Genomic DNA, 72089 nt, shown 5'->3' with positions numbered 1-72089 from the left:
ACTGTGTTCTAAGCTATTACGATTTATGTCACCCCATCTGTATAAAATCTATGAAGTATATACTATTATTGCATCCATTTTGTAGATGAGAAAACCAAGGCACAAAGTAAGTGACTAGTCTGTCGTCAAACAGTAAATTGAGGTGGCACTTAACTCCAGAGCCCATACTTCTGATATTTGTTTTTTATGACCTTGGGGAGTGAGAAGGGTAACCATTTGGTGGGAACAATCATTTAGTGATTTAAGCAGATGGACGTCAAAACGCATGGGAAAAGTAATTACCAAGGCAACTAGGTGAAACAAGTCTGCTAGGATTTCCTGCCTCAAGGTTTTACTTATTAGAGTTGAAAGACCTCTCTTCCTTTAGGCTACAGTATGCAGAAGCCCTGTGCTGAGACGTAGAGGATGTGGACCGGATTCAGTGTTGTTTCTGTTGCTTCTTGCTATGCAACCTGGAAATAAAAGTTGCTTAACATCTTATGGCTCTCCAGAAAATGTCCCTTAAAATATCATCTTTACATTATACAATTAATTCCATAGGTATCATTAGAAAATGAATAATCACCATCTCTTCTTATTGATATTAAGCTGATTTTTCTACCCAGAGTACACAGGGCTCAGGGAGAAAGATATTTGTAGGAACAACTCTGGGAAACTGGGATGGCTCCATTGGGAATGGGAGATGGGAGTTTCTGTCTGGATCATTATCATTCACCTGTGAAAAAGCTTAAAGCTCAGGATGTCATGCACACTACATACATACGGGACAACAGAAAACAGCAGGAAGTCTCAGTGTTACATTTCCCAAGACACATTCTGAGAGATGTTAATAGGTTCTGCATGAGAAAGTGTCTCTGAAACCAAATTCATTTGGGAAATGTTCCTACCAGAAGATTCTCTTAGGGGGTCAAAGGATCATTACCTGATGAAAGATTCTGAGAATCCCTGGTTTAAAAAAAACAAGCTTATAACTAAAGAATCCTGCATTATGATTATGCAAGATTTATTCCAGGAATGCAAGAGAGTTTCAATACAAAGAAAATTTATCAGTGTAAACCCACCCACCAATGTATTTTGGTAGAAAAATCATACCCTTGATTCTGAAAGAGAAAGCCATTATTTTAATATTATGATAATATTTATAAGAATAAAAAGAAACATTTTAAATAAAATAAATAATATATACCTAAATAACAGTACATTATACTGAACAACAAAATAAGATGTTTCCAATTAAAAAGAGAAAGTGGACGTGAATGTTTGCTATCATCATTAATTTTTACATTTCCCTGGAGGCTTTAATATGTTCAATAAGAAAACAACACGAAATCGCTGATATCAATATAGCGTAAAAAGAAAATTTTCTCTTTTTACCAATCAAAATCCAAGATACCCTGATAAAAACTAACAGAATAATTTTGGAAAGTGATGGCATGCAAGATGAAATCAACTCATCAAGACATTTTCTTTCATCTAACAGTAGCAACTGGAAATGGGAAACTTAGTTCACTTAAAATGGTAGCAAAATCTATAAAATGTTTAACTAAATTTAATAAGAAATTCACCTGTATGGGAAGAACTATAAGATGTTATTTAAAATATAAGAATAAGATCTGAATAAAAAGGAAAGGCATACCATGTTCTTGAAGGCAAAGACAATATTAATTCTCTTAAAATTAGCACATCAATTTAGTGCCATTCCATTTAGAATTCCTGCTTTTTAACATTAGATAAAATCACCCTAAAGTCAATATGGATGAAAAAATGTCCAAGAAGAGCCAAGGTAACTGAAAAAGAAGAATGAGGGAAATCTGGTTTGTTAGAGATCAACACACATCAAGTAAATGTGATCAGATCAATATGGCATGGGTATAAGAACAGATTTGTAGACAGAATAAATACTTCAGAAGTGGAACATAAAGTGTATATATATGAGGTTAAATATTCATTTAAATTCAGGATGGGGTATTTTTAAAAAGTGCGTATCTTGCTCTTCAACTAGAAGAAAAACATGGAACCCCATTATAACACCATATGCAAAAGTCAATTACAAATCAAGATTTAAATGTGAAAAATTAAGCTATAAAATCTTTGTTAGAAATATTTTGGAAACTACGGGTCCAATGTAACTTAACTAAATCTTTTACTCTAAAAGCTATACAGTAATGGTAGAAACTGTTAGCAATGTAAAAATTAACAACAATCACATGGGAAAAGATGACACACGGAAAGTCAACCAACACACCAGAGATTTGAGTAAAGAGGATTTGTAACACAGAAAGGCATTAATATGCATACTAAACAACAATGATCAAAAACTTAAAGAGTAGACAAAAATATATAAAAACATATAAATAGACATTCTATAGAAATGCAGTAGAAGTGTCAATTTTGTAAGTGAAAAGATGACGAAATGCACTGCTAGACAGGAAAATGCAAATCAAAAGGAATAATGAAATATTACTTTGTGTCTATCAGTTTTATTCACTGCCGTAGCCTCGGAGTCTAAAATCGATTCTGAAAAAATGGGAGGTGCTCATTCAACACTTGTGAAATGAGCAATGGGTACAGCTAACAATCCTACTGCACTTTTTATGTGCCAGCGACTAATTTTCCTCAGGTAGTAATTCATTTCCTCTGCACAACACTCTTAAAGAGGTAAGCACTATTATTCCCATTTTACAGATGGGAAATCTGACGTACAGTGTGGCACAGCTATGGTATATGATCACTGTGGATTCTTGCCATTTGCAGTGCATTGTATGTAATACTGACAATTTAGATCATTACAATTCACCTCACATTGCCATTTTTCAAACAAAAAACATAGTTTCTCATCATTGTGCTTTAAGTCAATTATAACCCAAAGCTTTCTCAATATACAATGAGCAGCTTAAGATTAGGTGCCACATCATATATATTTTTATATTTCTAATGTGTAGTATCAATGCCTTTGACATCGTGGGTGCTCCATAAATGTTATTACATTGAATAAACATGATCAAATGTGGGTGTCCCAAAGGAGCTAATGCTTCCTAAGTCCCTAATATGATCCAACACCTTTTCAAAACTATCTCAGAGAGGATCAGAAAGCTGAGCACAATGAGAGAGGACCAGAGAGGTAAGCACAGTCAGCCCAGCTAGTTAGTAGCAGAGCTGGGATTCAAAGTGGAGGTGTTCGATTTCCAAAATCACTTGACCCTTCTCAGTTGCCAGAGGGGCTGAACAGGAAGGCTGGGTTACCTTATCACCAGCATCCTCACTCTTCCAAGTCCTCCTTCAACCCTACTTTATTCTCTTTTATTTAAAAAAAAAAATAAAGTTTTTATTGAGATGTTGATCTCAAACACAATTACAGTTTTTTACAAAAATATCATTCATCATCTGAAATGAAAGGCATTTAGAGAGAGAGAATGTGAATAAAATGAGAACTAACATATACACAGCTTTAGGCAACATTTTCTATATTAATGCTGATTAGGGATACTGGATAGCTAACATGGAAGGAAAACAAATGTGAAATGTGATTAGCCTGTATAAAAACAATACTAATTGTAGTTATTTATATAAACTGCATAGCATTCAGTCTAATTATCATGCATTACAATAATTTTTAGGTAAACAGTTAAATGTGGTTTTGGTTAACTTGCGTGGGTTTATCTGCCTCTTGGAGTAAGCTTGGCCCAAGACTGCTCAGTTTTTGGATGTCCTGCCCATGGAGCTTGGATGAGAAGGCATAGAAACAGGAAGCTTGCTCATTAGGTGACAATCAATTAATCTCATCAAAAGGGGAAACATAAATACTAAACTTCCCCTCAGTCTCTGCTCTCCTTTTCCTTTCCAACTCAAAGATCTAATATTTTAGTTAAAAAATAAAAAGAAAACTCAAAACATAGGACCTACAGCAAGATGGTCGATAGAATTACCCTTCAATTTGAAGGAAAAGTCCTTTCTCTCTTTCTATGTTTCTGCTCTTTGGATCTAGTGATTTGTCCTTAAAAATCCAACCAATTTAACAAGAGTTCAGAGGTATGTTTTCAACTGTCTGCTGGCCTTTTAAAAAATGACGTTTTAGTAGGGAGAAATCCTCAAACGAAAAGAGAAAACACCCAGAGAAAAATCTTACTTCAAGAATTAATGTATCTTAGAGTCTCAGAAACAAGAAATGTGTGTTGAATCCCTTGCTCATGGAAAAAGAGCCTGTTGAAATGACCACTACATGCCCCATCATGAAGATGTTATATTTGTAAGCTTTCATAATATATTGCCCCATTGAGATATGTACCTAAAAGGTAGATACTGGTGAGGCATCACACCCGGAAATTTCGCTATGACAAAAAAAAATAAAGAGATCATGATAAGCTTGAAGCATATTGATAACAGATAACATGATTTGCAAAACTGGTGTTGGTCATTCAAGGAATAAGAATACTATAACTTAGTTTAGTAGAAAATTATGAAGCAGTACTAGTTGACTCCCTCTTTGCCTTCTCATTCCTTTCCCATCTTTCTCCTTCCACAAGAAATTGCTGAACTTTAATATGTGCTAAACATAGTAGGTGCTTTGGTGGGGAAGGCCTGATAAAATAGCAAACAAGCAAAGCCACATGTGGACAAATGGCAAAGAGCATGACAGCAGCCTTACAGATGAGAGCTAGCGGGTATGGAGTACAGTCATCACAAAAGAAACAAAATTAATATCTTCAAGAACAATCAGCCGTTAGTGAAGACAAAGTGACTTGACGGAAGTAGCAGACATGGGTTAGGAGAAAAGTGAGAAGGTTATGCAGGCAGAGGAAAGAGCAGCCTTGGTGGTAATTTTAGGCAAGATGTCTCTTCATTTGCAATATACCATTGATAACATCCATAATTATGAAAAAACAGAAACATCCTTAATATCTAACAATATACCATATTTTACTAAACAGAGCATATTTTTATAGGATGGTGCACTAGGCAATTACTAAAAATGATCAGCAAGACTAAGGAATAACTCAAAAACTACTTTCAATATCATGTTAAACAAGAATAAGTACAAAATTATACTTTCAGAGTGATGACAACCATATTTAAACAGTGCCTAGAAAAAAATATGTGTTAGGAAATAAGCCAAAATATGTACACTGGGGAAAAGAGGTAAATAGTTTCAATTTGTCTATTTTCAAAGTCATATTTAATGAGTATGTGTTATGATTAAAACTGTGAGTGAGCATGAACTGGTTAATAAAGGGCATTTACTCGTGTATTCTTCTCTCAAACGATCTCAAACACACAGTTCTCTAGGACTCATTCTCTTCATTTGGGAAATTTGATACCGATCCATCACGACTTCACTAGGTGGCCGTCAGAGTACGCTGAGATGAATGACAATCTCTTATTTACTCTGAAGACTGAAAACTCACTTCCAGGCATTTGTGATACATGCCTGGTTACTCTCCAGCCTTCTGGTGAAGAGGCACGACGACCTGGAGCATATGCTCATGGTGTAAAGTTGAATCATTAGTGATCATGTGTATATGGCACTGATTCTTCTTCACTCTCTAAAATGAGGACTCAACTCATAATAATGATCACCAGCAAGGCCTCATGGAGACAACCACGGAGGAATCCAACAGGGAAGCAAGTAACATTCTTAGGACAGTGGATCTACTTCTTAGGTGGCAGGTGTTCAAATTTCTTGGGATTATAAGCAGTATTTTTGAGCCACTTTCCAAGGAGGACCCTTGATGGCACAGGTAACAAGAATCACTAAAGCCCAGCTTAAGCAGCAAGAGGGAAATACTGTATTGTAAGGATCTGATAGTAGCTCAGAGAAGTCAAGAAAAGATAAGCCCGCCCTGAGGAAAAGGATGGGAATCAAGAACTGAAAAGTTGCAAGACATCCAGGCAGGTTCTCTCTCTACCCCTCAGCTCTTTTCTCTTATGCTGTCTGTCTGCTTTTTTGTTTCTCTCACATGCCATAGACACCAGTATCTCCCAAATTTGCATAGTACGTGTCCAGCTACCCAGAGAGAATCTGACCTCTTATCTCTTGCCTAAATCTAAATTCCTAGACATTTAGCTATAAATAGCCCATCTTGCTCAAGTCCCCATTCCCTATCTGGTAGTACAACCTCCAGGTAGCTACTGGGCTCACAGTGCTGTTACCATGCAATTTGGGGGAAGAGAAGGTCCCCAGAAAACTACGCATGAGTTGCAAGGAAGATGGCTAACCAAATAAAACAACTCAGTGAGAGACCACCACTGCTTTAAAGTATAAATTTAGTTTCTGGACATAACACTTAGCACCCTTCAGTGTAAACAAGCCTTGTTAAGGCAGCATTGGGTCAGAAAGCCACTTGCCTGATTTGCCCTCACTGGATGCTATAATCTGGACTGCAGTTGTCCATGGCGTCCACATGGGACCAACTGTCTGTCCATGATCAATACCTCCCAAATGGTGTTTATGCTCAGGGCTTTATACAGAAGGATATGTTGAAAGTAACTAAAAGCACGCTAGGGTATGAAAATTGTGGGTAGGGCAAAAAATTTACTTGGGAGAATCTTTGGAGGCCACCCAACAATAAAGTTCAGGCCAAGCCATTCCAATATAGCCACCCAAGTTATCCCAAACAGGTGTGCGACCTAAGTAAAAGACTTACGCTTACTGTGCAAATGCAGCATCACTTTAAGGATCCCAGCTCCTCCATCCAGATTGCCAACATTAAGTCTTCCTGTATTTAAATTCTAGAGCCACTTCTGTGTACTGGTCACTCTAGTACAATTATATTCACCCAGTAACACTGTAAATAACATTTTAGTACTAATTTCCAATTGCCTCTCTCTAAGGTTCACATGAAGATCTTTAGCCAGTTCAGCCTGGAAATTCTATCCTGCAATCATCTAGACTGCAGCACTGACGTTTCCTTAATCCTTTCTTGGGTGACCCCGTTAGCCTCTCCCTCTGCAGTTCCATCCAGAATAGTTGCTTGCTTGTATCTGATTTTCATGCTGAGGCTCCAAATTCAAACCTAACTTTGAGCAAGCACATAAAGAGAATCTCCATCCAAGATGTGATTGAGGAGGCTGGGGTTTGCTTCAACAACCTTGGCAAGCCATGGGTTACCAGTTCTTTATTAGCAGAGAAAACCTTTTCTCTCCCTATCTGGATAACACTCTAGCTTTTGCTCTGTTATTTCTAGTTGGTTGCCCCATTCATCTTTTGTAGCTCTGATGTCAGGGAGATGTTTTACTACATTCTCTACAAGGGAGAAAACCTCTCAGATTGGTAAAATCTGAGCCGCACCCCAACCCCGTGCAGCAACACGAGTGCCTGGAAATGTCCCCTATCCTTCTATGATACATCCCTTTTGGGCTAGAGCAACATGGTAGTTTACCCTGTAACTATTTCATGCCCATTCATGTGTGGTTTATACTTATATCTTACTACACATTATATTTCCTCATTAAACTGGAAGGACACACTGGCAATAAAGTTTTAGGTAATGCCAATCAATTATAATACCTTGGACAGTGACTGGCCAGAAGGCAGGAAAGTGGATAATCTGTCCCTTCCCTTTCTTAATCCCCTATTTTTCAATCTGTCTACATCCAGCCAATACATTCCATCCTCTCTACACAAACACCAAACAGTTTAAATCTACAGGGAAAATAAAATGAGGCAGCTTTCTTTTGGAATGCCAAACAGCCTTTGACATCCCTCTCCCAACATGTCTCAAGGTCTTTTGGCAAAGGGAGTTTTGTATTCAAAAGCGTTGGCATGGTGGCATCCTAGTCTGGGATCCCAACAGTTGTCTGTAGCATTCTTCCTCGTTTCCTGTTGGGAACAGCTGTGAGATGCTGTTTATTAAATAACTGCTCCAATCCTGCAGCTCACTCCCCACCCCACCACTAGAAAATCACTGGTCTCTCAAGGTTGAATGCAATGAAGCCTGTCCATGATACATTAATAGAAAAAGCTGGATTTACTTGCAAGGAAAAGATACTTTATTTCTGTCATCCTAGATTATTAAAAACATTGTTATAAAGATGAGTATTGACCTCTCCCCTCCCAATGATAAACTAATAGACAACAACCCCTCAACTTTCTTAGTAAGAAGTTTTGTGTTATCTCTTAGGGCTTACACACACGTGGTGCGGGGAAAGGGTTAATAGGAGACTGAAGGACAAAAGTTACAGTGGCATTTGCCTTTTCATTTTCAGTAACAACACCTAAGAAACGTAAAACAAACCCAGGATCTAAATTTAATGCCACGAATGACTCAACCAAATATCTCTCCAGAGACACAGACAACTTTGTACGTTTCTTTGTGGTAGCTTTATTAACTACCCCTTTTGTCTATAAACATGAGAGTCCATCTGAGGACAGTGGTCTCTAATTGCTCTAGAGAACATGACTTAAGCTATTTTCTCTAACTCTTCCCCTGCACAGAATCCACAAGGTAGCTCCATTTTGAAGTAAGATTTCGCGGATGTCCTCAAAATGCTTATTGGTCAAATCTTGTTGGTTCATATATGTTATATGTGCTTTTCATGTTTTCCTTGTATAAGAACATGGAGACAGATGGAGAGAAAAAAAAAACGAGGTGGAATTGAAAGGATTTCTTTAGTTTGCTTTAAATGGGAAGATTTTCTCAGCTTTTCGTTGTCTTTTATGACTTAATATATTTGAAACATATAGGGTGACTATTTTATAGGACATTTCTCAATTTGTGTTTATTGGATATTTTCAAGATTGATGGCTTGATTTAGGGTATACATTTTCAGTAGGTGAAACACAGACAATGCTGTGCCCTCCTGAATGCATTGTGTCAGGAGGCACATGGGTTAAAGCCCGTTCATCTCATTATTGGTGCCCATAAAACCTCCTAAAATGGAATTTTGAAAGGACACCTCACCATTACTAACTAGATCAGAAGCCCAAAATCTTCACCCACAATATAAAGGTCTTCATGGGGCCACGATATTCAAATCAGATGGAAACTAACACTTATTCTACATTTACCATATGCTTTGCATTCTAAAGACTATATTATATACATCAGCTTAGTCTTTACAGTAACTCCCTGAAGGAGGTAAGATCACTCCTACTTTAGCCTTTAAGGAAATCAGAAAGGCCAAGTCACTTGGTGGAGGTCACACAAACTAATAGGATTTAAATACTGGTGTATCTTCGACTTGCAGCTCATCATCACCTTATTAAACAGATCAATTTAAATTCGGAGATAATCCAGTTGATGTAGGCAGTTGTCACCCCCGTAGTGTCCCATGCACCCTGTTAATCCCTCATGCTGAGTGTCTCATCTCTACTCGGGGCCGTTAGGTTGTCTCTGGCTGACTCCTTCCCACCCACACCTCCTCTCTACAGAAATACCCAGGGCTGGAAACGTGCCCCAAATGCCTTGACCTTCAAAAGGGTTCACTATGTTTCATTCCTTCTGGAGCTTTGGAAACCTAGCCTGTGATTTCCAAAGCACTAGACTATTCATAATTTTAATTAATCCTGGGACTGAGTTCCTAGAGAGGAAGTGTGTGGTTGCATCTTCCCAAGGGAAGGTTAGAGTTCCCCCTAGTGAGCTGAACAGTGCCCCCTCCATCCAAAGACATCAGACCCTAATTCCAGAAACCTGTGAATGGTGCCTCCTATGGAAAAGCACACACAGTGTGGTTATATTAAGGCTCTTGAGGAGATTGTCCGGGACTATCCAGGTAGGCCTAAACGACGGCAGGAGTGTTCTCATAAGAGAAAGGTAGAGGGAGATCAGACGCACCTGGAGAAGGAGGTGATGAAAAGACTAGGCAGTGATGCAGCCACAAGCTGAGGAAAGCTGGCAGCCACCAGAACCTGGAAAATGGCAGAGATGGGTTTTCCCTGAGAGACTTCCAAGGTTGTGTGGTCCCATGACTCCCTAATTTTGGACTTTTAGGCTCCAGAACTGTGAGAGAATACGTTTCTGTCACTCCAAGCCACCAAGATTGTACTAATTTGTTAGAGCAGCCACAGAGAAAGAATACCTTCCCTTAGCACTTGTGGGGTGAGGTTAATGGCCAATGATGAATAAATATACAGCTCCTCCCATGGGAATTTGTACTTTACTAGACCCCATCAAAAGGAATGTCCTCACAATAAAATCTTGGGCATCACAGAAGGTCACAGGCAGGTCTGGGCATGGAGGGCAATGTTCTGAGAAAATCAGCTTTCAGGCAGTGCTGAATTTTATGCCGCCAGTGTTCCAGAGTACCACATTGTCTGGGATGGTTATTCAATGTCTCAGAAGATCAGTACCAGCCAGAGATGATGGAATCAGGATGTTAAACCCACAGAAGAATAGAAGAGTTGGAGGGGACTGATGAAGATCCTTCATTTGCACACTTATCCACCCATCCTCTATCCTTTTGTTTCCTTCTTTCATTCATTCATCCAGTTATCCAAGAAACAAAGAAGCTAACATCTGTTGACAAAAAAGAAGGTTGAACATTGAGACTAAAGAGCAAGGGTTTTGAGTGACACAGACTGGGCTTCCGATCTTGTTTCCCCACTATTCTTGCAAGGCTCTGACCAAGCTAGGTGTTAGACTTTGCAAAGCCTTCATTTATCAAAAAAAAAAAAAAAAAAAAAAAGAGAGAGAGAGAAAGAGAGTAGGAATAATAATGCTTACCTTTGAGGCAGGTTATCAGGACTGGGTGAGCAGCATTGTGGAAAGCTTTATGGAGACAGTGTTTAGGATGTGCTGAATACTCAGTAACTTAGCTATTACTGTAGAGTACCTCCTATTTTCTAGAAGTGCGCTTTTTCTGTTTATTTCTTAGTTGATTTGTCAAGCACTGCAGGTGTCCGCCCTCTGAAGGTGTTCACCAGAGGTGGATATGAGACCTGTGATCTTTTAAGTTACAGTGCAGTCTTGCTGTGCAAGCTGTGCTGTGTATACAACACACTCTGGGAGCACAAAGGTGGAAAAGACCAATCCATGTGGGCAAGGGATGGGGAGAGGGAGAGGAGCATCCGGGAAGGCTTCAAAGAGATAGTGACTTTGAAGATGGGTCTAAAGGTTGTGAAGGACTCGGTCTTGTGGAAGAGAGAATAATCACATGTGTCCCCTAAAGATCTGTGGTTATAGATTGTGTGTCCACACTTATTTGCATAGGTTTATGTGTTCTTGGGCAAAGCTATCATTTTTGTTTTTCATCTTTATTTTTTTTTCCTTCTTGATATTGGATGATAAGTTGAGACAATAACCTGTCTTCTTTAAATAAAGTTATTTATCTTTGCTGAACTTTTTTTCTACCATGCGAAGAGTACCTCACGGTTTTCTTGTGAATATGAAATACAATTTTATGGACCTAGAGATTGTCATACTAAGTGAAGTCAAACAGAGAAAGACAGATATCATATGATACAACTTATATGTGGCATCTAAAAAAGTGACACAAATGAACTTATTTACAAAACAGAAAGAGTCTCACAGACATAGAGAACAAACTTACAGTTATCAAAGGGGAAGGTGGAGGAGGGGTAAACTGGGAGATTGAGATTAGCAGATACAAACTACTATATACAGAACAGATAGACAGCAAGGTCCTACTGTACAGCACAGGGAACCATATTCAATAAATTGTAATAACCTATAATGAAAAAGAATATATATATATATCTCTGAATCACTATGCTATACACCAGAAAATAACACATTGTAAATCAACTATACTTCAATATAATATAATAAATAAATACAATTTTATACACATACATACTTTAAAATATAAATGCATATAAACATATAAACATCTGAGTGCCTAGAACCAAAATCTTGCTCAATAAATTTTACGTATAGTTCTCTTTTCAGTTTAGCCCTTTTCCATTTTCCTCTACACTGTAGAGGCTGTTGGATATGAAAAAAAAAAATAGTTGATTGGATTTAATGGTCTGGAACTTGAGGGCAACTTGACTTCCAAATTGCCGCATCTCCCACTGATGCACATACAGGGGTCCCAGGGATGGCTGGGAGGGGAAGTGAGGAAAAGGAGCAGATGGAAGGAGGGAGACAAAAGGAAGGAAGACTGGACCCCATAATACTTTATGAACCCTGTGCTCTGAAAGGTTTATCTCCTCCCCAAGGAAGAGTACAAAATAGTTTAGTGTTGAGGAATTAGGATTTTTTTTTTTCTTCTTACTTGCACTCTTCTGACTCAGGATTTTTTTATGTGCATTATCTTATTTAATCCTCACAACATGCCCAAAGTCCCAGAGGTTGAAATCCCAATCTGATTCCAGAGTCTTCTCTTTCCACGGTATCATCCTGACCATGAGACTTTATATTTCTCTAACAAGAAAATGAGTATTTCCTAGAACCATCAGAGAAGAGATCTAGTTTCATGTTCGAGGTCTGTCAGTTGCTAACTCTGCGATCTCGGGGTGCTCACAAACTGTTTCTTGCCAGCCCTCAATCTCCTCTTTTGTATAATGACAGTAATGCCCATCACTGCTAACCTCTACAAGACTGCTGAGAGGGTCTAACAGTGTGAGTGTCTAAAGGAAACTAACCTTTGTTCACTGTAAAGCTGTAAGCATGTGGAAACCTGCGAGCGGCGCCTCCATCCTAAGGCGTCCATAACTGAAATCAGATCCTGCACTGAGCAGGGACAGACAGGGCAGAGCAAGGAGAACTGAACGGAGTGAAATATTCACCCGTAGAGGTAAAAGGGCACAAGAACACACTGGGGACATCTGAAGGTCTTATTTCAGCTACTTCATAGCTTTTCCAGCCCCCGTGTGGTAGTCTTCTTTGCATCCTGTCCCTTTGTTGACCTAAGATTCCAGAATTCGTAGACTACTCCTTGCCCCCAAACACACACATCCATCCTTGGGGAGAAGTACCTTCCATCTCCAAATATGTACAAAACCACCAGCCCTGAAGCCGGCTGCGGGCTGGCTGAGATCAGGGCTATTCTGGGGCAGCCCGTTTGCACGCTGATAGGGAAGGATTAATGAGACAGTCTGCTCATCCATTGCAATTAGAAACAACACTGGAACTATTCTGGGGCTATTTCTATGCAGGGAGCTTGAACTGCTCATCAGCCCTCCTCACTCAGAGACCTGTGGGTAATTAGGGCTGTGTTAAATATAGGAGAATCAGCCCGGAGCCGCCCCATCTGTGCTGGCGCCTTTGGCGCTGAGGATACACATTGCCCTCAGCTAGCACTCCAAGAGCAGTCAAAGAGGGATTTAGCTGCAACCTGGAGGATTTTGGTGTTGCTTAACTAAAGCTAAAAATGCCTTGGCCTCTTAGCTACACACGAGCCATCAGATACAATTCAGGAGTGAAAAACCACATCAGCCCCAGGAAAGCATCCTGACATTTATGGGCCCTAAGTAGCCAAACCACTAGTTTGCCACCAGCCCATTAAAAGGGACAGTTCAGCTTAGAACGGAGGGCATGGAAGGAGTGTAGCATAAACCTTACACCTGAACTTGAACAACTTAAACAAACAAACAAACAAACAGGGTGAGCAAGGATGCCATCCATGTAACTGCAACAGCCTCTGATGCCAACCAGTTGTGTGGACACTGGATCATTATGAAGCACTTTTCTGGGCTTCATCTTAAAAAGGTACTGCTAAGTAAGGAGCTAACAGGACTCTGGATTTGAAAACACTTCGCAGCCATTATTTTCTCAGGATATGGCTAGGGGCCTGAGAAAGAGTAGGTATTATTATCTCCATTTCCCAGATTTTATTTTCTAAAAATTGAAGTGTGGGGAATAAAATCAGCCCCATCGGCCGGGCTCACAATAGGTCTCAGAGGGCACCATCTTGAAAACTTGTGGCCGCCCACCGAGGCGGTATGATAATTACCTCTCTGTGAAATATGTCCCTAGAGACCGGCTACCCAAATGGTGGCGCCTGGATCAGCAGCTTTGGAACTCCTAAAAGTGTGGCCGAAATGCAGAATCTCAGTCTTCATCTCTCATCTAGTGAATCAGAACCTGCTTTTTAACAAGGTAGCCAGGACACCCATAGGGGCATGAAAGCTTGGGCTATACCTCCAGTTGGCTCACTGGAGGGGAGTGAATAAAAGCAGACTTTCCAGGTAATTTCAGCCAGTTTTAAGAGACTAGGAGGTTATGTGACTGCTGCAATGCTTAGCTGCTTGTTTGTTTGGGTTTCTGAATGCCTGACAATCTGAAAAATTTTCAACTTCTCAGGTTCACAGGATAGTATCTGGGTAAACTCAACTCATCTGATATTCAGTCTAGAAGCCCTTAATTGTCTGCAACCAGACCTCTGGGCATTGCCCTAAGATGTGTGCAGTTAAGGGTCCTTTGGTGAGTTGCTGGGCCAAGTCGTTTCCATCCATCAAGTCAGATATGGAATGAGAATTCAATAGTTCTATACTGGGGACTCTCCTAATTGATTTAGGATATTCAATTGTGTTTGTGGCTACTGGTTATTGCAGGGGTTCTTCACCACTAATCTACAGCTCAGTGACTGACTGACATCTTCAAGATGGAGAGCTAGCTTAGTGTACACCTGCAGCTACACACCTGTCTCCTCTGAACCCACTTTTCCTTCCTGCCAAGTCACCTGACCTTAGGAAGCCTCTGTGTGACAGCAGGCAACCCTCTATCCTAGGCAGATCCACAGGAGTCAAGTTTTGGCAGAAGCTGCCCTCATCTGAGGTCAACTCCTTCAGACAGGAAAAGAAATTCCTGACTTTCCAGGTGCTTTGAGGGGCTTTCTGGCCACAAAGGTCACTCTCTGAACTTGAAGACACTAAGACCCAGGAAGCAAGTCCTCAGGTCACTGCAGCTCAACTGGTGAGTCTCGCCCAGTTTCTCCACCTCTGATAAGCTACATGGGTTATCTTTTTTGAGTTCTTTAGATTTTCTCAACTCATGGGCTTCAGACAATCCAAACTACCCATGTGACACCCTCTCTTAAGTGCAAAGTACCAGGGGATGGCAGACACAGCACCACCTTGTTTCCTGAGGTGGGCTTGTATTGCTATAAACTTCCCCCTGAGAACGGCTTTTGCTGCACCCCATAGGTTTTGGATCATGTGTTTTGATTATTATTTGTCTCTAGATATTTTTTATTTCCTCTTTGATTTCTTCACTGATCCATTGGTTGTTTAATAGCATATTATTTAGCCCCATGTGTTTATTTTATTTATTTATTTTTTTGAACTTTTTTTCTGGTAGTTGTTTCCTAGTCTCATAGCACCGTGGTCATAAAAGATGCTTAATGTGATTTCAGTTTTCTTAAATGTTCTGAGGCTCATTTTGTGGCCTAGCATGTTATCTGTCCTGGAGAATGTTCCATGCGCACTTGAAAAGAATGTGTAGTCTGCTGCTTTCAGGTGTAATGCTCTCTATATATCAAGTAAGTCCGTTTGATGTAATTTGTAATTTAAGGTCAGTGTTTCCTTATTGATTTTCTGTCTGGATGATCTGTCCATTGATGTAAGTGTAATGGAAATTCCCCTACAATTATTGTGTTCTTGTTGACTTCTCCTTTTACTCATGTTAGCATTTGTCTTATATACTTAGGTGCTCCTATGTTGGGTGTGCATGTATTTACAATTGTTTTATCTTCTTCCTGGATTGATCCCTTGATAATTATGTTGTGTCCTTGTCTGTCTCTTGTAACAGTCTTTATCTTAAAATATATTCTGTCTGATGTAAGTATTGCTATTCTGGCTTTCTTTTGGATTCCACTTGCATAGAATATCTTTTTCCATCTCCTCATTTTCAGTCTGTGTGTGTCTCTAGATCTGAATTGTCTCCTGCAGGCAGAATATGTATAGGTCTTATTTTTGTATCCATTCAGCCACTCTATGTCTTTTGGTTGGAGCATTCAACCCATTTACATTTAAGGTAATTATTAATATGTATGTTCTTATTGCCATTTTGTTAATTGATTTGGGGTTGTTCTGTAGTTCTTTTTTTCCCCTTTCTTCTTCTTTTGTTCTCTTATGAGTTGATGGCTGTACTTACTGTCGTGTTTGGATTCCTTTTTCTTTTTTTGTGTGTCTATTTATTCCAAGTTTTTGGTTTGTGGCTACCATTTGGCTTTTATATAGCAGTCTCTCTATATATGTGATTGTTTTAAGTTGCTGATCTCTTAATTTCAAATGCATTTTAACAACCTTGCACTTGAACTCACAAGATTACTCTTTTTGATATCATAATTTATATCTAATTGTTTTGTGTATTCCTTAACTGCTTACTGTGGATATAGATGATTTTATTACTTTTGTCTTTTAACCTTCCCATAACTTTTGTGCATGGATGATTTCCTACCTTTACTGTATGTATGTCTTTACCAATGAGTTTTTCATTTCATAATTCTTATGTTTCCAGTTGTGGCCTTTCCTCTTTCACTCAGAGGAGTCTCTTTAACACTTCTTATAAAACTAATTTGGTGGTGCTGAACTCTTTTAGCTTTTGCTTGTCTGTAAAGCTTTTGATCTCTCCAGCAAATCTGAACAAGAGCCTTGCTGGGCAGAGTATTCTTGGTTGTAAGTTTTTCCCTTTCATCACTTTAAATATATCATGCCAAACCCTTCTGGCCTGCAGGGTTTATACTGGTAGTCTGATGAGAGTTCCCTTCTATGTTATGTGTTGCTTTTAATATACTCTCTTTATCTTTAATCTTTGTCATTTTAATTGTAATGTGTTGCGGTATATTGCTCTCTAGGTTAATTCTGTATAAGCTCTCTGTGCCTCCTGGACGTTTTTTTTTTCCCCCCAGGCTAGGAAAGTTTTCAGCTATTATGTCTTCAAACGTGTTCTCTTCCCCTTTCTCTCTCCCATATCCTTCGGGGGCCCCCTATAATGCCAATATTAGTGTGCGTGATGTTGTCCCAGAGCTCTCTAAAGCTTTCCTCATTTCTTTTCTTATTTTTTTTTTCTTTTTTCAATTCAGCATCAGTGATTTCCTCTAGTCTGTCTTCCAGCTCACTGATCCATTCCACTGTGTCCTTAGTCTACTGTTGATTCCTTCTAGTGTATTTTTCATTTCAGTTATTGTATTCTTTATCTCTAATTGGTTGTTCTTTACATTTTCTAACTCTGCTAGAAACTTCTAAATTCTCTCTCTGTGCATCCATTCTTCTCCTGAGTTCTTTAACCATCTTTATGATCATTACCCTTGCCTGCTAGTGGGCAAGGCTAGGGCCCAGCTGGTCTCAGGGCGGGGTCTGTCCTGCTGTGGGCGGGCTAAGTCCACGCGCTGTGGGACTGCAGTTTTCTTGCATCTGGTGTGTGCCCCCTGGTGGGTGAGCCTGGTCCAGAGGCTAGAACAGGCTTCCTGGAGGGCAGGATGGGGCCCGGGGGGATTCTGGAGCTCGTGCCTGCTCACTGGCAGGTTGAGCTGGGTCCTGGCCACTCTGGTGGACAGGGCTGCTACACATAGCTTTTTATTTATTTATTTATTTATTTTACTATACAAGAGGAATCCTTAAGAAAAGAATGTAGTGATTAATGTTGTAGGACATATCAGTTGGCCTTTGTCCTGAGGAGAAAGCATACTTATCCCATATGGTGAAAACAGTAATAATGAAAATAAAAAGATGACTTAAGTGATCATTTCCATTTTTGAACCTCAGGTTTATTCACTGATGAAATGATTCAGAAGGAAATAATTATAATTTAAGTATGTCTTAAAGGGATTATATAATCAGATATGTTTGTAGAGGGTTCAGCAGCCTCACGATAAAAGACTTCAACTTTATCCTGGCACCAAAGACAACTGGATTTTAAGGAATTCTTTTTAATCACATCTCCCCGTTTATTTCCCCCAGCTCAACAAGGTACACTCTGTCACAAATCACACTAATATTGAAGAACAAACAAACCTTGGACTTCCAAGGTGCTAAATCACTCATGTGCTAACTGAATAAAAGGTGCTGGTGCAAAGATTGAGAAAAATATGGTGCCCAGAGTTTTGGGTCTGAAATATGTACAAAGCCAGTGATCAGAGAATAAATATCCTCTGGAAGTAGACTGTGATTTAGCAAGTTTAACTGTTGCTTAGTAAGAAGATGGGTGGCTTGGTTCTTAGAAACCCAAAACTCCTATCAGAACAAGAAGCAGAAGCAATCATCCATTAGACACAACTCTCCCCTGATGTCCTTTACCTCCATTCCTCCAGGCTTGGGCGTGGAGGATGGAGGATGATAATCTTTTGTTGAGAGTAAATAAAGTTCAAGTGATATCCCTGAGCCACAGCACCATTTAAGGAAATTAACAGAAGAAATGAAAAATATTGCTCTCCTTACTGTGATTCCCACATGACTGCCCTCTGTAGGCTACTTTTTCACAGCCTGGCTTTGTTGTGTAAAATGAATTGTTGTGGATTAAAGATGGCTGCAAGATCTTTGCTACTCCTTTCATTGGGAGGTGGAGTCTAATGTTCTTCCCCTTGAATCTGAGCTTACGTTAATGATTCAATTGATAAATACAGTGTGGCAAAAGTGATATGAGACTTTTGAGTTTAGGCGATTTGGAATCCTTACAGTTTTTATCCAGACTTCTTAGATGATTTACTCTTAGAAACTAGTTGCCCTGTTTTGAGGAAACCCTAGCATCTCCATGGAGAGGCCCATGTGGAGAGGAACCAGGATATCTGGTGGACCACCCTGGCTGAGTTGCAAGTCAACTATAAGAAGCACAAGAACAAACTGTCTTGGAAATAGATTCTCCAGCCCTAGATGGTGTTATCCTGATAAGCTTATCAGATACGAACTGTCTGTTGAACCTGACTGAATTTCACCTTAATGAACAAATTATTTTTATTGTTTTAAGCCACTTAATTTTGGAGTAGTTCCTTATACAGCAATAAGCTACGTGCCAAAATAGTAAACAGAAACACAGCCCTCCTGAATGAATTGTGGACTTCAGTGCCACAAACAGGGACTGGAAAAAATGCAAAGCTGGTCGTTCCTACCACATCTCCATTTATTTGGTATATTTGGCCTATCCAGAACACAGATGAATTTTTAAGAATCATAGAGGATTTTAAAAGATCTCAATCGGGTGTTGGCTCCAATTGAGGATGCTGTTTTACATGCGGTTTCATTGATGGAAGAATTCAGCACAGCTCCTGGCACCAGATGAATAGTGCACCAGAGGAATAGTATCAACCTATTTCTCTATACTTGTTAATAATGACCAAAAGTTGGCCAATTAGACCCCATGGGCCAAATCCAGATGACCATGTTTTTATGTAAATAAAGTTTCATTAGAACATAGCTAGATTCCTTCATTTGTATATTGTCTGTGACAGCTTTTGTGCTCCAACTGCAGAGTTGAGTAGTTATAACAGAGACAATATGTCCTGCAAAGCCTGAAGTATCTATTATCTGGCCCTTTACAGGAAATGTTTGTTGTCCCCATAAACCATCGGAAGCAATTTGCTTTCATCTGGCAGGACCATTGATACACTTTCACTGTCCTACCTCAGAGCTCTTTTGGCTCTACAGTCCCAGCCTGTAGGGATTGTAACTGTCCGTCCATCCCGTAAGACATCAGGCATGTGCATCATGTTAATGATATCGTGCTGACCTGATGAAGAGGATGAATTAACTATTCCAAGTATGTTGTTAAGATACTTCATGCTGGAAGGCAAGTTATAAATCCCATAAATTCAGGGGTCTACACCCCATGAAATTTCTAGAGGTCTAGTGGTTTGGAGCATGCAAGGTATCACTTCATGGTAAAGGATAAGTTGCTACATCTGACCCCTCCTACTACTAAGAAAGATGCACAATGTCTAATAGACCTTTCTGGATTTTGGAGAAAACATAACTTACCGGGTATGCTAGTCCAATCTATTTACCAAGTCATATGAAAGGTCATTAATTTGAGTGGATTCCTGCAGATATTGTGATTTATAATAAGAAATGTATATTTGATCTTTGTTCCCATTGCTGACACAAAGCTCCTAAAACACTTGGAATTTCTCATGATGAGAGTGATAAAGGTGTACTTTGTTATGCTAATGAGATGACTTTTGGAAAGCATCTACATATGAGAGCTGGGTGCCAGGGGAACCAACATGTAATGAAAACGTTGGAACTTTCAGCCCCAACCTGAACCTCTGGGAGATTAGTCACCATGGCCAATGATTTAATCAATCATGCCTACATAATGAAACCTCCATTAAAAACTCCAAAGGACGGGATTTGAAGAGCTTCTGGGTTGGCGAACCCATGGAGATTTGGAACGAGTGGTGTGCTCTGAGAAGGTGAAATCTCCAATGCCCTTTCCCATATCTTGCCCAATTCAGTCCTTCCATTTGTCTGTTCCTGAGTTATATCCTTTTATAATAAACTGGTAATCTAGTAAGTAAAATGTTTCTCTGAGTCCTGTTAGCCAATCTAGCAAATTAATCAAACTCAAGGAGGGGATCATTGGACCCACAATCTATAGCTGGTTGGTCAGAAGCACAGGTGACAACCTAGTGGCTGGTAACTGGAGTCGGGTATAGGGATAGTCATGTAGGACGGAGCCCTTAACCTGCAGGGTCTGGCATTATCTTCAGGTAAGTAGTGTCAGGAATAAGTTGAATAGTAGGACACCCAGCTGGTGTCCCCAAACAGCTTGATACAGGATAAAAAAACCCCACACTTTGGGACTCGGTACAGAAACAAAAGATCCAGAGCAAGAGAAGCCTCTGCAATAGTTCAAGACTGTCATGTAAGCTGCTCTTACATCTAAATGCAGTACATCCCATGGTACTAGAAGGGTCTGTATTAGACAGGGATCCTGTATGAAGCCATTCATCTGATAGGTGACTTACACAGCAGACATTTAGGATTTTGGAACAACACTATGACAGCTTCTTCTGAAAAACTATCCTTTTTTTGAATAGCAGTTTGAAGCTGGAAGCTTTATTATGGACCATCAAATTATAATGCTACCCAAATTGTTCATAAACAACTAAATGTTGTTGACCCTCCAAGCCTCTAAGTTGGGCAGGAATAACATGATTCCATTATCAAGTGGAATTTGAATATGTGAAATCAGATACAAGTAAGTTGAATAAACAAGTGACCCAAATGCTCATGGTCTTCATTTCTGCTACATTACCTCCTTGAACTCACACTTACGACTTCATGGGAAGTTCTCTGTGACCAGCAGACTGAAAGAAAAGTATCTGACCTTGATTACAGAGTTTTGTGTGATACCCTGGTATCATCCTAAAATAGATGGTTAAATCACTGCAGACCCACACTGGGGTGGCCAAGGATGATAGTGTGGAAGGATAAATTTCCCAGTGGGCAGAACTTCCAGCAGTGTACCTGGTTGTTCATTTTGTCTGAGAGATAGCCGGAGATATAAATCTACATTGCTTCATGAGCAGTAGATAATAGTTTAGATGGATAATCAAGGACTTCGAGGAAACATCATTGGAAAATTGGTGACAGAAAAGTCTGGGGAAGAAGTAAATGGATAGAGCTCCCTCAATGGCACTGACCATGTGACTGTTCAGTGAAGCTCAACCTCAGCATAGAAGGATCTTAATAATGGTAAAGGTGACACATTCTGTGAATTTCTGTCAAGTCCCTTTCTTCAATCACTCTTGTCCTGGACCAATGGGCTCATGAACAAAATAGCCATGGTGGCAGAGACGGAGGTTATGCATAGGCTCAGCAACGTGAATTTCCATTATCATGTCTAATCTGGCTACAGCCACTGCTGAGCATCCAACCCACCCTGAACAGAGACTGATCACCAGCCCCCTGAAATAGGACCATTTCTAGTATAATCAGCCAGAACTGGTTCCTTTGTGGGTGTCCAAGTTTCCCTCTTTATAAGAGGGATTGGTCCAATTACACCAGTAATTGGATTAGCTCCCACCCTAATCCAATATGACCTTTTAAAAACTTGATTACCTCTGCAAAGATGCCATTTCCAAATATGATCACACATTTACGAGGTCTGGGATTTAAATGTCAAAAACATCTTTTTGGCAAATACAACTTAATCTATAATATCCTTATATCTCAGTATTTAAATTACAGGATATCAAAGGGAGAGTGGATCTCAAGTACAAGAGGCACGAACATCACCCCGAAATGGATACATTAGCACATGAGGCCATGCATTCTCCTTTGGAGGAAGGGTTAGTGTCCTGTCAATGCAGAGGTGATAGTGGCATCTTATCAGGTGAAAACATCATTTTCTAATGTCTTTGCTTGGAAGATACATATATATGGTTCAAAGAAGTGTAAATGGACGGAAAGTTGTCAAGGAATGGACTGTGGTGGTTTTGTCCAGTATCAACTTAGCTAAATCAGAAACTGCATTTCCTAGAATTCCTTTTCCTGTCTCACACTGGGTCAAGGTTAGCCTTCAGAGAAATCTGCATGAGATTTGGAAGGCAGAAGTGAAGCAGCAGCCGTCACACTCTGAAGAGGGCACTATGGTAACTGGCACACGTTTTCACTGACCTGGTAGCTCACCTCGACTTAGGGCTGCAGCTGTGACTGCAGCTCCCAAAGCTCTCTCCAGAGCTCTTCCTTTGCTTCACAGGTCCTGCACCACGTATACATTCCGCAGCGTGGGAAAGGGCACGAGATCCTCCTCCAAAGTCACCCACACCATGGAGGTTGGTAAAAGGCAAATGTGGGCTCTAGTTTTCCCTCCTAATTCCAGTTCTTCCTCATTCTCCTTTATTCATGCCCACCTTTTGTCCCCGTTAGCTCTGCTGACCCACAGAGACTTCAGCCCATCATTCACGTGGAGGCAACACACTCCCACTGACTTCTTCACTAGACGCAGAGTGTCTTATCCCACGTATCTTCCTCCAAACACTGGCAAAGGTTGTCACAGAGGAAGAAATTGGGAACAAAGGAAACCCTGGCATTCAGAGTCTACCACCTCCATAAAGTCAGAAAATCTTCTTTAGACAGATTTAATTTTGGACAGTTGTTTCTAAATGCTTTTCTAGTCATTTTACACCTCGTATTCACACATATCCACATATTACAACGGTCTCCAATTAGAACTTAAAACCAACATCAATCCATATTTCCTGAGATTGGATGTTACACGCATGGGAAATTAAACATAGATATAATGTCTTGTGGCTTATTTACCAAAGCCTACTCACAAACAGGGTGACGACCTTATTGCTTGATCTCTGTTCAATTTGGCTTGAGCCATTTACCAGCATTCTATCTTAACTTTTCAAGTATGATTCCATTTTCCTAGCTCTTCACTCTGATAGAGTTTTTTTTTTTTTTTTTTATAAACTCCCAGTTTCTCCTATTCCCCGTATTTTATCACCCTTTGGAAAGTTATCTTTCCTCATTTACTATCAATATGTAATTGATGGGTTCGGTAGATTTCTCCCTTCATATCTGCCCTTGTTCATGGCCTCCATTTATCAGCTGCCCTGTCCCACCTCCTGCCCTACCTGTCCTTATCCAAAAGCGGCTGGCACAGGCTTTTCCATGAAATATGAACTCCATATCCTGATTAACATCCATTGATTGGAGATGTATTAACTGTGGAAATAAGTGCTTACAGAGGAGCTGAAGCTGCCGTTCTGTTTCATGTAAAGTAGCAATGCCTGTTGCTTCTGTTCTTTTTCAATTAGATAAGTTATAGGCTCATTTTATTAAATTGTTAAGTTCATCCGGCATGAAACAGCCCTCACTGGATTCTGAGAGCGACGCACGCGTCTGTCAGTCAGACTCTGCTTCTCAGAAGACAACACTGAATTTCCCAGCTCAGCTCCAAAGCTCCCAGGGACCACTGAGGCCCAGAAGCTTTAACTGAGCAGGACCCTGTGGGGCCTCCCTGGCACAGGCCTCTCCCCCATATCCGCTGCTTTGCATCCTCTCTGCAGCACCCATGTAATAGTATCTGAGGCACATGTCCTGAGTTGCTCTGCAGATGCTGTAACTCCTGGCAAACAGAAGATGTTAACTACTCAATGATCATAAGCACACAGCCCCCAGGCCTCCTGGAAGCCACAGACTGATGATGTCAACCCCTGTGACACCCCCCTGCTACTTCATCATCAACAAGAGAACTGTGCACAAGCTGACCACATACCCTGGGATGCCTCCCTCACCTGGCCTTTAAAAATGCTTCACTGAAACCCATCAGGGAGTCAGGGCTTTTTGAGTGTCAGCTGCCCTCGACTGCTTGCTTGGTGTCCTGCAATAAACACTGCACTTTCCTTCACCACGACCTGGTGTCAGCAGACTGGCTTTACTGCATGGGTGAGCAGATCCAAGTTTGGTTTGGTAACAAAACGTAGGGAGTCTGGTTCCTAGAGCAATGGCTCGGCTAACCCATATTGTTTCCACGAAGTGGTTAACATTCCTCATGAAGAAAGAGAGGCTAAGTGACTCAAAACAGATTAGTGAAAAAGACCTGAGTCTCTCTCAGAATTCTTGGTATGCTGGTTGGCAGGATTCCTATCTGCCCCAGGACAGTCTTGTTCTCAAAATCAGAAAGTTCAAAAAACATAAATTATTTCCCTGTAGTTAAAGAAGAGAAACTATATTGATTCTTTGCCTTGTTTTGTTAAAAAGAAAAAAGGAAAAAAAGAAAGGGAATAAATGTTACACTATCAGAACTTTAACATTTAGACTTAGAATAAACCAAAAGAACCATCTAGTAAATCATCAGTGTATTTTAAATTACCAATGACATATCACCCCCTGCTCCTTAAATACCTTCCAGCACAAAGAAAATTGTTAGTCTGAAGAGCAGAAGGCACCATAAGAGACTGGCTTTTCACCTTAACACTTTGTAGTAAACCAAAATAATTCAAAACAGCTCTCAGTTAACTCCTGTTAAATTCAGTCTCTATTGTTCTGGTAAAAAAAAAAGTTAAATCACTTCTACTAGAAAGGCTTTTTTTTTTTTTTAAATGTCAAAACATATTTCATCATCACATTTGTCAGAAAATGTTCACAAAAATGTTATCTCTAAATGAAGTCCCACAGAATTGAAAATGCTCAGATTCTTCAACTCTTTTACGAACCCCAGGCAAATTTCAGTTTTCTGTGAATCTTCCTTGTAGCCAGTTCCCTCTAGGCATCTATTTTAATAAAACATAAAATAACGCGTGGATTGTATTCTTCCCCTACCCAGCCCTTACTCCTCCTCTGTGGACTGGGAACCTGTGGAACACCAGCTATGTGTTCACCAAGTGTGATGGCAAAGTCGTACTTACGAAGATGAACTCAGTTCACTGGCAAAAGAGTAGGAACTAGCAACGTGTTGCAATGCACACTCTGTGATCACTGTCACCAAAGATGCCAAGTGAGAAAATGACAGTGGAGGAGGTGGGGTGTCAAGACCCTTAATTGGCAGAGTGTCACAAATATTTACCAAAGAGCCACTGGGGAGATCACGGAATTCTAACCAATTAATCTCGCAGTGACCTCATCACCAAGGCTCAAAGGCTGGTGTCGAGGCCCCTCACTCCTTTCAGGAGATGCTACCAGAGGCTTCTGGTTTGTAAGAGGAATTACTTTGGCAGAAGTGGATGGTGGGGCTGTGACAATAGAGGGGATCATGACTGGACTGACTGGAGCTCTTTTACATCCTTATTAATTCTCTCTGCTTCACACTGAGGCCAGAGAATATTTTTCCCTTCCCCATCGCTCTTCCCCTGTGTAAAAATGTGTGTTTATTTCCACTGGGGTTACACGTACAAGTTACCAGAGGTAAGAGATGCTTAAGCCTACGTTGAGGAGGAAAGAGGAGGAAAAAAGACACATCTCCAAATGAGTTTCATTTATATAATGAAAATAAATTTTTACACAATCAACAGAAACACACCAAGTTTTTTTTTTTGCGAAAAATATTTTTAAATAAATTTTTATCTTTTTTTTTTTTTACATTCTGATATACATATGTAACAAGGTTTATGGCACTGTAACCAGAGTCAAATCAAAGAAAAGAAAATTAAACAAAGGGAAAAAGGTGGGAAAGAAAAGTAACTGGTTTCCTTTAATCCCTCTCTATCTCCAAACTGGCAACGTTGCACTATTTGTCTGTCATTCGGCTGCCAGCTCTAACTCGTTTGCACACTCAAAACACCACATTATTGCACAAGAAGCCAGCGAAGGCATATGGTATAATGGTCAGTTCCTTGCTATTTCAAAAAACCTCTGAAACCCAGAAAGGGAGAAAAATAATCCGGAGTATGAAACACACAAAATCAACAGTATCCTTTGCCTCTTTGATGAGTGTGAAGCGTTCTTAGACCACTTAAGCTGCTCTGGTCTTCTCTTTGCACCACTGAGCACAGCAGGGCTTGGTTTGGTTGGGTTTTTGTTTTCTGTGTGGACAGCCCAGGCAGATCCCGGGCCTTCACGATTCAAGGTCTTGTCTACTAACTTTTGGTTCTTTTTAATTGGTTTAAAGTGTAGCATCTTCGGTCTATGAACCTGCACAGACTAATTCATCGTAAACTCTACAAATAGCTTAAAAGGAAAAAGGGGGAGAAACAAGTTTGATCATATTTTTATTGTCGGCTTAAAAAAATCACTTCTTTAGCCTCCCTGCTTTGTCAGTTCGCGGGAAGTAAATCTCAATGGCATCAAAAGTTAAATTCTTCTCACACTTGTTAAAAATAAAAAGGTTTTTAAACAAGTTTGTCTCCATTCACAACCTTTACCCCCATCTTTAAAAAAAAAGAAAGAAAGAAAAAAGAAAAGAAAAGAACGAATCCATCCTCTTTCCTCTTCGTCTCCTAATGGAGAACAGTAATCCTTTCCAGCCAGACTGTCGTCACACCACCGTCTCCACGCCCATCAGCTTTGGTGTAAGGATTCGCGGTGTCACGCCGTTGTTGAGGTCTTCTTCAAACTCCAGCAACTGCCCCATGAAGTTAAGATTTGGGGAAATAATTGGTCGTTTGCCTTTGACAAATTTATAAGCATCAGTCATGGTCATCCGCGTGTGTTTCATCAAGTAAGCGATGACAATGGTGGCTGAGCGGGACACCCCCGCCTGGCAGTGGATGAGAAGCCCCTTCCCACACTGGTGAGCTTCCTCTGGAGCAAGGGAAAAAGGGAAGAGGCAAAGAGAAGGAGAAAGAGAAAGGGAAGGGGAGAGGTTAATCTTTTATCTAGACTCGACAATGCCATATTCTGTAGAGAAAGAATTCATGAAAACGGTTTTGAAACAAAGTATAATTTACCAGTTAATTATGTATGTTTAATTCACTACGTCCAGAACTGGCTATGTTAGCACATATAAGAAGCTATATTTCTACATTTAAAGAGAAGATGGGGTGAATGAGTCATTCACAAAGTTAACTTCACACATGATGGTGGCCAACTGAAGTGGGAGTCACGACCCAATTAGCTTAAATGTTAAGCAAGCTACTGATTCAGGAGGGCTTTCTGATGAAGGACGTTAATTCCTATCACCACGTCGTGGGATTTATCAAAACTAGTGCTATTGACGATGTCTCTCCCACCTGTGATAGAGGGGAAAAAAAATTTCCTTTTTATACGATAGAATTGCTCTGTACAGGAGCTGGTGTTGAATGGGTAAGAGTTTCAGTCTTATGAAACTCCAAAGGAGGTAGAAGGAACAAAACTCAACTAGAAAGTTACTGTGTTCAGCTTCTCACTAGAAAACCCTACTGTTGCAAGTTAAAGACTTGCAGGGCTCAAGCATAGGGTGTCACCTACATCGGAACAGTTCCAACCCCTCCACATCTGCGCGTGCCTTTCCAACATGGCAATGATGCAGAGGAAGGAGGAATTCCAGTGATGGCTCAGAATCCAGCACGATGGAAAAAGGTAATACTCTAAAGGTTTTCAGATATATCAAAAGCCCAGGAGAAGAGCTTGTGGGCACTGCCTAAGTGGATTCTTAATGACATTCTAAACTAAAAAGCATCCCAAAGAAAGCATCCCTGCAAAAATTACCAACTGGATGAAGGGCAGGAATGGAGAGAGAGCGTTCTAACATAAACTACTTCTGTCGGCTACTCACCGATAAACCAAAGAAAGAAACATCATGCAAGTTTTTATCTTAAAAATCTAGAGATTTAGCTTATTTCTCATAGATAGTAGTATTTTGGGAAAGTATTTCCTGTTTTCAATTTCTTCTCTTGAGCACATACTATTTAATGATCTCCACCCGAAGACTGGCAAGCTTGGTGGCAAGAAGATGAGCCACAAAGTGCTAGGTGTGAGACCACTGGTTCCACCTTGTGGTGGACCTTGTGTGGGTCACAACTCCCCAGAGCCTCAGTCTTCCTGTCTGAATAATGGGAATAACATTCCCTAAGCAGGCTTAGGGAGCATGGGAATAATATCACCCAATTCAGGAATAAATAAATGGGCAGAGTTAAACCCTAAACCTAGACTCTGCTTAGTTTATATTACACTCTCTGCGGATGTTATTATGTTTATAAAACCAGCTGTGTTTTCCTTAAAGCAAGACTGTAAGATTTCAGTTTATCTAATGATGGAGCAATGAAAATAAAAAACCGTGCCTGCGCAGGCTGTGATGGGAAATTGTTTTCCAAGTTAAAAGCTATTTACTATTTGTTTTGTTTCCTTCTGCAAAAACCAGGTAAGCCTGAATAATCTATAAGGAATGTGGGTGCTTTGATTGAAATCCTCTTAGAACAAGCATATCTTATGCTACTCATTAAGTGGAAAACGATTTCCTAACTTCCCCCAAGTGGAATTAAGTCAGGTAAAATTGCAGGCATAACATCATGTATCTACCAGGAAGTTCCTCATCTACTTGGCGACAAGTTTTCTTTCCCAGGGTTCAAGGTTTGATTCAGAGATTGGTAATAAAGAATCTAGGTTATCTTTGCAACCACAAATGTGGCCCATTAGGAACTTGTAAACACTGCCCTGGTGTATTGCAAAAAGGCCCCTGGCCTTGGAGTCAAAGGCACCAGGCTCTGGCCCCTTCTCTGATACTAAAATTCCTACGACCTTGGAGAAGTCATGTTACTTTTCTGAGTTCAGTGACCACTCAGAATTTCCTTCCAGACTGTCCTTGCATGGTCCTGTGTTGAAAGCACAGTTAGAAAGGAAATACCTGGGCAAAGTCGCCAGAGTTGCCAGCTCTGCAGCACATCCACCTACCCTGATGGGTGGCTATTAAACCCAAGGTTTTGTTTGTTTGTTTGTCTGTTTGTTTGTTTTGTCTTTTATTTTTTTCCTGACAGAGGAGCACCAAACATGAGGGCTCCTCATTTTTGTTCTGTTTTACTTAGTTTTTTGTTTTGTTATTTTTTTAGGAGCCTTCCTCTTGTTCCTCACTCTTCATCAACCAGTAGTGTCGGTTTTTGGCGGGGGAGGGGTCATTTCATAGGTGTGTAGGGCTATCTCATTGCTGTTTTAATTTGTAATTCCCTACTGGTACATGATGTTGAGTGTATCCTTGTTTGCTCATTTACTCTCTGTGTATCTCCTTTGGCCAGGTGTCTGTTCCAGTCTTTACCCATTTTTGATGGGGCTTGTTCCAGAGTTCTTGGTACAATTTGAACACAAATCCTTTATCAGCTATGTATTTTGCAAATACATTTCTTTCAGTTTGTGGTTTATCTTTTGGTTTTCTGAATAAGATATTTTATAGAGTTTATTCTGAGACATTTCTTCCTGAGACAGAGGCCAGTAACAATCTGCTACAGTATTTAGGAAAAGTACTGGGTCACCTCTTCGTGGTAAGAAAGATTGGAGTCACCTGAAAAAAAAAGACTTTGAGTACCTGCGAGGTGCCAGGTGCTCCCCAAATGGTAATTTGAGCCTTGCAACAGTTTGAGGCTACAGAAGCAACGGAAGTCCAAGTTTAGAATTAGGGTTAGGCTGGCCGTTGCTTCCTTCTGGAGATTAAAAGCCTGCTATTGCTAGAATTTTCCTTTTTGGGGAACAACATGGGCTATACAATTTGTTGGCTCCTACTTCAACGAGTCTGGAGTAAACTAAGAAAATCTAGGGCCATCTCATTAGCACTCACGTTCGTGCCCTTGGCGGCCCCATGTTTAAGAACTGAGACAAAGGAAACAGAAGGGAAACACTCCTCAGCCCCCTGCACTTCTCTCTCTCTCCTCTGCACTGATGTGATGCATAAAGATGTCCACTGCAAGATCATGTTTTACTGAGAAAAGTCCTTCAGAAACACCCATGTAGCAAGCACTACCTTCGCCCCAGCCTCATGGAAAGAGGCTGTACCAGCTGCAAATTAATTTAACTCCAAGTAAAGGAGGGGAGGGTGATTTTGGAAGTGGTATCATATTCACAATGCAGCCAGCCCTTGAGATATGTGGGTATTGGTTCCTGGATACCCCCCCCCCCCAGTAAAATTCATGGATGCTCAAGGACCTTATATAAAATGGCACAGTACAGTCAGCTCTCCAAATCCACGAATCCTCAGATGGGAAACCCTGCAGACACCGAGGGCCAACTGTGCTTTACTGCCTGCAAGGCTCAGAGGGATGCTTGTAGACCTCAAAACCTGCACCACCTGCTCTGGCCGCCAAGTTCTTACTTTCCACCAATTCTTTTGACATTACATTATAGAGCATCTCAGTGCTAACCCCTACCCCCTATCCTTTGAGAACCTGAGGGATGAGGGTTTCTAGTTGAAAGATCCCAACCCAATTGAATTATGGTTCTATTTTATCCAACCTAATGGCTCTCATACACCTGATGGGTTATGACTGAGGAGCATACTTTGGCTGCACCAGGTGGCCGGGCCCGAAAACACCTCAGAGCAGCTTTTTTTTTTTTTTTTTTTTTTTTGCAACACAGGCATAAATCTTGGACTTGCTATCAAAGCAAAAGCCAGAGGGGAAAGGACGGCGGGAGATGAGCAGCCCCGGGGGAGACAGTTACCGATGAACTCGAAAGCCTCTTCAAAGTACTGCCGCAGGTTCTGCTTGTTGCTGTCGGTCGCCGGCAGCCGCTTGTAGTTGAACAAGCCCTTCTCGTAGTGGTAGAGGGGCAGGTGCGTGGTGACGTTGATGACGTAGCCGATGTTGAGCCGCTGCATCGTGTCCAGGTCCTGAGCATCCTGCTCGTTGCCAAGGAATAGGAAGGGCAGGATGGGCGTCAGCTCTGCGTTCTCGATGTCGGGGGTGCTGGGGATGGGCTGAGGTAGCGTGCTCGAGGCCGCAGACGCGCCGCCCCCCACCTCCCGGCACTCCTGGAGCTGGAGGGAGTTGTCACAGAGGTTTTCATGGTTCTGCTTAAAACTGCTAAGTCCACCTGGAACAAAAACACAGCAAGGGAGAATGACTACCGCCCCAGAATCTCCGAGCTGGCAGAAAACGCCACTTTCCTCATAGGAATGAGTGTGCATGGTTGCTTATTACCGAAAAGAGAAGAGAAGAGAAGAGAAGAGAAGAGAAGAGAAGAGAAGAGAAGAGAAGAGAAGAGAAGAGAAGAGAAGAGAAGAAAGGAAAGGAAAGGAAAGGAAAGGAAAGGAAAGGAAAGAGAAAAGAAAAGAAAAGAAAAGAAAAGAAAAGAAAGAGAAAGAGAAAAGAAAAGAAAAGAAAAGAAAAGAAAAGAAAAGAAAAGAAAAGAAAAGAAAAAAACAAACATAAAGTCGATTTGAAGACCCAGGGCAAACTTTGAAGGATATTCCTACACGCAGGACTTTGGAAATGTGCTCTTAATACAAACTGGGGCATGTGCCCCTGGAAAGAGTTCCATGAAGCATCAGGAAATTTCATTAGCAGCAAATCTGATCTGCCTCAAAGAGCCATATGCTCAGTGGCCTATATAGAACCTTGTACTTTGGGCGCCCAGGAAGGCATGGATGACTTCCTCTGGCAGAGAATCTCAGCCAGTATCTGGGTACTGCAGGGGCGTGTCTTGAACCCTTCATAAGCTCACATCACCCGGGAGGCCAAGTTTGCGCCAAGTACAGCAGGGTGGTTATGAGCAGGGACCTTGGAAGAACCAGATTATCTTGGCTATCATTCCAGTTCCACCACTTCCTAAGTCTGTGACCTGGATAAGTTAATTTCTCTCTCTGTGCCTCAATTTCCCCATCTGTAAAATGAAGGTAATGGCATATACCTGTTAGTGTGATTGGGAGTCTGGAGTGAACCAGTGCATGTAAAATATGCAAACTTCCCCCTCATCAAATGCCGTGTAACTCATGGGAGTGTGTCTTAAGGAAATCATCTGTCCCAGGATATCCAGCTAGATGCATAAAGATGTTCGCAACGGCAGTATCTGTTTTCTGGAAAAGCCAAGTAAAATTCAAAAGCATTTTTTTAAAGGGAAAAGTTGTCATATTTACCCAACAGAGTATTATGTAGCCATTAAAAGTTGTGAAAGGAATATGAGAATAAAGAAAATGTTTCTACTTAATATTAACTGAAAAAAGCCAATTCAAAAACATTCACCATCCATGTGCTCAAAAGCTTAAGAACCATGCAAGAAAGAACACTTGTTTCAGTTAGGAAATCTTTGGATCACAATTTATTGTTTCAACTTTTTCTTTAATATCTGTTAGATGCATGGCACACATGGATAAGCCCAAATGATTATTACAAAGGTCAAGCTACACACTGTACATGGAAGGACTATGAAATCTGAGTTGATTTTATTACTACCAAATGAGTTCTAATTCTTATCCACTGGATACACCCTGGCCTTCCCTTTGAACAGAGGGGGAAGTTGGAGATCTCCTAGAAGCTGAAAGCCACCACAACCAACATTCCCCCACCCCAGCCCAGAGAGATGCCTTACTTCTGTCTTGATAGTTTCAGCAGATAAGGGAGGAAACATAAAGTGTGAACAGGATATGGCTGTGTTGAAATAAATACAGGAAGTCTATCTGTCCGCTGGTTTCTGAACCCAACATATGTCCTTCTCCATTTCGAGTCCCATCTTTGGCAACCACAGCAGGAAGCCCCAGACTGTAACCCAGACCAAGTCTCAGGGCCGCTTAGAGCCAATGCACATGGGTCGTATGAACCAGAGAAGTCGTGTTTTCATGAATACCCGGCAGTGACTCAGAGCTCATACGATGGGGGTAATGTTATGATCATCTGTAAGTGTTGAAACCTACCTTCACTTTTTGAAAAGAAGAACAGGAACTATAAATTCATTTTAATGGATTTCTAGAATTAAACTCTGGCTTGATGTATTATTAGTTTATTCTGATATGAAATAATGATTTAAAAAAAAAGTTTTCCTGGATCCAAAGAGATCATTTTAAAGTAGACAGAAGAAATGGAAGCCACCAGAAAAAGTTCATGAGTGAATACCTAAACAAAAATTTGAAATTACCCACTGTCACCTCCACAAAAGAGACTTGAAAGAGTTGTTTTAAAATCTGCTCAGCTTTGTCTCCATAAAATCCAAGTAAAGAGTTCCACACTGGTTCTGTGATGGGAACCTAATTCACTTTTTTTTTCCCCTTAAGAAAAAGACAGTTGTTACACTTTTCCACATAAGATGAGAGGACAGAACAACAAAACAAACTCAAAAGAAGTCTTGAAGGGGGTGGGTTGAGGAGGTTCTCTCTGTTCTTACTTAGGGTACTCAGGCTGTAATTTGTCTTAAAAGCAGCTAGCTTAAAAAAAAATGCACGCCAGAAAACCACACACACAGAAAAAAGCAGCATACAGCTTTTTAAAATTCTGTCTCTAACACCTCCTTTCCCAATGACATCAGCTGGAGGCTCCCCACCTGCCCAGTTGCCATAGCAGTTACACAAAGACATACAATGACATCAGTTGGCATGATATCAGCTCTTTGAGTGCAAACAATACAAGAAGAACTACTTTGTTTAAGGCCTTTGGTACAACTGTGTTCTGGGGAGCCAATGATGTAATGCTAACAGGTGGCATGGGCCTTCCATTTGCCTAATGGGGGGAAAAAAACCCATGGGGGAGGGAGGGGGAGGGAATCTGAGACAGACAGACACAGAATGCTCTGAATCCCAGGGGGTGTTCACATGCAAAATTATGTGTATATTGTATGTTTAAGCCACGTGGGAACTCTGTTGATCGCATATTTGGAGGCAGAGTGAATAGAAAAGGAAATATTCTAATTCACACATATTCGCTCAACAAGGAAACTCTCATGGAGGGATAGGAACAAACACTCTGTTCAATTGCCAGTCTGCTGACCAGCGGCGGCATCAGTTCTCATTAAGGGCTGTGCACATCTATATGCTGCGGTTAAAGAACTCTCTCTGGGGACGGTGTTAAGGCCAAGTGAACCAGTAGAAGCTCACACTGGTGGTTTTTAGAGAGAAATGTCTGCAGGGAAGATGGTTTCCTTCCCTTAGGGGTTTGGGGTTGGAAGCCGGGGTGGGGTAAAGGGAAGGAGGAGTGCTAATATGGTTCTCTCTTCCAACTACTTTTCTTCTACCCCACTCCATCGTGGCCTACTACAGCCTGAACAGACTGGCCACTTAATGAGTTTTGATTATTTCATATTTGTCATTACTATATAGGAACATTACAACATGATAACTAACAACTGAAGTAGAGGCAGTGAAGCCTGGTGGCTTCACTGAAGGGGTAGAGGCAGGCAGACCCAGGCTGCAAATGTGATGCTGTCTCATGAGAGTTGTGAGACCTGTAATAAATCCCTTTCCTTCATTAAGCCTCAGTTTACCAATCTGTAAAATGGATAAAAATGTCACCTCCCCATAGAGTTGTGGTACAGGAAGCCTGGGTAAACAGTTTGATATATAATCAGGCATTCGACAAATAATGTCTTATTACTCCAATGTTATCCCTGCCGTCCTTACTGCCAGTTGATCTTGGCACCCAGAGGTCCCCAAGAACCCTAAACGCGGTGCGGTGATCCTGAGGTCAGAATGCTCGGGCCTGAATCCCAGCACCACCAAACTCTAGCTCTGAGACCTGGTGCAAGTTTCTGATCTCCTGGTTTCCCCGTTTCCCCACATATAAAACAAAGACACCTACTTTACATGACAGTTTTGACGATTAAACTGACTTAAAAAAAATACTTTGAAACAGTATCTAGCACATATGAAGCACTTTTTTCATTACTTGGGAAAACTACCATTTTAAAGATTCTTTTTTTTTTTTTTTAAATCTACCTAATATAAAGACTCTAAATGATAAGGAAGCTAATTTTCCAGAGTCTTTATTTTTAAAAGCTTCTTGAAAAAGAACAAGAAACCAAGGTATCTGAGCAGTTTTTAGAGTTTAAATAATAGACTTTTCTTCATAAAGAAAGCAGCAGCTCCCTCTCCTTCCTAAACGAGTACCTCTGATGTCATTTTCTTTGTCCCAGCTTTCCCAATAAAGCCTGCATGGCTTCGGAGTCCTGGCTTTTCCAGAGGAGACTGGATGTTTTCAATAAAATCCCTCTTGTCCCCTCTCCGTCCCCCTCTTCCCCGTGCCCCCATGTCCCCAGCAGGCTGAGTCGTCTCCATGGACACTCAATGCCCACAGTTATCAGTGCAAATGCTTTCTAGGCAGGAGCAACAACGCTGGAAGCAAATATTTCAAACCTTATCTCCAAACCAGGTTCTCTGTCAGAATGAGTATGGTCAGCACGATGATTCTGAATGGCCACAACGAAAGCTGCCCAGCACCCCTAAGCAATGTGTAGCCATCCAACTGGCTAGTTTCCTCCAACAGGAGATCAGCGAGGTGATGGTCCCCCAGAGGCCATGGATTCTAGTTTTAGTGGGGAACCTCTCTTTGTAGACGTGTTTCAGCCCCTGTAGCTGTTTTGGCCATTGCTGGCCTAGAAACACAAGAGTCCTGTGTCACGTGCTTCAGAAGCAGTGCTCTGGGTGGCAATTTAAAGAAACCACATCCAACTGCAGACTCTATCAACAGATTTCCATATTCCAAAGATGGCCAGCACTTTTGCACACAGGTGTTTTTGGCTTGATGGTAAGTTGAAAAGTGGGCATTTTCCAGAAATTTAAGGAAAACTCTCACTGAAGGTCAGCAAGTGGCATTAACACCCAAAGAAAGGTGGAAGGGCACTCAAGCTGGACTTTTCCACAAGCTTGCTGCAAATATACCGATTGCCCCTTTTTGTTGTCTAGCTTTTCTTACCGGGTGACTAGTTTTTTAAAATTAAATGGTACTTGATAATAGTGGTTAGGAACAAAGATGCTGGAGCCAGACTGTCTGTGTTTAGAATCCTGGCTCCCATCACGAACCGGCTGTGTTACCTTGGTGAGCTACTTAACACCTCTGCACCTCAATCTCCACATCTATAATGTGGAGTTAACGGCAGTATCCATCTCACAGGCTTTTAATGTGGGTAAAATGCTACATGAGGTAGGTAACATCACTATAAAAGGGAAAGATAACTGGTGTAAGTGGGTCTTCATGGATGCTATTTTGTGGGTTCTCCGTGGAAACTGAAGTCCCTCTCAGCCGACTGTCAGGATTCCACTCTCACGAGGATCCTTGTGGAAGAAACAGAGCTTGGATAATTTGGAACTGACATCAGGCTTCCTGACTTGAAACTCCCAAAGAAGGGGTCAGAGTTGTTTCATACTTTTCAGGGCAGAAAATCATCACCTTAACAGGAAAAATATTAGGGATATTAGCTAGATCCACAAAGATTACTTCTACCTCTTGTTTTCCATGAGATTGTCTTCATAGGTCCTAAACAGGTCTGGGTATTTTGTAGTAGGAATGATTTCAAGTTCAACGCCAGATGGTGTCACCTCAACTGTCTTATGATCCTGTCCCCAGGGAACGTGTATTCTTCCCTAAGGGGAATTAAGGGAGGCTGTATCGTTTTGCTGGTGGGGACCATGAGTCAGAGAGGAGTTCCCCTATAATCACATCATTTCATTGCTCACAAGTGAAATGTCCAACACGTGAAAAAACATAAGCAAGGAGTTACCATACAGCTTAACACTCTTTGAAAAAAAATTAGGATCTTGAATTCAGTTGAGCACATGTTGATTATTTGCATAAATATCATTAAGTGTTCCAGGAAGATATATCTGCACATATGTTAGTCTCTTGCTGCATGGATTTTTTTTTTCTTTTTTTTTTTACTGTCTGGTGTCTCTGGTTGGAGATACAAGTTCTCTAGGGATTTATTTTAAAAGCGAACTCGAGAAGGCAGTGTGTTCTCTACAAGGCAGCAGGGGAAGAGTGCAGGGGTAGTCTTATTTAAATCCCTTTGTACACGGGATTTAGCTGTGTCACAGGAAGACAGGTGATCTGTTGATGCATTTGATACCAAAAGCTGTAGGGAACTGATTGATCTCTTGGTCATGGACGGGTGATCAGTTTCTTTTTGGAAATAATTTACAGAAATTAAAAGAGAAGTAAAAGGATCTCTCTGGTATCTATTTTACCTAATGCCATAAGGAGAATTACTTCAAGAATGCCCCTCCCCAAACTGTCTTCCCATAACAGACTAAAGAGGACTCCTGTCCTTTTACTTAATAGTAATCTAACCGAGTTGTATTTGGTGAGGTTCCGAGAGAACAAAAAGAAAATTTGTGAAAAGTTTATACCAGAGTCTTCTCAAGTTTTGAGTTCATGATACAATCCTTTCGTTGGCTCTTCTGCTGGACAAAAATCACCCTTGAGACTACTGATGCTTACCTGAGATAGGTATTGCTTGTAGCATCATTGCAACTCAGGGACCTCATTTTTGTTTACCTCAGATTATGTGCCATCCCTTTCACCCCAGCAATTTGGTAGATTATAAAATCTAGCATTCAGGAAATCAGCAAATATTTGACTACAATAAATACCAAGAACTAAAAACAAGAACTTTCGCTCCTTCCTCATCTTTGTGTAATTTACAGCGTGCTTTCAGCTAAATTTTTGACTCTACATACTTCTACAACTCTTTTCAATTATTAATTTGTTTGGGGGCTCTTTATTTCTCATGTTTTAAAATACGTTGTTTCCCTCTTTGACTGATAAAAAGCTTTGTAATGCCCTCAATGGAAAAAAAAAATTTTTTTTTAAATCCCGCCTAAATATTTCCCTCAAGAAAGTGAACTGAGTCAGAAAGTTCCCATGACTTGGGAACTATGATTTGCAAAAATTGAAAATGAAGCTTTAATTGTATGCCTTCCAAGAAATGCTGACCCTAGCATGTTTTTGTCAAAGTTGAAAAGATTCTCTTTCTGTCTCCACCACCTCACCCTCAGCTCAAAGTCGCCTTTGCCCCCTCCCCTCTGGCAACCACTAGTTTGTTCTCTGTATCTAATGAGTTTGTTTCTGTTTTGTTTTGTCTGTTCATTTGTTTCATTGGTAGGGGGACAAGCAACATAGATAAAGGGGATTAAGAGATACAAAGTTCCAGCTATAAAATATACCAGTCATGCAGATGAAATGTATAGCATAGGGAATACAGTTAATAATATTGTAATAACTCTGGAGGGTGATGGGCGGTAACCAGACTCACCATGGTGATTATTTTGGAATGTAAAAAAATATCAAATCGCTGTGTTGTACACCTGAAACTAACATAATATCGTATGTCAACTCCAACTCAATAAAAAATAAAATGAGCTAATTTTATGGTACATAAATGATAGCTCCATAAAGCTACTTTAAAAACAAATAAAAACAAAACAAAAACAAACACACAAAAAAGAAGTTGCCCCAGGTGCATATAAGTCCCTTTACTACAGAATTGGTGCAGAAAAGGGCCAGGGATTAAATTTCAACCTGCTGAAGCAGCTCTGGATTGCGCGCGCGCCGCGCGCGCACACACACACACACACACACACACACACACACACACACGTACACACAGGCAGCTTCCGGTTAGCACCCTTGGAGGGAGATACACTTCTATTGCTCCCTTCTGACCATCCCTGCTTTAAGGCTTTAATGAGTAACCAGTGTTTATGATTCCACAAGTTTAATTTGTGTGTATTTGAATAACACGGGCAGATCTTTGAAAGGCTACTTCACAAGCACGTAAATACAGCCTGTGTCTTTAAATCTGTTACCTCATTTATTTACATTAGAACAGAAGGCACTGCCAGAAGCAACAGCTGATGACAGTCATGTAATTTTCCACAAAGACAACAATTAAGCAGCCTTGTGTTATTTTAATGAGCAGATGACTTTTCTGTGAGCAGGCTTCAAACTGTTAAGATCACAGAGTTCCCACAGCCAGGAAGCCCTGGATTTTTGCAGAAGTCACTGTGACTTTAAGGAACAGCACCCTTTGGCCAGTCTTGGCTCCTCTCCGTCCCTCCCCACCTCCCCATCGGTTCTGTCATAAACTTCAAGAGGAAAACAGGAGAGAAGCAGATGCTACCTGGAATACCCTAGAATCTTAAATATCCAATGAATCCACAGAATATTTTTTAACCTATTTTGGAAAGAGTCGAGGGTGGGGGTGGGAAAAGTGGTCAAGTCTCCGTCCCCGCCCCCCACACCCTAAGGCTCCATTCGTGCAGAGAACCCCATCTGTACACCCACCATCCCCATTCTACCTCCAAAAAATTGCAAGAAGCACCACGTGGAGGGCGGGGGATGGGCATAATTGACTTCCCCAAGTCACTTGCTCAGCCTGAGTGGCAGGAGGAGCCTGGATTGGTCAGAGCAGAAGTTTCCCGGGGATCCAGTTGCCCCCTTCATCCCCTCAGTCTGTCCAAAGCCCCGCCTGGGGGAGTCTCATTTTCACAGGGAGTTCATCAACCCCTAGACTGAGCCGCACTCCCACTCACAAAACTGCTGAGGAAAGAGAGTGTTTCTTCTCATGACGCCCAGGGGCTTTGGGAGTCAATCACGTGAACGGCTTGCCACCAAGAAGTGCGACTGTCCAAATGCAGGCTGGGTTTATGGAGGGAACAGAAAAACAGCCACGTTCCAGCCTCAGGCTCCTGGCCATTTGCAAGTTCCGATTCCCCTCTGATTTCTCTAACCCTCCATGTCTAGACTTCATCTATGTCCGCCCAGACCAGCCAGCTCCCCGGGCAAAAGGAACGTCATAAACACGCAGCACAAGTCTCTGGGTTTTCTTCAGAGACACCCCAGTTCTATGAACACACATTTCACTGGGAGCAAGCCCTCCCAGCCACTTATAGACTTGAGTGACGGGCTGAAGATGTCCCTTCCGTCTCCCCTCCTCCCTCCCTCCCCACCGGTCAGGGTCCAGTGGGAGGAGATGGATGATAAATATACAAACACACAAATAAAAAGGTAATGATTAATGATGATTAGGGCTATGAGGTGCCCTCCGGTTCCTGGGTGCTGGGAGAGGGGACTAATTGGATCAGGGTTCATGGAAGACTCCTCTGGTGATAAGAAGGGATTGACTGGTTTGGAAAAGAGGGATCGGGAAGGGAGCCAGGAGGATAGTCCAATGGAGGCAGAGAGAACCACACCGGGAGTGGGTGGGGAAGGCAGGACACTCAGGAGGCCTGCAATGACTCAGAGGGATGGAAGATGGGGAGCAGTGTGAACTTGCAGGGGAGACAGTGGAGAATGGCCAGTGGAAGGCAAAGAAGTCCGCAGAGGGCCTCTCAGGGACATTCAGCGGTTGCGATTTTATCCTAAGTTCAGGGAGGCCCCTGAATGTTTAGAAGTCCATAATATGTGATCGATATGGGTTTGAAAGGACAAGGGAGAGAAAAAGAGAGCTAGAAAAAAATTCATCAGATTTAGGTGCAATGTACCTATATTTCAAACCCTGGACAAAATTCATACACTTTCTTTGCCAGAATACATGTTTTGTCCCCGTTAGGGACTGAAGTGTGTCTCTCCCACAAATTCACATTCTGAAGCCTTAACCCCAATGTGACAGTATTTGGAGATGGAGCCTTTGAGAGATAATTAGGTTAATGAGCTCATAAGAGTGGGTGGGGGCCTCATGATGGGGGTTAGTGCCCTTATAAGAAGAGACACCAGAGAGCTTGGTCTCTTTCTGCCTCTCTCTTCCCTCTCCTGTTCTCTCTCTCTCTCCCATTGAGGACAAAGACATAGCAAGAATGTAGCCATCTGCAAGCCAGGAAGACCTCACCAGAACTTGACCATCCTAGCACCCCAATCTCGGACTTCCACCCTCTAGAACTATGAGAAAATAAATGTCTGTTGTTGAAGTTACCCAGTCTATGGTAATTTCTTGTGGCAGCCCCAGCAGACAAACACAAGGTCCCTTTTAATTCCCAGGATAGCTTCCTTTTTTAAAATATAAATTATAATTCTTACTTTTGAAGAACCATATCAAAACCCCTGGACTGCCTGAGACCCTGGCCTCTGGGAGCCAACCCAAGGTGGTGCCGTATCTTAAAGTCAAGCCAGAAATGGTCCAAAGTTAAGACAGGGATGCTGCCTGAAGGACTGGCATACTCCTAAGAGGCAAATCCATGGGATCTTCCAGAACCTTCATTCCACAAATCAGCCACAAGCCCAGAGCCCACTTCTTCCCAAAGACACATGCTTCCTCATCAGTTACACCCTCCCTGTGGGTCAGCATTGACCCATGCCCTCCCCGAGCATCTCTCTGGGCTGAAGAACAGTTTAGCTGGAGCTTTCTGTGTATTTGGGAAGCTACTCGATACCATGTTAGGGCTTCGCCTTCTCTGTTCGCTGCAAAACTCAATACCTGTTAATCCATCAAGACAGATTAAGGGATGGGAAAAAAATCCATGAGATCATACCAGAAGGCTGGAGAGAGAAGAATGTTAACAGGAGGAGAGTACTGTAAAACTCAAAGCCACTGTTTTCCCCAAGAGCCCAAGCAGATACTCTCCATTATTGTTTAACTCTCTGAAGAGGGAAAACATTCTTTGCTTTTTCAGTGCAGAAGTTTAAATAACGAAGCATTGCTAAACAAACAAACAGAGGAAAAGCCAGTAAATCTATTCATTAAACAAGCCCACTGTTCAAAAGGGATACTGTTGCTCAACCCACCTCCCCTGAGGACCAACATTTATCTTCGACTCCAAATTAAACACATCACAACTTCACAGCAAAAGTATGTTTCCCAATGGGATTTAAGTAGAGTCCAATTAAATAAATCTCTAGAAATCTCAAGAGCCAGCCTCCAGAGAGAACATATTTCTACTGGGAAACATCCCACTGGAAATTACTCTCATAAAAGGTCATCTAAAAACATCCATGACAAGAGGAGGGAGAAAAGGCAGGAAGCAAGACAAGGTCACACTAGTGAAACCCAGGTGGGTTCCATCACAACGAAGTGTATGGAAGCGCCCAGGAAAAAACACTGTGTGCATCTCGGCTCACTGTGTATGAACCCCCTGTGTCCAGACAAACAGCTTGGACCATGATGTGTCTTAACGTGATCTGGAGGTCAAAGGGCTGTGGCTTAGGGAACTCAGGAAGCGGTAGGGGAAAGGATCAAGTGTCAATATCGAAATGTGAATTGTTTTACTGAACCAAGGTTTTCAGTTCACAAAAGGCATAGCAACAACTTCCCCAAGTCACTGAGCTGAATTCTATATTTGGCAAGAATATGAAGCAAGGCTGAGCATCAAGTATAAACTGCCCCAGAGAGCAGGTGTGAGCTCTCCTGGCGCAGGGGTTCACCCAGCCTGGCCATGCCAACGGTCAGACCCTTATATGAGGGCTTTGCTTGGGGAGGTCAGTCTGAAGCCCGATGAGGCCTCTGTGCACTGACAGATACACGAGTTTGCATCAGGTCAAAAGCCAGCATGACCCCACGTCGTGGACTATCTTCTGGGATGAAGGGGACAACAGAACAACTAAGAGGCCAGTACATCTCTGAGGAGGCGGGCTGGGATTAGACAATGCTGACGTGGATTTGAGGCTAAGTGGAAATCCAGATAAGTCATGGTCAGTTCAGCCTGGGACATGGGGAAGGAGAGGGGATCTGGGATGCACCCCACCTCTGGCACCATCAGACCTCCCAGCCACATCCCCTTGAAGCCATGCCTAACGTTGCTCAGGGGGACAGACGTCCTGACAGAAAGGACTTGGAAAGCAGCCCTTCTTTCCACCCTCAAGCCACCTTGGGTGCTAGCTCTGTCACCTCTTCTGCCAGCTGCAGAAAATCAGGAATCTGGATCATCTGTGAGTGTCTCCCAATTCCAGCATTCTGTTACTTCAGCACAGTTTGGATATAGTGACACTGATGAAATGACAGCAAGAACGAGGCCAGCTGTCGCAGGGTGGGTGAGGCCTGGGTGATCTGCCTCCCACCTCAGGGCCTTTGCCCTGGCTGTTCCCGCCTGCTGGGACTCCCTTCCCCGAGATCCTCACTTAGGTGATTCTGATCTCACGTCACGTGGGGTCTCCTCACAAAGGGCCTCCCTGACGCCCACGCACAGCGGCCCCCCTCCCTTAGCTCTTTCACCAAATCGTGGCGTTTCAAAGTTTTGCAGTCTTCGCCCCTCGGTTCTCTGAAATTGCTTGCTGACTTCATCGCTCCGTGGTTAGTACTATAATGTGGACCCCAAGAAAGCCGAGCCTGTCGTCTGTCTTAGAGGAAACACAGCATCACTGCGCTGTGGCTCAGGCAGCCTCTGCACCTTCCAGCAGTCTGATCTTGGCTGAGTTCCTTGGCCTTCTCGAATCCTAGTTTCCTCTTTTGCAAAATACGGCTAATAATAGTACCAACAGGCAACAGTAGAGTTATTGCAAGGACTTAATCAGCTAATACTGGTAGTTATTAATAGAAAATGTAAGTTTCACTGTTTAGCACCTAGAGCAACACCTGATTTGTATAGCAGGTGCTCATTAAATATTTCTACAGTAAACGAACTTCAGAATGAGACAAGAGAGGGCCAGTTAGTTGTAAAGCTTGTGTTATGTGTTGCTCGGCATAATGCTAGGAATTTCGGAGATTAAAACAACTTTTGAAATATATACAGCCCCTGAAGATAAATCTAATGAGAGAAAGGAGAGAGATGAAGGAACATTAGAGGAAACAGGAAACCCCTGGCAGAAGACTCGTTTTAAAGACATCAGGGGTAATGCCATCTGGCTGTGACTTGGGCAGGGCAGGTTTGGGGCCAGCCAGGTGAATTTAGCATGAGGACCCAGAAATCCTGTCACTCCCCTGGGTGGGAAGCGGGGCCGGAAAGGCTGATGGAAACGGACAGCCTGCAGGACTGTCAGGTGTAAGTGTGACAAATAGCCACACCAGGGGACGGCTGGGGTCCCAGACGATTCACACCTGGTGGCCTCTAACCCTTTCTCCTCTCTCCTCGTGTCCTCCTTGGACATTCTACACAAGTGATAAAGGGATTGAAAAAGCCAGAATGAGAAAAGAAGACTTAGGAGAGAGCGCTTGGCCTGAGGGATGTCGGGGGACCCCAGTCCATCTCCACACACATTTGTTAAGCACTAAGTGTGGGCTGAGGGCACAGTACTGAGAGCACAAAACTCAACAAGACCTGGTCTGGCTAACTGACTCGCGCACTCAGACACGGTGAGGGCAACAGATGGATTCACACAGTATCTTCACCACCCCGGGGCTGTTTCTCCTGCCTCCTGTTGAAGGGACTAAATGTTGGATCTAAAACCAGGAATTCTGGGTTCCTCTTGTCCCTTTCACTAAACCTGCCACCTTCAGGCAAGTTCCTTAACCATGAAGCCATTTCAAAACATAATCGTATCTTAAGAGCTTTTTCTTCAAACACAGGATTTTCCTCTTCTCTAAAAAAAAAAGATGGTTACATCCCTTCTTATTCCACAGGGGTAACTTTCCGGGTGCTCTTACAAGACAGGGAAGGGGCCTCAGGGCCTCTGGTCCTCTGGAAGGTGAGATGCTCGGGGACACAGCGTGAGAGGAAAACACCCAGTCTTCTGTGCCTCTGTGGTTGGTTCTGATGAATCCTCTCTCCTTCTTAGAAACTGGGGCTGAACTCTCACAGCTACTGAGAGTGCCTAAGAGTTCACTGCCCGCAACCTTCACGCTGAACGGTTCTGAACAGCAAGCCGGGCAGAGTGGCAGGATGAAACGTGCCCAGAGCTGGCCCAGGCAGGTAGAAATTGAGTCATCTTGGGCATTTCAAGACACCTCTTCTCCAACTCGAGAACCTTTTTTTGTTTCATTCCTGGCTTTCACCGGTAAGGGACCCTTCTCTGGCAATAACTACACAGCTTAAGTTTATATTTTCTTAGAAATGTGCCTTCCGGAGCAGCCCCAAGATGCCCTTGCAGTGAGTCCACTTTCTAGGAGCTGTTGACCTAGGAGGGCCTTGCGGGAAAAGAGCCAGGCCTGCGCATGAACAGAAGGGTACGATTAGCAGGACCACGGGGAAGACACAGCATCTATTTTAAGCAGGAAGGAGAAACCAAAGCAAAACAGCCAAAGAAAACATGTAGAACCATGGTTTAAATATCCAAACAAAATCCCCCAAAGAAAAGACGACAATTGATCTGAACACAGTGCTTAAGATGTAACAGAACACATTACAACAGTCGAACTCTCAATGACACAGACTATTTAAAAAAACAAAACGTCACGCAACACTTTGCACTCGCATTATCACCCTATGTCAGTTTCCTATAAGACTCTGAATCCCAACACCGATATTTAAGAATCTCTGATATCAAGGAGGTACAGAACTTACATATGCCCCCACCATCCATGTGGTGTTGCGTGGGAGATGAAGCAGAGGGGACCCCAAGGGTTGCAGGCTGGAAGGTTCTGGGCTTGGTGGTTGCTGTCAGAGCCTACCCTGTCTTCAGGCTGAGCCTAGTGGTCAAAAGCTGTTTCTGGAAGACTGAGTCATTCTACCAGTCTAGGGTGTAACTGGCCACTGTCACCCAGATGTGAGGTTAGAGAGTCTACATCGCTTTCCCAAATAGTGTACCACTACAGCATACATCCAGATGACAAACGGTCTGTTCCTGTCAAACCTCAGGGCAACTCTGACCCTAACAACATGGAGTCAGCAGCCTCCACCAGTTAAGGGCAGAGTTCCCGACAAGACTGTCTTCACTTCCAACACCAGCCCCAGTCCAGGGGCTCCCAGGCCACCTGCGCTTCTGACCAAGGGGCTAAAAATTCTGGGATTCCCACACCCTCCTCAGGTTGGATAATTCACCAGAGTGACTCACAGAACTCAGGAAAGAGCCTTCTTGCTGCTATATTTTTATGATAAAGGATGCAAATCAGGATCACCAAAAAGAAGAGACCCTAGAGCTAGGTCAGGGAGGGTCCTGAATGGGGAACTTCTGTGCCCTCAAGGGCTCTTCACCCTTTCAGGGCACCGATGTGTTCATTAATCAGGAAGCTGAACCCAGGTTTGGTGCTGAGTTTTTATATGGGCTTCGTACGGAGGCATGATTGGCTGAACCATTGCTCATATGATTGAACTCAATCTTCAGCCCCCTTCTTCCCTCTCAGGAGGAGGTCAGGCCAGTACAAAGCCCCCACCCTGTAATCAGATTGTCGGTCTTTCTGATGACCCACCCCTGTTCTAAATCATGTCAGTAGCATATGCTCAGGTGTAACCAGAGGTTACCTCCCAGGGACCACCAAGAGCAAAAGCCAGACAAATTCTGCATCATTCAGCAGTTTTGTCCTGGGGAAGAACATGGGCTCTGTAGTCAGACCGCTCTGAGCTTGGTTTTCTTCTGTGTGACTTTGGGAATTTACCTAACCTTTCTGAGCCTCAGTTTCCTTATCTCAAAAGTAGATAATAATATCCTTATTACTATATAGAGATCAGCACCATTCCATAGAAATGTGATGCCAGCTACTATATCACAAATCTTCTTCTAGTAACTGCATTTTAAAAAGTAAAAAGAGGTCTATGGCCATACCACCCTGAATGTGCCCAGTCTCATCTAAAAAAGTAAAAAGAAACTGGCAGAATTAACATTAATTATATATTGTACTTAGCTCAACACAGCTGAAATAATATCATTCCAACATGTAAGCAACTTGAAAAAATTATCAGCGGCATCTCTTACATCCTCTTTTATACAAAGCCTTTGAAATCCAGTGTGTACCATATGTGCATAGCACAGCTCAGTTTGGAGTAGCCTATTTCAAGAGCTTAATGGCCACGTGTGACCTGTGGCTACCATCCTGGGCACACAGCTAGAGATAACTGTTGTTATCCTCATGAAATGAGTTAACGCTTAGTGCCATTAGCGTCCCCATTTTACAAACGTTAACGAACGTGTGTGTGTTCACATATACACACGCACGTATAGGCAGTGATCATTGACTAAACTCTATGCCATGTGTCAGGCAGCCCCACAGAATATCAAATAGCTGCTCTCTTCTCGGGAAAAGAAACACTTCAAATTGGAGGAGAGAGGCTCTTGGATGAATTATCCACAGTGTGCTCTTTTATTCCCGAACTCCCACATCTCCCCAACACACATTTTGATACTGGCAAAATCAAGTAACCCTGGACAATAGCTTTCAATGAGACAAGAAGCCCTGAATGCAGCCAGATGGGAAGTCTCAGAAAACTCTGAACGGCTGGGGGGTGGGGAGGAGGCAAAACTACAGGGAGGAGCTTGGGCTCCTGGAGTCACTGAAAGGCCCCTCTGCTCCTCCTCGGGCCCCCTCCCAGACTCACTGCCCAGACACCCCAGCAAGTGTACCTGCCAATCACCCCACTCTTCACTCCCTTGGAAAATGCTCCACACTGTAAATCCAGAAGAATGTCACTAGTCGGAGACTGATTTCAAGGTAATTACTCAGGCAGCTTTGAAGCATGTGATTCTCAGGACTCAAAACCTAATCGAAGTTTGTCGTTGTTGTTTTGTTTTGTTTTTTAAGATGCACAGACATTTTTATGAAAGCTCTGTCCCTTTGAATGGTGGTGCTCGGCATTCAGCTTCTCCTAACCTTTGTATCCGAGAGCTGCCCATCACCCTGGGATCCATCCAATTCATTCAGTTCTCACTGGAGTTGGAGGAGGAGGGGGTTCTGAGTCACCCTTAAGGTAGGAACGAAGAGATACACCTAATAAGGGCAGATGAATGCATTTTTACATAATATGCAAGATTAATTATAATAAATTCAATCCAATTCACATACTTTATCAGGAAAGACAAGCTAATTATCTATCAGAGAATTAGGTCCTATTTAAAGGGCATTTTACCTTAATTTGGCAAAAAGAACTAATGGGAATTGTCTTTCCGTTCTGATGTATTCTTTTGACTGCATTTGCTTAAGCACTCCGAACACTTCAGCACTGCACTAAAACCCCAGGGTTTAAAAAAAAGGGGGTGGGGACACAAACACATATCACACAGCATCTCACAAGGTCTAACCCTTTCTGCTGTTATTTGTAACGATGTCCCTTTCAAAGTGTCTTATCAACAGCATAAAACTGGGAGTGACTCAGACTTATGAAACAAGGAGGTGGTGTCGGCCAGATCATTCGTGTCCACAGTCGCTTCTGGTTTTGAACAGTGCTGAGTGTTGCCTGCAGACTTCCTCCCTCTGCTCACCAACCTCCAAGTCCGAGATTCACAGCACGTGCCTTAGGGCACGTGTGCTGCAACACACAATCGGAATTTGTGCAAAGACCCGGGATCAAGGATAAAGACTTCCCTCCACACCAGTATCTTTAACAGACAGTTGGCTCTTGCTTTCTGAAGAGAAGAGCTGGGATGAAAAAAATAAAGGGGGGTTAGGGGGAAAAAATAAACCCAAGGTAGCTGGCCCCGACCCTCCATTCCTCAGCGGGAAAGTGGAGAGGCTCTCAAATGAGGAATTCCCTCTGGAGGTTTCTCTTGTAATAGCAAAAACTTGGAATCCATCTTAACTTTGTTAACAGGCAAGTTAGTTAAGTAAAATGGGACACATCCCTAAAATAAGACATGTGATAACCTTTAAAGAAAACCTGTGATGACTTTACCGGAAGCAAAAGTACCTGCAGTATAAAGTGAAAATGAATTTCAGTTTCTATATGAAAACCTCTGCAAAATAGGCACATATATGGGTAAAGAATGAAGAGACTCTGTCAAAGTGAAACCAGGCCAGTCAGGAGGATTAGTATGTCATCTGAGTTTCTTTCTTTTTTTTGTCTAAAATTTTCTTAAGATTCCAACAATGAGTATATCACTCAGTCTTTGCTAAGACTTAATTTTATAAGATTTCCTCACGTAGCACTAGTATGTAATTTTCCTGTTTGGAACTGATTCAGAAAAAAGTACGGATGCAGTTTTCTAGGCATCCCACTAGAAACACTGGGTTTTTCCAAACTTTTAAACAACAACAAAAAAATCTACCAGGCATGGAAGAGTGGTTTCTATTACATGGCACCAGTGGCAATGTCAATTCATTTGACTGAATTTTATTACTCATATGCCCCTTGGAGATAAGTATACGATGATGAATTTTTATTACAGATATTCGATATTAAAATCATGGTACATTTTCAACAAATGTGAGCTATTCTGTGTGTGGCATTGTTCTTAGCACATGTATACATATTATCTAGTTTAATCCACAATTAACCCTATGGGAGAATTGTCATTGCCCTCCCTGTTTTATGGGTAGGAAAACTGAGACACACTGAATTGAATTTGCTCAAGTTCATGCTACTAATAAGTGGCAAAGTTAGAACTTAAACTCACAGTCCGGTTCTAGAATCTGTGCTGTTTCCTTCCACATGACATTTCCTCTGCTATGAAAGATAATTTCTAATAGGTGGGCTGCATACAAATGCAAATCAGCAGACCGATTCATTGAGAAGGTGCTTAATAAATTCATTACAAAGAGAAAAGGAAAGAAAACGTGAAGTAACCTGGCCAAACAGTTGGACCCCCAAGATTTGCCTGTTTAATAACAACCCAGAATCAAATCAAAGGATTGTGTATACTCCCACGGGGATCTGAACTAAGAGTTAGGAAACAAGGATCCTATAGCAGTTCTGCTATCTATGTGCTCTTGGGTAAGTGATCAGTTTCCACATCTGTAAAATGGGACAGTTGAAACAAACGCTCAATAATTCTGCCTGAACGAATGCTACTTCAGGCACAGGGTTCCCAGGGGTCCCTTCTGCTATCTCTCATGGGGGTTAATTATGCTTTCTCCGGGGTCTGTTCCTGCTACACTCCCAGATTATCTGAGCTGTTTGTAAGCTTAGACTATGGCAAGAAAGAAGAAAGATAAGAAAGGAGAGGAACACAGAAAAGAAAATAGTAAACAGTACATAGTAAATAGTTTGATAAGATTCTTGTTCACTTATCCCAGAGAATTCCCTTTCCCAAAGGGTAATGATAACCAACTAGAGATTCTCTCTTCACGCAGTTGAGGGGGAAAAAAACATAATTAATATTATTATCCACATGAATAGAATGGATAATGAATATAAAACATAAGGAATCAAATATCTTTGGGTACCAGAGTCTTTGGGATGTAATCATATATCCCCATCAAACATTCCTTCTTACTCACGATATATAACTTCCATACCTGTCTGCCTTCCCATTCTACAAAGTCAGTGAGTGCATTAACATGTGCAAAAGAAGGAAGTAGCATTCCCAACTCCACAGGCTACAAAGAGAATGCCCTCTAAATTTCCCCACAGTGAAAACGCACCAAGCAGAGGCAGAAGCGGAAAAGCGCTCTGCCCGGTCTCTACCAGGCACCAGCTGAGTGACCTTGGACAAGTGCCTGGACCTCTCTGAGTCTCAGTCGCTCATATGCAGACTGGGGTGTTACCATGAAATGTCATGCTCTGATCACTGAGTCAGCGAGACAGCAAACATTTCATAAATGCTACAATTAATCATTGTAGTTTTCGAAAGTTTCTTTCACTGATTTCTCACTCTACTTCAAAGCCTTGGCTGTGACCAAACTTTGAAGTTTCCAAAAGCTGGGATATAATTCACGCTGAGCTCACTGGGAAGCCAGCTCTTCTCTGAAGACACGGAGTTGGTCACTCTTAGCACTGGAATTTTCAGTTGAGGAGATATGAGAAAATGGGGGGGAGGGGAAATTATTGTAACCTAGGGCAATCAGAGATAAAGGACAGTTAAAGCAACCCTAAGGCTGAGATACAACGCACACTTGTAAATAAGAATGTGGCCAGCCTAGAAAGAACTTGGGCTTTGAGATCCTTAGGTCTGGATTCCAATTCTTGTTCTGCAACTCACTGGTTAGTGATCTGGGGGAGAATCTTTAATCTGTTCCCCAGATTCTGTATCTGTAAAACTGAGCATCTCAAACCTCTCTCAAGCAGCTGCACTGAGAATTAAGTAAGACACATATGTGACAGCCCGATGCCCAGTGCATGGAAAGCATTCAATAGCTATTATTTTTTTCCCCAAACTCTCTGGCAAATAATTTTCTAATTTCAGGGATAATGGGTTGATCAGACTCAGAGTAGTTACATGTCATTAAATGGTGTTCCACTGTTCGATTAAAATATCATTTTATGAGAATCATTGGACCATTCTTAAAAATCTTATCATAAAAAAAATGTGCTGTTTAATGAGACTAGAAAAATAAAAATAAGACCCAAGAAAATATCCTCTGTCCCTTCAAGGAAACCCCCCTTAGAAGTCTGTCTCATCTTATTATTTTAAGAAGGAAGCAGACATTCTGTAATAATGGATGGTAGTAACTCACAGTCTTGAAACCTCGGACCCAAGACTCAAGTCCAGGAGCCAGAAGATATCCAGTCTCTCTGACTCTGAAAGCATCCCCTGCCCTCACAGTGTGCTGTTGCCTTTACTCCCTGGCTCCTCCTTTCTCTCCTCCCAATTTGTTTTTCTTTCCACTTGCCAGTAGCAACAGCTGGTGATGTTCAGCCCAGTGGTAGTGGACCTCGGGGCCATGAATCAAAGAACGTGGGATTATTTCTCCCGTAGAATAAGTATGAAGAATTAAAGAGTGGGCGATAATGTTCTGCTGCAAAGTGGTGACAGCCTCTTTACCCAGGGACACAAAATAAGATCAGTTGAGCTCATATCATAATGGGAGGACAGCCTGACACTGCCCCCTGGACCAGGCAATTTCATCTTTTTACTTGATGGAGAATTGAAAGGCAACAGATGCCTGACTGGGGGTCCAGTTGGTGGCAAGACAAAGAAAATGAAACCCTTTGTTGAAGCACTCAGGAAGAGCTTTGCTTTGCTTTTCTTTCCACGAAGTTCTAGTCTTGAGGTGCTGGTGGGAGAGACGAGTAGGCTTCACCACAAATAAAACATTAAGGCAATACAGATAATTTGGTGAATCTGCAAACCTTTTTTTCCCGTGAGCCACTTGTCCTCACTTTTTAAGTAATAATAGATGATACAGACATAAGCTGGTCAAAAAAAAAAAAAAAAAAAAAAAAAAGGATACTAAGGCCTTCCTCTCAGCACCTAGAGTCAGACTTCATAATTAGAAAGGGCATTACCTCAGCGTGAATATAAAATGTCTATTTCTATATGATCCACAATAAAACTCAGGCTGTGGTTCATACGCATCATTTTCTCTCCTCACCAATTTTTCTGAATTAGTGAGGTTATGTGACGTGAATGTCGAGTGTATGGAGACACAGGCACAGAAAATTTGCCTCAAAGTGACCCACATGGCTTAGGGGAAATATCACAGGCTTTGAAATGACAGACAGTTGTGTTTTCAAACCAGCCCTGTCCCTTAAAGTGGTTTTTAACTGTACTTGCAAATTCTTTTTTTTTTTCCCCTAAGCAGGCCAAAACTTTATCTTTGAAATACCACGTACAATGTTTGTTTGCTTAGCATGTCCCCTTTTCATAGAGAGCATGCAGGAAAAAATAAACACGGGTCTTACTCCTATCAGCAACATATCCCAAATTAGTGAGGTTCAAATTACAAAGTTCCACTCCAGTGCATGGAGGAGGTCTGTCAGCCGTGAGCTTCTGAGGCTGAGAGAAAAGGTGTACTTCCTTTTCCATTAAAAACCAATAAATAATAGTAATAAAAAAGAGAATGCTTATCAGATCAAGTTTTAGGAAAGAAATTCTGTTGGCCCATAAAGATGTGCTTAAAAGAGGCCAGACACTACCACGAAAGGTAAAAAGAAACGATAAAAATGCCAAATGTCACACAAACACGTACTTCCCAGGAGAATGAGATTTCCTGAAGATAAACCACTCCCTAAACAAGACCGTGTGGCAGAAGAGGACGAAGAGGCCAAACAGATACATCGTCTTCCAGGTGGAAAGAATCTGGGCTATTAGCTGGTCCGTATATGGTCCGTATATTCCAACGTTTACATTATAAGAGTCATGATGGTTGATGCCTCAGCCTGAGCACGGGTGCCTAGCACGTAGAAGGCATTCAATACTATTTGTTGAACAAATGAATGAATCTCCTGTACCCACAAGGCTGTACATCCGTGGAGACAAACCAACCAAAAAGTCCCTAGAAACCTGAGGCACTTGGGTACAGGAATGCATTTTAATAAATGTTTTCCAGTTCTTCCTTAAACCATTAAATTCCCTAGAAGATGAGACTGAATCGTCACTAGTATCTGTCCCATATTTCTAGGACCCAGGGAAATATCAGGACCAAGAGTTTGCTGGTTTCAAAAGATCTTAGACTTTAGGTCCTTATAGTTTGGGACTGAAATCTCAAAATTCAACAAAAAAGGTATCAATACACAAAATGATTGATTAAATATCTTATATTTGTATGCTACACACTAGTACTGTTATAATCAGATAATACACACACACACACACATCTATCGACCTAGCAAGACCTACTTTTGCACTAAGGCTCTAAAATTAATCATGCACGTGACCTCAGATGAGCGATCAACCTCTCCAGGCCCCATTTCTGTAACCGCAGAGTGAGAAGACTGGGCTAGGTGGATGGTTCCCAAAGTTAGAATCACCTGGGAGATCTAAAAGTCTTCATGCCCTGGTGGTACCCCTGACCAATTTAATCAGAATCTCTGGAGGTGGGCACTGAGCCTCCCAGGTTTGCAATTGCTCCAGGCGATTCCAAGGAGCAGCCTAGAGTGAAGACTCTTGGACTTACGTGACCTCTAATTCTTCCTCATCTAAAACCTGGGATTCTTGAGTTCAGAAAGGTGAGATGGCCCCTCCTGGATTAGAATTTCTGCCTGCCCCGCCAGTGCCACGCCCCCCACCCCACACACCGGCCACTGGTCGTGTACCCTTATCTACTTCCTCGAGTTAAACTGCCCAGGGACTGCAAACACACACATTTTTATACCCAAACTGCTCCCCAGCGATGCTGGGCCGGGGAAGCTCTGGCCGCTGACAGCACCAGGTCGGAGGTCCAAGGCCCGCGGCTAGCTCCTGAGCGCATGCGCACCACAAGGCTCCGTGGTAGTTTCTGCTCCTGGGATTTTTGTCAAACCTCCCTTCCCCGACCCCGCTTTTCTAATCTAAAAGCATTTTCTACCAGTGCTAGGAGAGGAGTTCCTTGAACTTGTCCTTGACAAGCCAGATGGGTAACTTCACTGATCTGAACTGGTGAGGACGAGTGGCTCATACTTAACCTGTTCCCACAGCACTGTGTTTAGAGTAACAGACACCCTCTTCCCTGCCCCCGCTCACTGATGGAAAGGGTTCTGAACGGGCCTGGGGGTAGGCGAGCAGAGCCCAGGGTCCTGATTTACAGAGGGCTATCTGCGTGCCAGATGGTCTGTTTACATTGTCTCAACTCATCCTGTGATGTTGGAAGTACCCCCTGATTTACGATGGAGAAAAACGGGCTGAGAGCAGTAACCCCAGTTGCTTAAGGACACCTCTAGTGGGTCTGGGGAAGAGCCTCGATTTCAGCTCAGGTGTAAGTGAGCTAAACTCCACGTCGCTGACCATGCAGTGAACAGGAAACAGACTCCTCACTTACATTTTAATTCGGAAGAAGAACGGTCCCTGCAAACACTCAGAGAGAGTAGAGGCAATGGGCGCCGGCTCAGGGAAAGGTTCAGACTGACTTAAATCAATGAGCAGGCCCTTCGGTGACTTCCCTCCTTTCCCCTTCACGTCTCATCTCATCGCAACTCCAAGCTTCCAGAACTTCTCAAAATGCAGCACACATCCCCCCCCTCCTTCCACCGACCCTTTTATAGTCAGACTACAATCCTTATTCCAAAAATAAATCAGCCTGATGAGAGGCCAGGAAAAGCAAAGCTTAGTAGTTTTATGCTTTCATTATTTAGTTATGGGGCATGAGTTGGACAGATTTATCATCACGTTTTTACAAATTCCCCTACAAATAAATAATTCTAGGATGGGCCCAAATTACTGCGCCCTCCTGACCCAACGTGTCTTTGTAATTACTTGGCATTCCAACTGTATCCTACTTAAATTAGGTAACAGTCACCAAGTTATTTTTAGGCCATAGCAGCGCACACACACACACACACACACACACAGTGCTACACCTAGCTTGTGATTTGTACTACTTTGGAAGAGGATCCAAAATTACACTTTCACTGCCACCATCATTCCTATTCCACCAACAATAGTAATAATATAAAGCTACATTTACTGAGTGTTTACCATGTATGAGGAACTGTTCTAGACACTTTGCACACATTAATTCATTTAATTCTGAAACTAACACTATGAGAGAGCTACTGTCATATCCTATTTTTGTAAAGGGGGAAGTAGGGAAGTAAAGGAAGAAGCAATTGCCCAAGGGCACACAGCTAATTAAGAAGGGAGCCAAGATGAGGACTCAGACAGGCTGGGTCCCAAGTCCTGCCTGAATGTCTCCACCATTGGCTACAAGGCTAATGTCATCACGTGTGGATGATATACAGAAGCTCAGAACAACAACATTAAATTTGTGACTTTAGATTCTGCCTTTATTTCACAGGTCTTTAAAAAAAAAAAAGAAAACTTCCTAACAGACAAGAGGAAGTCTCCCCACTCCCAACACACACACACACACACACACACACACACACACACACACACACAAAACAAAGCAGAATACAGAAAGGATATTTTTCCAGGATCTTGGATTTCTGAGCATGGCCATTCACTTTGTCGTCAAACTCGACATTGCCTACAAGCGTTAACTTCAGAATCTTTTTTGACTATAGGAAGATGTGCAATCTGGGTTGCTCATTTCTCAAGAGTTATGATGGAAAGTTTGAGAGCATAAAAATCTAACTCCCTACATTATGGAAACTTTGCTACATATCAGCCTCCTAAAGTGATGCTCTTTCCTCCCCCTCCCCCAGCCCCCTCCCCCCAATAAATGCCTCTGATACAGAGGCAGGCCTGTCAGAGGCTGCAGCAGCCAGTCTCTCTTTGTTTTGTGACAGCACAGAGCAGGTACAGGCACAAGCTCTGACATACCCATGTGGAAGGGGGAGCTACAGTCCCCCAGTCCCCCAAAGAGGTGCCTGGAAACCTTCCCCTCTGAGAGAGGGACACTTCTCCAGAGATCTGATCGCGACTTAGTTATAGTGGAATTCCAAGCTTGAAAAGCTCTCAGAAGTGGGCATGAAAATGTTGTCCATACTATAAATGATTCTCAGCCTTCTTCATTTGCAAACATTAAGTTTAAACATGAAAATTATTTAAATACAGTAAAATGTGGTCTATACTATGACATATTGCAACAACCATAAAAAGGAAGAGAAAGCAAATAGGGAAGATGTTAATAGTCATCGAATGTGATACGTATATGGGTACTCACTACACTCTTTTCTGCGTATTTGAAAAAATGTTACAATAAAATTTCAACGCATAGACTGTCTTTAAAGAGGAGGCAGGAGTAGAGTATGCTTTCCCACCTAGGTAAGTGATGAATTATTTCTCTGATCCCAGCCTTGCTGAAAAGAAAGGGAGCCTTATAAACATCATAACAAAGATGGTAGCCCTCATCGTGGAAAGCCCAGAATTGTCTCACCTCCTTATTCAGTTTGGTTAGAAATCACATTAAAAATCACCTTCGGGTAAAATGGATTGTAATTCTTTCAAAGGCTTTGCAAAGCTCTAAATATTTATTCCTTTGGATCATTTTTGCCAGTTTGAGTAGAAGCACCGGCCTGATGCCATTTATTCTTCAGAAGATGAGAATAAAAGACAGATTCAGACATAGGTCACAACGGGGAGGGGACTGTAAATTAGAACAGTAACTTAATCCCAGGGGCTTCTGTGCCTCTGATCAGTTTCTTCCCAACCTGACACAGCATTACTAAAATGGGATCTGAGCAGCCGTTCTACTTGACAGGCAGCACCAAAAATGGAGAACGTGGCATTGAAACAGGGGCACATAAAACTTGGACAGGGAGGGTAGCAACCAGTGTTTACAAACATAAACCAGAGAATCAGATGGGTTAGCCATAAATTACCCAAGATTGTACTGAAATATCTGAAAATAAATTAAGGAACCTTAGAAGTCTCTACCTTTGATTCTAACCATCCCCACCACTATATCTTGCCTGCAAAAATCACTCATTCCAAAATGGTACCATTCCCACTCTTGCTAAAATAAAATCTTACATCACCAAGGGAGGGGATTACTAAAATAGACCCTCAGCAGAGAAGCCAGACTAGAATGGTCTGCTTGACCCACTCAAGAACCTAGGAGAAGTTGCTGGCCATGCCTTCTGAAAGATGCCCACCCATCCTTCACCACAATGGTGCTATGGTATTAACCTTTGGTTTCCCCAGAGGAAAGGGTAGGTAGGGGCATTCTAACATTGATCTCTTTTCCTTCTTTCCCAGCATGGTCCCAACTTGAGGCTATTCCCCCAAAAGAGATCACGATACTAATGAGAGAAATAATAAATGAATTAGATTACAGACCCCTTTGTTCCTGAACTACACGTCTTCAACCCAATTCCCAGATAACTGAAGAAAGACTCCCACCCCCACCCAAACTACAAAGAATCCAACCTCCACCACCGGCGTGTCTTCCAGGTCGACCGCCGCTGTGTCTCACCAACCCGAAAATGATCAGCCCGAACGGCGGCCGCCCAGGGCGCCCAGTGGTGAGGTCAGCAGCAGGCCCGGCCCCGCCCCATGGAGGCAGTCTTACTGACACTGAGGAGTAAGTGCAGGCTGCCCAGACTCTCAGCTGCATCCACGGGAGGGGGGGGGGGGGAAGGAACCCTACTTTGATCAGTAACACCTAGGAGATTCATTTCCCAGAAATTGACAAGCCACTCCCACATGCAACAATGCCCACTGCAAAGCAGAGGGTGGGGTCTACAAGTCCTCCCAATCGCCCTCGTGTTCAAGTCCAGGGTCATCCTCCTTTGTATTGCTTGATGCCTGTCCGCAGGTCACACAGACACGAAAGGCCTGCTTCTGCTCAACACCATCTACTCTACGTGAGCAAAGAGACTACCCTTAAGACCACTGGTTGTCCCTCTCTTGGCTCCCCAAGACAGATGACTACAAAAGAGAAGTTTGTAGGCTGTATTTTCTCATCTCAAATAGATAAGACAAGCCAAGATAACAGTGACAGAACACTAGCTGGGTAACCCAACTGGGAAGGCAAACAAGGATATAAAATGATAAAATACAGAGGTACACAGAGGAAATCTGACAGTCTGAAGTCAGATCCATAACCCATCAACAACAACAAAAAGTGACTGGGTGCTGCTGGAACCCTCTGGATGCCACTTCCGTCATGTTCTCCTTTCCCTCGGAGCCCACCAGCCCCAAGGAAAGCTGCACCTTTGTGTGGGCTGAGCCCGATGAGAGCAAGCTGGGAGGCAGTGACGGTGGGCGGGCAGGATGATAGCAAAGAAATTCTGAACCATATTTCTAAGAACACTGCTTAATCCAAGGCAGAATGCATCGCTGGGAAGAAGAGAAGAAGGATGGCAGAGCTGGCCCACCCTGACTAATGACTATTTTGCCCACCCCAATGGCTTGTTGCAATTTAAATACTCAAGGCATTCAAAGGAACCCAGCCATGCCTTGGGTCAACACGCTTCAGGAGACTGGCTAGCGAGGTGGCCCCAGCTGGGTGCCTTGGCTCAAAATACAAGAGAAAAGAAGAAAGAAGTTGACTATCTCTCACTACCACCACCACCACCCTACAGAAGACACCAAACAGGAAAAGTGATGTGCAGGGTCCCAACGGATGACATCAGAGGACAAGGAGGCGCACCAGGAATGGGCACAGGACGAGGGCTCCTCTGCTCGTTTCGGCAGCAGTGTGCAGAAGGAGCTCAGAGAACAGCGGGAAGTTCATTCCTCCCACCAGTGCTCAGCAACTCCGACCTCCCAGTTATTCTGCGCTCCGTGTCCTGGGGCAAGTGGCCCACCCCCCATCTCAGGAGGAGCCGTGATGCTACTGGTTGTCAGGTGAGGCCGGAAGGAATCATAGGTTGGGGAGTATTTCATAAAAGGGACTGTCCCTTGGAGCTTTGACAGAGGAACGGATGTTTGGGGTGAACTGATACTTTCTGAGGAGACTGAGAATAAGGATCTCTGCCCTTCTTGAAAGTCACTTTATAAGTCATAGATCATCCCAGCTATTCAGAGAGGTGAGAAAGAGGAAGAATTCCCACAGAAAGAAGTGGCACTTGTCAGTTTACTTGCTGTTCACCAGGGTTGCTGTTTCCTCCATGCCATCAGCCTTGGCTAAGTCTGAGAGACAAGAACTTTCCAACGAGTTATGGATGGGAAGAGAGCTACCAGACCAGGCATGACGGGAGAGGCCGTCTGGTGTCATAAAGCCCCTTTTTAGAAAGAAGAGAAAACTGTCTCTGAGAGGGGACGTGACAAGCCCAACTAGACGGGAGCCCAGGTCTTCTGGCTTTCCGTCCACTGTAGGAGTCTCTCTCCCTACATTCAGATAATTAAGAAAAGGCATGGAAGGGAAGTCGAGAAGAAGAAAGTCAGTTCTGGTCTTGTGCAGCCCGGGGGAAGGAGAATGCTGGTACTTGTACGAGAAAACCCAGAGTGACCCCGGATGCATCAGGACTGTGCTGGGGGTGGGGGCGCGGGGGCATTACCTTTCAACACCAGAGGTTCTTTGCCTTCTCTCTTCAGGGACTCGAGAACTATGTGAAGTGGCTGGGAGGGCATCACTCGGCTCGGCTCATTGGTATTCTCATCATAAACTATAATTTCTTTGGAAAAGATCCTCTTGAAAGAGTCCTTGCCTTCCCTACAGGAAATCAAGTCTAGGACAGTGATCTTGCCCTGCTGTAGTCTCCGCCGGCTGATCTTGTCGGCACAGTTAACGTGGACAGCTCCTTGGATGTGGCTCTTGTTGTACTCCATGAAGGGCCGGCAGTCAATGATGATGGGGCCCTGGCTCGGCAGGTGACTCTTGCTGCATTTGGTCATCTTCTTTGCCAAGTCATTGGGGTAGATTATTTTGATGCTGGCTAGCTGTTTGGGGGTCCCTGACACGGGGCTGCCCACCCCACCTGATGGACTTAGAGAGCCTGCATTCTCACTGTTGTTGACCATCTGGTTGGCAGAGCAGGTGGTAGAGGTTCCAATGGCGGTGGTGGCGGTGCCAGCGGCAATGGCTTGGGTTTGGGCCTGATTGTCCTTGTCGTAGGTGGCCACAGTGCAGCAGCTGGCACTGCTGCATCCACAATTCAGGGAGCGGGCAGAGCCGCTGGATGAGGGCATATACGTCAGATTCGCAGCCTTTAGGGACACAACGGTGGTGGTGATGACAGAAGGATGGCTGGTACTGCCGGGGGCGGCAGAGCCAAGGTAGCTAGAGTCTAAACAAAGGTTGAGATCCTGAGGTCGTACGGGCCTAGACAGTGCCACCACTACCCTGTCGTCTAAAGGAGACGGAGGCATGAGGAGGCTGAAAACTGGCAATTCAAGAAGAACTCAAGACAGTCTGTAAAGAAGGGGAGGGGGAAAGAAAGAATCAAGTCACGTGACACAAAAGGCAGTCGAATCCAATCCCTAGGAAAGGCCTTTGCGCCCCTCTGAGCAAAGTCCTCCTGAGAGCCCTTTATCCTGCCACTCTCGGAGCTTGAACCTCACGGCTACGGAGTCAAAGAGGATGTCAACCTGAGGACCCCCACTGCTTGCTGAGTCTAAGGTGAGGTGCAAAGTCCATGCAAATGTGGATGAACAACCTTTCATGGACCTACATCAAAGTACAGCCTTAGAGAAGGTAAACACACACAGATTTAGAAAAGCTGGAGGCAGAAGGGAAGGTTCATAAGAGGCATCTCTGCAGGGCCTCATCTCCTGGGCAGAAGTATACTGCAACCACTCGAGAAAGACCCATGCATCCACCTGTGCATACTTTCTGTGTAATTCCGTCACCCACTGCAAAGGCAAAGGAATGACCAAGAGCACTGGCATGGCTCACGGGAATATACAGTAGCTAAATATACATCAGGGGCAGTTGTCAACTTTCTTCACGTCAAAATGAAAGCATCCCCCTAAGTGACTCTCTTTAACTACAAGCTAGTCTTACTTTCCATTCTACTGAGTCCTTTGAAAAGCACAGCAGAGTCATATTTAAACCGCCCATGTTTCCTACTAGCCTCTTATACATTAATTTGCATTTCCTCTTTCGTTACAAACCGGTCTCCTAAAATGAAGCCTCAAGCCAAGGAGCCAGGTCTGGAAATCGCAACCCTGGCAGATCCATCACCCTTTGCTCCCTTGCCGCACCACCCCCTCCCTCCACTCCTGCCTTTAAGGAAAAGACCATTTCAACTCTCCTCCCTGCTTCTTTTCCCCATGGGCACAGACTGTGCATCCTTCTCTCAATGGGAGGCAGCAGCTAAGCATAATATTTCAGTCTCACACAGATACGCCTCCCTTTCAAGAGGATGGATTCATTAAGAAGACTTCCCAATTAGCCCGTCCCTGTGGGAAGTAAAGAGTTGCCCATCGGGTCCACCTCCTGTCTCACGAGAGGGCGCCTGCAAAGGGACAGTTCCTTCCTCCCCATAGGCACAGGGGCACTCCACACTTGGGCCCTGCTGGCTCCTCTCCTATTAGACATACACCCAGAAAAGAAACCAAACCCCTTGCAAGAGTCACTCATCTAAACGAACTTTAAGAGCTGCCTGGAAAAAAATGTCATCGAATATCCATCTACACACACGACTGTCACCATTCTCTGACACACAGCCTAAGTGGCACAGGCAGAATCCACACACTGGCACACACATAGGGGCACACACCTCTCACATCCACAGATCCCCACCAACGTGGCTTTCTCTCACCCACCTTTGGATGGGCGAGAAGGATCCAACCCCTTCCCTCCCTCCTTCCCTCTTTTCTTCCCTGCCGAGCTTCCTCCCTTGCCCTCCCTCCCTCCCTTGCGTAGTATTTTTTGAAGAGCAAGTACTATTCCAGAAGCTATAACTGTTTCCCAGCTGGACCAAGCGCTGAAAGTCTTTGCTATTGTGTTACCTGGTAGGGTATGTTCCAGGATCAACAGTCCATTTCCTTTGAGAGGGACGCAGAAGCCTGTTCTCGGAGACACAAGCTGGGACCCCCACATCCACACGGAGTGCGCGCGCGCGCGCACACACACACACACACACAGACACAGACACACACACACATGGAGTGTATAAAGAGCTCTGCATCCCTGCAGCAGAGGGTCGGGCGTATATATTGCCCGTGAAACCGTCCAGATTGGCCCAGGAAACCTCCCAGAGAAAAACTGAGCTATCCCCTCTCCCTCGCTAGTCGTCCTTCCACCTCTAGTCAGGGGCTGGAAAGAAAATTAAGTGGTTAGAGAATGCTCCTTCCCTACTCCTGGGGCACTTAAAATCTCCCTTCGCAACATAGCGTACTAACAAGCCCCGGACATTTAAAACTGCCGCAAAGCATCCCAACAAACCTCATTTTTTCTTCGCCCCAATCCAAGTAGACTGCAGAGAGAGTAAACGCACAGGGCAGCGGGAGCCAATAGCCAGAACCCTATAACCTCACCTGCTGTGGCTCCTCCGTGAGCATCGCAACACACACACACACACACACACACACACACACACACACACACACCCCACCGCCTTACACTCCCGGGCTCTCAGGAGTAGCCGCGGTGACTTCCACTTACTTCATAAATAAGTGTAACCCTCCACCATCTGGCGCTCCTCTTCAGCTATGGAGTCGCACACTCAGCCCTCATTCACTTGGCTTCATTGATCCCCAGCAGCAACATAGTTACTTTCTCTTTTGCTACACTGTAAATGTACGGTTCTGAGGGGGCGGGCCGGCGACCGACCGACGGCGCGTTGGGCCAATAGAAACCCGAAGAAAGCTGACCGCTACTTCGCAGGAGCCCGCGACCAATAGGCGTCCGGAGGGGGCGGAGAAGGGGCGTGGCCTTGTCTTTTTAAGGAGGGCTTATCCGACGCCGCTTTGGGTCTTCAGTGTTATAACACGGGCGGTGATGTCATTGGCAACCAATCAAAAACTTAAAAGGGCCAACTGGGGCCCGCGCGGAGCAGCTGCTCTCTATTTACATGTAAACCGAACCAGCAGGATGCAGTTAACCCTTTCCGGAGCTGAATTGTCAATGGGCTGGACTCGCCGCTCCGGCTGAAACTGACTCTGCCCACTTGGCGGGATCCCCCTACACTCCTTCATCCGGAAACAGACCACGCAATTTATTTTCCCTTCTTATTCTGGACGGATAAGCAAACGTGTTGGAGTAACTTTTTAAAGGCAAGAGGCAACAAGAATAATCACTGCCCCCAGTGGGAAAAACAGGTTTTCCGAGTCGCTCGAGGTGACTTGATAAATCCCAACTCCACATTCACTGACGTCGCCGAACCGCCTGTTTCGGGACGGACGTGGGCGCGCTGCCGGGGGCATCGCTTCTTCTCGCGTCCGGGGCCCGGGGCCACGCAGTAGAGACCTGGGCTCCCGCTCCGCTGGCGAGTCGGCCGTTCGTCCACTGGCAGTGAGGCCCGGCCAGCCTCGCGGCGGCCCACGTCCTCTGGGCGGCCCCGCTCGGCCCTGCGCCGCCAGGAAGCGTCGGCCGCCCGCCCGCAGATGTCGCTGCCCCTCCGGCTGCCCTACTGCTACCCGGAGTGGCGGTGGCGTGGCGCCCTCTGGCTCGCCTACATCTGCCCCCCGGTCACGCCCCCGCTTCCCTCGCCTGCCTCCCGGGGCTCGACCCGGAGCACCAAGGCAGCACGGAGGAGGGCTGCTCGGAGGCGGTGCCCCTGGGCCCAGGCCAGAAGCTATAGGGAGTGCGCCTCGAGGGGCGGCACGGGCGCCACCCCGTAGGCCCGGCGTCCCCCGTGCTCGCCTTGCGCCCGCCACGCGCGAGGGCCGGGTCCCCTGCTCGCCGGCGCCCCCTCTCCCACGCCGCAGGCAGGGGCCCCGCGCCGCGCCCGCCGCGTCCCGAAGAACCGCAAGCCACCGGCCCGCAGCCCCACTGCCCCGCGCTCCTCGGCTGTCGCCCGCCACCCGTAGGGCCCTTGTCAGCGGAGGACCGCCAGCCCCGGAGCTTCTGGAACAGCAGCGGCTGGCGGAAAGGAACCGGAGCTGAGTGTAAATAATCAGACTGAGTGTGACCAGCCGAGTGTCTTGGAGGAGGCTCCTCCCCTCTGGGTTCTCTCGACTTCGCCGCAGGAGTGGTCGCGGGGCGAGGCGTTCACCGGAGCAGAAGGAGGCTGGAGCGGGGGTGGGCCGAGCTCTCCTGCGCATCGTCAGGAAAATATCAGGGAAACTGCAGGAAAGTCTTGGGGTACGAACAGAAGTGGAGATGGGGAGACGAACTGCAGAGAGTTTGAAGAACCCTAAAGGAATAGGGCTTTTACACCCCACCCCTCCCGTTCTATCTCAGAGAGGCAAGGGCGAAAGAGTGCAATAATTCCAGTGAAGTAATACATATGAGCACCGTAGAATGTTTGGCTATGATTCTCTCTTACCAGACTGAAGGTGTTAAGAGCCATACTTCGGGCTCCAAGCCTGATAAGCAAGCTAATGGCAGCGACGACATAGTCATATAATCGCTTTAAGTGCAGACCTGAAATCTGAAGATGCCAAACCTTGGTCGGCTAGCCAGCTATGCTCAATGAGCTGAGAGATCCCTTTAGGTGTATATATATGTATATACATACATATATACACACACATACATACATACATGCACAGCCCAGGTTTCACAACAGTGTTTCAAACAGAAATAAATGCATACAATCATCTTTAACAGCAAAGGAGTTTTGTAGCTCCACTCACACATCAACACACACACACACTACCCCTTAATGATAACTAATGAGAGGTTAGGGCACATCATTTGGACCTTACACCTTTGGGGATCAGCACGTCCTGGCCAGGAAAGGTGGGTTCTGGTAACTTCCACAGAAATCAGAAAAAAAACTTCCCAGAGGGTCAACCCTGGAGCTTTAACAGCTTGCCTTTTCCTAACCATAGATAATTATTGAAAAACATCCACTGACTCAAGGTTGGAGAGCTCTGGATATGTCTTGATTCTGACCCTCATCTGTTGTATCTGTTCATCCAAAGGCACTGGCTTTATTTATTCATGCTGTAAAATAGTAATAACCCAGCTCAGGAGAAAAAGTAAAAAGTTCTGGTGCAAGAACTCGGGGTGGGGGAAGAAAGGATTCTCTGCTGATAAAAAAGCATTCGGTAAAGGAAGCAGTGTCTTTGCTTCAGGAAATGGGGTGCCTGTATTTAAAGGTACTGAAGATCTATAAATTATGAACTCATTGCTAATGCCTCAGTATCTAAGCCCAAACAAAGTAAGAATTTATACAATTGCAGAATAGTTAACAGCCTTCTCTACAAGGCCCAAAAGAGGAAACTAACTACAAAAAGAATTGTAACTCATTTAATGAGATGATTATTTTATTATAGTTTCAAACTAGTGGATTATTATAATTTAGTTGACTAAAAATCTAAGCCATCCAGGCTGAAAAATTGGGAAAGATGGCAAAATCCCTCATCATTTATCAAGACTGAAACATGGAATAAACATGTTCTTAACATATGCAAAGATATAATTATTTTTTAAATTAAGCATCTCTAAATGTATAGTTTAAATTCAAATTATAGTGGTAGAAAAAACAGGTTACAGGTGGATTTTTTTTAATCACTACTTTTCTAGGCTTCTTTTGTATAAAAAGAGGTGATTTTGTTCCATCTTTTTGAGTCACAAATGTGGAAATACTATCTGAAGTACTACCCTTAGATTTAAATTAGCAATATCAGCCAGCCAATGATTATGAAACTGATCTGGATACAAATAACCAGCAAAGCCTTAATGTTCAGTTTTAGTCCCAAAGAAACAATGATACCTCTTTACTGTACTTGAGTGTCCTAACATAATTGTACCGAGCCATTTCTTTGTTCCTACAAACAAACAGCACAAGAAAAATATTGATCGTTCCTTTCAGTGCAAAGCACTGTGTGTTAAAGCAAAAAGGTGAAGATATCTTAAGCCAACATGAGAGACATAATATAATTAAGCCTGAACAAACGTATTAAATGACTGTGCACCTGAATGGTTAAATGTGTGAGGTAATGGCAGAGGGTAGGGACTAGGTAAGAGCCAGATTTTGGGAATAATACTCAAGGTCAAAGTGGATTCCTGGGGGTACTGGAAGTAAGGCAGAGAAAGGCTTACAGAAAATTTAGAAATAAAAAATTGCAGGATAAAGTGATGTTAAAGCAGCAAGAAGTGGGGAGTGAACTGAGGGATAGAAAAGTGAGGGATTGAGCAGTTGAGGTCGCCGAAGCCGGCCTGTTGAGACATCCTGTGACACCTCCAGACCTTAAGAGAGGCTGATGAAAAGGATCCTCTGAAAGAGGGGGCCCCTGCAGTGCTTGTGGGTTGATGGAAACAGACAGGACCATCCATGTGTCTCACTGTCGTGAGTCTGAATGCAGGAGGCCTGCAGGTCTTTCCCTTTCAATTCATGGGTAGGGGGCACTTGTGACTCAGGAAAAGGCTCTGAGCCATTTAAGGTTCTGTGTCTGTGTGTTGCGGTGTGGTAGCCCCTTACCTGTGATGACTGAATACTTGACATGTGGCAGATCTGAATTGGAATGTGCTGTAAGTTTAAAACACTCTCTGGGTTTTGAAAACTTTATATAAAAATGTAAGCTATCTTAGATACTTTTGTATCGATTGCCTATTGAATTATTTATACTTTCGGTATGTTGGATGAAATCAAATACGTGAATGAAATTAATTTTACTTCTTTCTTTTTATTTATTCTTAGACTATGTTAGAAAATTTTTCGTAACTTAGGCAGTTTACATATTTCCACTGGACAGTGCTCTTCGAGAGCCTGTAATTGCTCCTTTGATTTGAGGTCACTTTGGTGCCAAAGGCACAAAAACCACAGAATGTTAGACCCAGAGGGGACTTCAGAGTTTATCGAGGCCAGTGGTTTTCAAACTGTGTTATGATGAGCCAGAAGAGGGGAATGCAATGCAAGTAGGGGTGATTGAAGAGGGAGCAGCAGTGGCTGGTGGAGCCCTGAGCCCCACCCCCGGTGCCACACACACTTGAGGTGTATATAGTTTATTCCTGAAACTCCGAAGTAAGATTTCGTTTGAAGAAAACATTCTGGTTGTTTTATTTGTTCTATTTTTTTTTTAAACCTGGTCCATCCTTTTACCTGAAACCAATCTGAGGCCCAGAGAATGGAGAGGGCATGGTCAATACCATGCTTACCTCAAGACTTGACCTCAGCCCTCATTTCAAAATCCAGCCTGGCAGTAGAGGAGATGACTGACAGTTGGCATGGGGGAATTAAGCAGCTCTCTGTCTCAACTGCAGTGAGAGATCCCCTTTCCAGGCAGTTAGTTTTTCCTTCCCCTCCACTCAACTCCCCCCAACCCCCCACGCCCATTTATGGCCTCACAAAAGCTTTTGTCAAAAGAGAATTCTGACTAGGCCCAAGTGTGTGGCCCCTCTACACCAACTTCTTTCCTTATGGAAACAACAAACAAAAATGCACTCTGTGGCCCTAGGTCTCCAGCAATGCTCTGCTTTGCAGTGGATGGTCTATTATTATTATGTGTTGCTACATCAAAGCCTTGACATTTTCCCCTTTTGCCAAGCTGAGCAATCATTTTCTCATTCGGAAACGCCTGCAGACCCACACTCACTCAGCCCCAGAAGGCTGCATCAGACTGTGTTGTGTATGTTGCGGGGTGCAAAGATGAAAGGTAAACATGCACCCCAAGCATTCCTGTACCCCGTTAGGACTCGTTTCAGGTCTAGCAGGAAATAACTAATCTAACCTTCTCAGCATCTCCTAGTAGGTTAAGACCCACTGCTTCTGGATATTACAAGTTCCCTTTAGATGACCAAGTGTGCCGTAATGTGCCTTCTTTCCTTTACAATTAAACATTGACTGAATTGATTCTAAAGATTCAGCACTTGGGGGGAAAAAGTGACCACACATAGCATTTATCAGCGTTTTGCTTGGTGCCAAGCGCTGTGGAAAGCCATGCAGTGTATTAACTCATTTCAGTCTTCCCATCCACATTGATGCCATAAGTAGGTACTTTATTTTTTGGTCTTAATTCAAAGATGAGGAAACAGAAATGCAGACGGATTAAGTAATCTGCCCCAAGTCACACAGCTGGAAAGCAGCAGAGACAACATTGGAACCCAGACAATCCGGCACCAGAGCATCTGCTTTTAAACATTATGTGTTATTTAATTCACGGTCTTTGTGATTTTATAAACTTCTATCATATCCCCCTCAGCCTCCAGGCTTCCAGGATGTTTCTAATTGCCTCTTCAGAAGAATTCGCTGTTTTTTCCTCTACTTTCTCCCGAACGTCTGTTATGTCCTCCTGTGGTTTCTCTCATGACCGCATCCTCCTTGTTTGGGACCAAATCAAACCTCCACTTTGTTGTGTTGTTTTGTTTTGTTTTAATTTTTTTCATAGTTTCCTTTGAGTATTTTTTTAAGTTGAAATGCAGTCAATTACAATGTGTCAATTTCTGGTATTCAGCATAATGCCCCATTCATATATATACATACATATATTCATTTTCATATTTTTCATTTAAGGGTATTACAAGATATTGAATATAGTTCCCTGTGTTATATAGAAGAATTTTGTTTTTTTATCTATTTTTATATATAGTAGTTAATATTTGCAAATCTTGAACTCCCAAATTTATCCCTTCTCACCCTCTTTTGTCCAGGAACCATAAGATTGTTGACTATGTCTGTGAGTCTGTTTCTGTTTTATAGATGAGTTCATTAGTGTCTTCTTTTCTCTTTTTTTAGATTCCACATATGAGTGATATCATATAGTATTTTTCTTTCTCTTTCTGGCTTACTTCACTTAGAATGATGATCTCCAGGTCCATCAATATTTCCTCAAAAAACTAAAAATAGACTTACCAAATGATCCAACAATCCCACTCCTGGACATGTATCTGGAGGGAACTCTGATTCTAAAAGATATATGCACCCCCATGTTCATAGCAGCACTATATACAATATCCAAGACATGTAAGCAACTAAATGTCCATCGACAGAGGACTGGATAAAGAAGTTGTGGTATATTTATAAAATGGAATATTACTTAGCCATAAAAAATAATACACTTCCCCTTTGTTTCCAGAATCCTCCCAAATAGTGCTCTAAACTTTGTCAGTGTTTGGATTTTGCTGCAGGCTCGACTGGCAGGTTCGAGGAAGGGCCTGTGACAACTCTCTTGCCAACCACATCTTGTGTGCCATTCCCTCACTACCACCTGGCACAGGAGCTCAGTATGTTTCTGTTGAATGAATGAATGAGTCAGTGAATGAATGAATGAATTGACGAATAACTAGCATTTTTCTTATACATACCCTTGAATTGTTGGTTTTTTTCCGAATGTGCACTCTGGCTCATCTGACACTTTTCCAGCTACTGATTTGGTCTTCTCTGATAGCTGGAAGTTTAGGGACACCTGAATTCCATAAATTCAATCCTCTTCTGAATTATTCATGCAGATATGAATCAACTGTCTATCTGTGGGGATCCCCATTGTTTACCCATGACTTATTTATTTGTTACCATGGTCTTCCATTTACCGTTTAACTCCAATTTCTTCTTTTCCCCTAGTATCTATGAGAATGTCAGTATCTTTCTCATTATAATCCATCAGATGATGACCCACCCAATACTTGCATTGCTGTGTTTGCCAGCACTCTGTACATTATGAGCATCTTCCATGCTTAGGAAAATGTCCCCCATGTTTTTCACTGAGTTTCAGCAGAATGAAAGTATCTTCCTTTTCCCTTTCGACATCTTCCCTTTTCCAGCACTCAAAGGCATCTATTTCATTGTGCTCATCTCCCTGACAGAGGGCTTGGCCAGTGTTTATTGTCTAGCATATGACTGATGCCAATAAATAGCTTTTATCCAGAAAGAGGCATTTCATCAAGACCTGTAAGTGAAAGTCAACAAGTTTCTCATGTTCCTAGGAGTTGGGTGATGTGCTCGGAGATGACCTGAGAAATCCTGCTTCTAGTGTTCTCTGAAGGTGGCCTGTGTCCCCCGAGACTTCCTACCTAGGTGGAGTGCTCAGTATTATCCCCTGATTTATGTGGTGAATAAAGCCACCACTTTAGAATCGCACTCTTGGCCTGCAAGTGCCAAGAATGTACAAATGTGGTGGATGAGTCCCTTTCTGGGTGAGCTGAAGTATTCACTGTGTGCTGAGTACTGAGTCTGCAGTACCGGTAGTAGATGCTCAAGTGAATTCAAGTCAGGTCAGGTGAAGTCACTTCAACATATTCAATTAGGTAAGAGAAAAATTGCTATTGGAATTGATGGCATTTTTAGCTCAGGTTGGAATCTTAGAGAAGGGAGAATGGATGCCCTAAACCTCCAGCTCACAAAACTTTAGAATTAAGATAAATAGATTGGACCAGAACATGACCAAATGAAGTGTTGGACTGTGTTTTATTCATCTGCCAATGCACAGACTGACCTGGGATGTGGCAGGTGTGAGTGACTGAACAACTGTCTCCCCTTTCTATGGAATCACACTAAAATATATCATTCACAGGGAACTCTTTCATGCTTCAGTTTGCAATCCCTGTTCCTAGGAACTAGGAAAACTGTTGCTCCTTGATAAACTACTAATCTGAACTTTAGGTTGGATTGATGACAGCAACCAGTCCAATGAAGGGATTTCTGTATATTCTGCACAGAACAGAAATGACAATAAATTCTGATTCTCCTTTCAGTGCAGGGTCCCATGTGTTACTTGAGTACTCCAGAGTATGAGCTAGAGAAAGTAGAGACTTAGTTATTCACTCATTGAGATCAGCCAGCATATTGAACCAGTGTTTTCTTCTAGCATATCTAGAATTTGTGACTGCATCTCCTAAAGGTCAAACTTTTCCTTTCGCACTTCCCACCTTCCAGTCATCGAGATGATTTGTAGAAGGAAGAAAGGAGAATCGAAAGAAGGAAGGAAGGCAGGAAAAAGGAAGACTGAGAGGGAGTCTTTCTTTCTTTCTTTCTTTCTTTCTTTCTTTCTTTCTTTCTTTCTTTCTTTCTTTCTATCTTTCTTTCTATCTTTCTTTCTTTCTTTCTATCTTTCTTTCTTTTTTTTGCTTTGTTTTTAAACTAGTCCCTTGTATTTTCGATAAAAAGGCTGGGAAAGGTATGCTTGGGCAGAGAAAGGGCAAGGACTGGTCAAGTAGAGGAAATGCTGCCAATACCAGACATTTTTGTTTTCATGAGCTAAATAGACTAGAACAGAATCTGGCCCCAGAAAGGAGTTGTTGAAATCTTTGCAGCCAGCAAACTAGGTAGCAATGAAGCTCAGTCCAGCTGTCCCCAGCAGAGGCTGCGCCCACACTCCTGGGATGAGAAGGAAGCAGTCGGGCTTCCCATCTTGATGTCTCTGAGCCAGATACCAACTGACCACTTCTGTGCCAGGCCAGGGGGCCTCAAGTATGAAAAGAGCTAGTACCGACCCTTGGGGAAGCTGAATGAGTCCAAGTGCGGGCCCAGAGGCTCTAGTCAAACCTATGAGAACCCCAAAGACACGTTTCTCTGATTTCACAGTAGGAGGAACAGATTGCGCCTCTTTCTCAGGAGGAGGCAGAGCCTTCCCTGTGTGTTTTTAAGCTGCTGTGATCTCCATCTGAGATTGTTAATTTCAAGTGTCAACTTAGCTGGGCCACGGTGCCCAGAGAGCTGGTCAAACATTATTCTAGATATTTTTGTGAGGGTGTTTTTTGAAATGAGGTCAATGTTTAAATCAGTGGATTTTGAGCAAAGCAGACTGCCCTCCATAATATAGGTGGGCCTCACCCAATCAGTTGAAGGCTTCAATAGACCAAAGACTAATCTCCCCTAAGTGAGAAAAAATTCTATCAGCAG

At 43.2% G+C, this 72089-nt stretch overlaps 1 protein-coding gene across 2 annotated transcripts; it reads right to left on the bottom strand.

Moving 5' to 3' along the window:
• Positions 1-25748: 25748 nt before the first annotated feature.
• On the bottom strand, positions 25749-63504 carry DUSP10 (dual specificity phosphatase 10). 2 transcript variants are annotated; one of them, XM_032466647.1, is made up of 5 exons: positions 62807-63504; positions 62152-62458; positions 59757-60610; positions 30848-31219; positions 26480-27028 (listed from the first exon to the last, which is right to left on the bottom strand). In XM_032466647.1, exons 3-5 carry the CDS (start codon positions 60565-60567, stop codon positions 26763-26765), a joined length of 1449 nt encoding a protein of 482 aa, XP_032322538.1. In that variant the 5' UTR covers positions 60568-60610; positions 62152-62458; positions 62807-63504; the 3' UTR covers positions 26480-26762. The 2 variants fall into 2 exon arrangements, with proteins under 2 accessions (XP_006188205.1, XP_032322538.1); XM_006188143.3 differs by lacking the exon at positions 62152-62458 and having other exon boundaries at positions 25749-27028.
• Between the last annotated feature and the right edge of the window lie 8585 nt (positions 63505-72089).

This window comes from Camelus ferus, chromosome 23, assembly GCF_009834535.1.
Source record: "Camelus ferus isolate YT-003-E chromosome 23, BCGSAC_Cfer_1.0, whole genome shotgun sequence".
NCBI lineage: Eukaryota > Metazoa > Chordata > Mammalia > Artiodactyla > Camelidae > Camelus > Camelus ferus.
The sequence above is the reverse complement of the archived record's forward strand: the minus strand, read 5'-3'. Positions and strand labels throughout refer to the sequence as shown.

Coding starts and splice junctions, on each gene's coding strand:
- DUSP10 (XM_006188143.3), bottom strand. CDS start 60,567: ATGCCTCCGTCTCCTTTAGACGACAGGGTAGTGGTGGCACTGTCTAGG. Junction 31,220..59,756: donor AGAACCTCTGGTGTTGAAAG/GTAATGCCCCCG, acceptor TTTTTGTTCCAG/GTGGACTTAGCAGTTTTAAG. Junction 27,029..30,847: donor AGAGGCTTTCGAGTTCATCG/GTAACTGTCTCC, acceptor CCCTTGCTCCAG/AGGAAGCTCACCAGTGTGGG.